General features: G+C 45.6%; 2 protein-coding genes and 2 pseudogenes across 3 annotated transcripts in view; 1 reads left to right on the forward strand and 3 right to left on the reverse strand.

The window, feature by feature from the left end:
- Window positions 1-11,257: 11,257 nt before the first annotated feature.
- Window positions 11,258-18,657, forward strand: LOC127230269 (L-threonine 3-dehydrogenase, mitochondrial). The gene is made up of 8 exons (XM_051195529.1): window positions 11,258-11,454; window positions 13,848-13,890; window positions 14,478-14,548; window positions 15,366-15,515; window positions 15,613-15,785; window positions 17,002-17,092; window positions 17,424-17,693; window positions 18,350-18,657. The coding sequence occupies exons 1-8, from the start codon at window positions 11,271-11,273 to the stop codon at window positions 18,487-18,489; spliced, it is 1,122 nt and encodes a 373-aa protein (XP_051051486.1). The 5' UTR covers window positions 11,258-11,270; the 3' UTR covers window positions 18,490-18,657.
- Window positions 18,658-30,683: 12,026 nt separating this feature from the next.
- On the reverse strand, window positions 30,684-31,309 carry LOC127230050 (high mobility group protein B1-like; annotated as a pseudogene).
- Window positions 31,310-32,743: 1,434 nt separating this feature from the next.
- LOC127230280 (60S ribosomal protein L23a-like) lies at window positions 32,744-33,256 on the reverse strand (annotated as a pseudogene).
- A 12,817-nt stretch (window positions 33,257-46,073) lies between these two features.
- The window catches only part of Fam167a (family with sequence similarity 167 member A), a 31,651-nt gene continuing 6,253 nt past the window's right edge, over window positions 46,074-71,471 (reverse strand). Inside the window, exons 1-3 of one of the 2 annotated variants that reach the window (XM_051195544.1) lie at window positions 62,091-62,112; window positions 61,044-61,807; window positions 46,074-46,908 (exon numbers count right to left, since the gene is read on the reverse strand). In XM_051195544.1, the coding sequence (XP_051051501.1) occupies window positions 46,645-46,908; window positions 61,044-61,421 (642 nt within the window). In that variant the 5' untranslated portion in view covers window positions 61,422-61,807; window positions 62,091-62,112 and the 3' untranslated portion in view covers window positions 46,074-46,644. Of the gene's footprint in view, window positions 46,909-61,043; window positions 61,808-62,090; window positions 62,113-71,471 lie in introns of those variants that run through there. The other variant, XM_051195542.1, reaches the window with a different exon arrangement.

The raw sequence follows: 71,471 nt of genomic DNA on the forward strand, positions 1-71,471 counted from the left end.
CTCTCATCATTATATATATTTTACATTTAGTGAATTTCTTTTCTGAGTCTGGTAAACAATGAAAACTATAACTATACCATCTAGTCTTCAACTCCCTCAGAGAACTGAGAAGGAAATAATATTAACTAAGTAATGAGGAAGTGAAAGCAAGTGACTTCCAAAAAATGTGAAAAATGACAAAAACAGCTGTCTGCCTGGACAGTCACCCAAGGCTCCCCTGCCAAAACTGGAGCATCCATCTTTGGCCAATAGGCCTACTATATCTGACAGACTTTTCTGTGAAGCAGGATTTTCTGAAGGGCTGTCCCCGGCAAGGTTCGCAGTCATTCTACTTTTGTTTGTCTAATTTGGACAGCAAACTGTCAGCAGTCAAGGCAAGGGCACTTTCTTGCCCAGTGGCTAACCTTTACCACAAAGAAAGTAAACTCCCTGTGGAGTTTCTTCAGTGCCCATCATCTTCTCTGAAAGAGATTGGTGTTGCTAGGAGCAGACATTTTAACAATGCCTCATTGTTAAAAACACTTATGTTATTAAAATATTTTAAATGTCATATTCTGTAGATCTCTGAAGTGTTTGAAGATGACCTGTCTTTCTAAAATATATTTCCATTTGACCTTGAAAACATACCTAATGTGATTATAAGTTTGATTATAATAGTTATCTAATTACTAAATTGTATTTCCTTAATTATCCTATATAGTTGGTAGTAATAACTTTCAAGAGCTAGAAATTTGCCTTACTTGTTAAATGAGCTGTATAGGTATAATACATTGAACATGATTAGAAATGTATGTACAGTATGTTTTAACAAAATTAATCTCAAATTTGCATCAATATACAATATTTGTATATAATATAAAAATGTCCAATCCAATGTAAAATATTTAAAACTAGTAGTTGCTTTTTAAAAAGTAGACTCAATAATCTACCTTTTTATCTTATAATACCCATATCCACCCTTTTTTATTTCCAGAATAGATTAAATAATCTACCCCTTTTATCTTATCTATATTCCTTTCTTTTTCTTTTCAAAACAAAAACCTTGAACCTAACCCCCTTTGTTCAGCTTTCTTCCTGACTATAACCAACATTTTGTAACCAATTCCCCTAAACAATGACAAATATTCATAACCCATGAGTGACTAAAAACTACCCACCCACCTCTTAGAAATGTGGGCATCATGTTCTTAAAGTTACTTCCTGCTGTTTGGGGAAGACAGCATCTTTAGGGGATCCTGTAAAGAAACATTTGGATTAACTGTAAAGCTATAACATTTTTGTCCAGTCTAACCAAAATTGGAAAGTACAGGGCTTGTCACAAGTCCTGGCTAGAATAGTCTGTGAGACTGGATTTTCTCAGCTAGCAACCTCGAAATTATTCTGAGCAGTGTATAGTCCAAAGTTGATCTTTAGTTGGAGTTGTTCACCTTAATGGTGTTATAATAGTCATGATGAAATTGGCATTGTGGGGTTCCATCTTCTTGTTTTGCTTTTTGAGGCAGGGTTTCTCTGTTTTAAGTCCTGGCTGTCCTGAAACTTACTTTGTAGATCAGGTTGGTCTCAAACTCATTGATATCCTCATGCTTCTGCCTCTCAAGTGGTAGGATTAAAGGCTTGTGTGACCTCTGTGGCCCTTATGGGATTCCATCTTCTTTTTTGAGACTTCAGAGATCTCATTAGGTCAGATTATCCTTTTTCTTGGTAACTTTTCCTGGTAGTTCTCCCTTCTCCTTTGGATGTTTATTTGTCCAAAAGTCTTAAATCCTCAAGATGGTTGTTTTTCTTTTCCTGAAAAGACAAAAACAAAACCCTTCCCCAACCCTAACTTTGGAGAGGTTTCTAAATTAATTCTATCAATTTTGATCTATGGTTTCTCCTGAAATTTTGTTTTCTCTTCCAAAGCTCTTCTATCATCCAGAGTGGTATGGTTTCTTACTATAAGCACCAGGTTCTTTAATTGCTCTGGGAAGGAATTTCCTCCCATGTTATAAGAAATGAATGAATGGAATTTGGCACAGGAGCCTTTGAGATGCCTCTTGCAGTATTTTCCAAAGACAAGTTATTACCTTGATAACTTCTTGTTGACCTACATTCCTTTATCCAATGCCTGCCTTTGCCACACCTTCTGTATAATCCTGAGGGGATGGGTGGTCTGTTTGGATTATGTTTATAAAAAGAATTGTTTCTAGAAACACCCTATTTATAGTCCCATTTCAGGTGACCTTGTTTGCCACAATTAAAACATTTGACATTTCGATTTTTCTTTAAACCTCTTGAAATCACCTCTCCTATCCATGTATCATCATGGTCGTGAGTTTCAATATTAATTGTATCTATGATCCAATCTTCCAAAGGTGCTGATCTTGCTTTTAAAGGCCTAATTACCTTTTTGCATTGGGCATTAGCATTTTCAAATGCCATAGTTTCAATTATTTTTCTAGCTTCTCTCATCATTCTACTTACTGCTGATAGCAATCTTTGTAAGAAATCCCTGAACTCTTCATTTGGCCCTGCATAACTTTAGTAAACAATTCAATTTTCCTTCTCAGGTCTTGATGATGTTGAAGATTAAACTATCACAACTATTATTCTCTCTTCCTAGTTAGATATATTAGGTACTAGACTTACGTTTTCCAGCTTAGGACAACTCTATTGTAAACTCCATTATGCCTTCATCCTAGGACTAGATATGTAGGTCATTTTGTTCTCGATTTTCCTTTTCTTAGAGCACACTTGTTATTTACTATTTTGTATATAGTTTTGTATTAAGCCTAAATCTTTTCTTTAGACTAAAAGGGGAATTGTAGTAAGATAGTCCTTCTGTGGCACTGACCACGCCCATTGGGGGGTGGAGCCATGGGCGGAAGTGACCTGTGGAAGGAGGTCGGAGAGAGAGCCGGGGAAAAACTCTCTTGCTGGTGTGACTCGGACAGGAGAGCATCAGGTTGAATTTCCTGGTGTTCATCTGTCTAGATTGTAAGTTATTTCTCCCTGAATAAACATCTACTTGGCCTATTTGTTTATCCTGATCCTTATTTAACCGTGATACATACCTCTTGCTTTAACCTTTTGTCCAATATTCTTAGCCTCGTCTCTGAACCAGGAAGTCTATTGTAAATGTGGTTCGGGCTCTAGGAGAGCTTTAATCAAATCTATCCAATCCACGGGGATAATTCTATTATAGACCACATGTTTATCATCTGCTTCACAAATGGTGAATGGATGCCATATGAAACTACAGTCTCCTTGAATTTCCCTAAATCTAACATTGTCACAGGCTTCCAAGTAGCCCTAATAGAATCTCCTTCATTAGGTACTTCCTGTAAAGTTACTGGACATATTAATGGTGGCTCTATTAAGACCTTAGGTTGTTCTTTTTTAACTTTAAAATTCAATGCTGAAGTTGGTTCTCAATCTGGGTTTGAATATCTCTATAATCTATTTTAATAATTTTTCCAAGCTTGAATCTTAGTACTCATACCAACTTCTTTAGAAATAAACCAAGAATTACTAAAACTAAAAACAAAGATTATCAAAACAGTATGTCAATTCTAGTTAACTTGATTATACTTTCATTTAATCATTCCATTTTTAAACCATTCATTATGTAATCATATACATACCTAATTCTCTCCATTTTAATAGTGTTTTCCATGTTTTTAGTGTGGGATAAAAACTCTTTTTAAACTAATCCCTTCCTTTAAGAATTTCCAATTTACTTACCAAATCTGCCAACAATGTCAGTGAAGTGTGAGGCATAGCCCATCTGTGTTGGAGAACTAGTTTATAGATGTAAACTGAGAGTATCAACCCAAGGAGAAGGACTCTAGGAAAAGCCCGAAAGCCTCCCTGGTGTTGGGATTAAAGATGTGTGATCTCAAGTGCTGAGATCACCTTTGTGTGAGCTTTTTCTTTTAGTACTTGATAAATTTCGTGTAGTCAGTGTGACCTTGAACTAACAGAGATCCATCTGCCTCTTAATCTTGAGTCCTGGGATCAAAGGTGTGTATCACCACTGCCTGATCTCTATAGTTTGAGGCTGGCTTTACTTTCTGACTCCTCAGGCAAGCTTTAATAAATTATAAACAGTGAATCACCACAAGTGTGCTGACAGTGCTAACTAGCATGGGGAGAGGACACTGTAGTCAGGATGCAGCCACCCAGGCAATGCTGACCTTTTCTAGACAGGTTTCTGGACAAGTAGGGTTGTGAGGACACAGAAGAAACTTTCCTGGTAAGACAGCAAAGAAAGTTAATGTCTTAAGCAGGTTTGAGAAGCAGGGGACTGTGCCCTTCTGGGAGGGATACATCAGGGATTGGGGTCTGCCTGGTGTTCCGGCTTCATGGTGATATGTATGTGTGCAGATCTTACCCATAGTCTGAGAGCCTCAAACTATTTTCTACTTAACTGTGGTATAGGCAGCTAACAATGGACTTAAAACATTAAGCACTTTAAAAAAAAATCAGTAACATGGGACTAAAGAGATGGTTCAGAGGTTTAGAGCACTGGCTGCTCTTCCAGAGGTCCTGAGTTCAATTTCCAGCACCCACATGGCAGCTCACAACTGTCTATAATGAGATCTGATGCCCTCTTCTGGTGTGTAGTCATGCATGCAGACAAAGCACCCATGTTAATGAAATACAGAAGAAATAAACTATTAAAAGTGAGTAGTGTGACCTATGTGCACTGTTGTGCAGTAGGTCTCTGGGATGCTCCTCTCTCCCCATGCCAATGTCCTACTTTGTTTCTGTGAGTTTTGACTATAAAATACATCAGTGGAACCAGGCTTGCATGTCTATATTTCACTTAGAATCATGCCCTCAAGCCCCACCCATCCGTATTGTAATGTCAGATTTCCTGTTTTAGTTTTTTGTTTTGTTTTAAAGGCTAAATAAATTGTGCTCTGTATGTAGGCTGCTGCTTTTCTTTTTCTTTTTCTTTTTTTCTGATACAGGGTTTCTCTAGCTTTGGAGCCTGTCCTGGAACTTGATGTGTAGACCAGGCTGGCCTCAAGCTCACAAAGATCTGCCTGTCGATGCATCTAGAGTGCTGGGATTAAAGATGTGTGCCACCACCTCCCGGCTTGACCACTCCTTTAGGTTTGCAGTCATTTGAGGTGGGTACTTTTCATTCTGTGCTTAATGTGCTGGGCTTAAGACTTCCTAGGTTCTGATTTAGTGTCTGTGGCTAAGAATTATTACAGTTAGAAATTCAAGCTGGTCCCTTGTGCTGGCTAGAACATTCAAGAAAACTGATGTCTCATCCTTGTAGAAAAGACTATTTCTAAAGACTCTAATATTCTTGAAACAGAACTGTTTGTCCCCAATACAGTTGAAATGGAACCCTGCTTCCCAAAGGTAAAGCTGAATCATTTTGTTCAAGAATAGAGTCAGTTGAGTACAGACAAAGTCCTGGCGGCTTTGTACTTTCTAGATACAGAGAAGCTGGAACTGCCCTCTGGGAATGCAAATGCTATCTCCTGACACCTGAAGCTAACACAGACCACACTCCTCTTACCTGAGCCATTTCTCAAGGAAGTCTTCACTTACAGCAACACATGTGAGAAATTTGCATCCACTGAGCACTGAGCCCATCTCCATCACTCAGGTCGCTGGTACATGTCCCCTTCTCAGCAGTGTTCCTGAGGGATCCTCCATGTGCTGGATGGAAGGAGCCATCCTGTCACTTGAGAGTAGAGTGCACTGTCCTTTCTTTTTCGTCCTTTGCAGTTAAAGTTTACTAGGTTCTTGGGAGAGAGTCCATAGCCTACTATTTGATTTTAACAGAGAGGGACTAAGGATCTGTTTGCTCTTCACAAATTTACTTTCTGGCCCAGAAAACTCTTCTTGGAGTATGATCTGGGAAACTGTGGAGATCCCTGAGACTTTTTGTAGAGTCCACAAGGTCAAAGCACTGGAGGAAGAATGCTATTTGCATTTTCTCCCCAGTGTACTAGGAGTTTCTCAGAAGATCTATGACTAAGCTTGGCCTCTGGTAGCTAATGAGGTATATGTTTGAATATTCTTATGCTTCTAGGCTTGGGGGATAACTATGTGCTCTACTGTACAGTTCTGAGCCTGTTCTTTTCTCTGTGGCTTTGGGTTCAAGTTTCCCCATATCTACAAGGAATGGCATCAAAAGGCATACTTCATCATGACTGGAAAACTGTACTAAATGTTTAAATGTCAGATTACTTTTAAATTGAATAATACTGAAATGTAAGGATATCCATTTATGTATTTTAATGCTAAAGAGTGAATTACTACCTTGTCAGGGGATAACAGAAAACTTGACTTTCCAGCCCACAGCTGGCAATGCCATGTATAACTCTTGGTGCCAGAAAGGGTGATGTGTACATCCTCACTGAGCTAGTTCCCTGACTTATGAAGGAGAATTTTCCCAGAGAAATGGGCAAAACTGAGTAAGAGGGGCTGAAAGTGTCCCTGGGCTTCCTACATCCCTGTGGATCTTCTGTCAGCCCTCCGTTCTAAATAATGCAATGGCGCCAGGACCCTAATTTCAGGACAGCCATTTAGAGCTCTCTGAGAAATGTAGCTTGAATGACTTAACTAGCTAGTTCAAACTTATTTTAAAAATCCCAAATTATTTTAGACTTTCAGACTAGAATAAGCTGTTTAAGCATCAAGCTGGACAAGTCACCAGACCGAGCATCAAACAACACAGATAATCAAATAGCACTGTCCGGAGACAGAATGATGTGTTGTTGAGGGGAAAGGACACAGAAGGGAATCACAGCACTTCTACTTTCCAATGGTGTATGGACTGGAGGACACTTACCTGCATGTGAAAAGACTGTTAGTGTCATGAAGCATATTTTTCCGCACAAGTGGACCAATTTGCCGCAGTGGCTGGATTTACCGCGTTGCTTGTGTGCTTATGAATCCATGCCAGAGAAGTCATAGACTCTTCGTAGATGGTGGGAAACAAAATAGCCTGAAGACAGAGTTTCTATCCTGCCTGGTCCCGCAGCTGTTTAGTCCTAAATAAACACACAAAGGCTTATATTAATTACAAACTCTTTGGCTGATGGCTCAGGATTCTTATTGGCTAGCTCTCTCTTAATTATTAACCAGTTTCTGTTAATCTGTGTATCTCCACATGGTCTTGGCTTACAGGTGATGCCCAGGCCTCTTTCTTCCTTGGCAGCTACATGACTTTTTCTTGACTCCACCTACTCCCTTGCTCTATCACTGTTCACCTTTCCCACCTGACTAAATCCTCCCTTTCCATTGGCCGAAACAGCTTTATTCATCAATCAGTAAGAGAAACATATATTTACAGCATATAGAAGGACATCCCTCATCAATAGCCCAAGTGTTGAATTGCCTTTTCACATTCTGTGGAGCTGGGGTGAGTTGATGGTTCAGAGGAATTGAAGGACCACACATGCCTAGCTTTCAATCAGAAGTAAAGGAATTGCTGGCTCTAATCACTTTGGAATGCAGATCTTTTCCGGATGCTGGGTGGGTGACTGGAAGCACCCACAGAGCTCCCCTCTTATTCTCAAATGTGATAATGCCTTGATGGTAAAGCATGTGTGGGGCTGAAGCATGAGCTGAAGCATATAGAATTAGTACTGCTTGAAAGAAATGAAAACATGGTTCTTTGTACTTGGGAATGGGGCAGATGGATTCTAAAATGAAAAAAGTTGCCTGTTACTGCGAAGGAACGAGGAAAGGGGCTCATCACCCAGTACCTAGGACTTTCATGGGTTTGCCAATGTGGCTTTGACATTGCAGAGTGTAGCATGCTAACATTTACTTGGAAGAAGTTCATGATACACCAAACCAACATTTCCCAAAAAGTCCAGTGCATGGAGCTAAAAACAGGCTCAAAGAGCTGGGTGTGGTGGGTGGCACATGCCTTTAGATCCCAGCTTGGGAGGTAGAAGCAGGTGTCACTTTGAATTCAAGGCCAGTCTGACTTACATAGTGAGTTCTAGGGCAGCCAGAGCTACATAGTGAGACCCTGTCTTGAAAATACCCTCTCCAAATGAGTTGGACAGACCAATAGGCATAAAGGTGACAAGGTGGGCGGGCAGTGATGGCACATCAGATCCTCTGTGGAGTTTACCTTTGAGAAGGATTAAAGGGGCTGAGAGATGGCTCAGTTTTCCTATAAAATGCTTGCCATGCATGCATGCAGTTGAGTTCAGATCTCCAGAAACCACCAAGTGGTTTGTCTGTGTACAAAGTTCCATGCTGGGGTGGAAGCTGGGGGTGGGGATGACAAGAAGAGCCCTGAAATTCGTTAGCCCGTCGACCTAGCAGGACTCATGAGCTTCAGGTTTAGTGAGAGATTGTCTCTCAAAAATTAAAGGTGGAGAGGGATGGAGGGAAGGTACCTAGTCACAACCTGGACATCCTAGTAGTAATGAGTCCAGATCTCACACACACACACACAAAGTTAAAGGTTAGTTAACCTTTGACCTTTAGGGAAGTGTCAAAGATGCATATCTGGAAACATCCATTTCTCCCACCACTTTGCTGTGGTTGCATTTTCTTCAGATAATTCTGTGAAATCTCAAGACAGACTGAGCATGGAAGCAAGTATGAGATTCAGCTGACGTTTGACAATTCTCACTACACGGTTCTGTTTTTGCTTTGGAATGCATAATTTCTTTCTTAAGTGTGTGTGTGTGTGTTGACATAATTAAATGAATTAATAAAAATAAACATCTCATTTAATAATTTTAATAATATTTAATAAGTAAATATTGATAGACGTCATTATTCACATATACTTTCAGTCCCCATTTTAGTGTGTGTGTGTGTGTGTGTTTTTTTTTTTTTTCAAGATAGAAACTTGCCCTGAAACTTTCTGGCCTTGAACAGAAAGATCTGCTTGCCTCTGCCTCTAGAGTGCTGGGATTAACGGCATATGCCATCACACCCGGCTTTCAGTCCACAATTTTTAAGAATGCAAAGGAGTCTGTGTGTGGTGGCTCACACCAGTAATCCCAGTACTTGGGAGGTTGGCAGATCTCTGTGAGTTTCAGTTCAGCCAGGGCTACACAGTGAGACCTTATCTCAAAAAAACACAAGTGTAAAGGAATCTTGAAATTGGAAATTTTGAGGGCTGCTGCCTTGAGTCTAGTCATGCTCATACAATAGCAGAGACACATGAAATATGCATCAGTAGATAATTTTATCTATCACCTAATTGTTTTTAACATCCCTTTACTGTATTATCTCATGGAGTTATCATTGTCTGTGTGGCCTATTGTGGAGCAAAATGGCTTTATGCCACACACGACCCCGTCAAGATGAACTGGGTGGTAAAAAGACAGTAATCTTCACTTGGAAAAATAGTTTCTGTTGCTGTGGCTGATATCTCCATATTAAAGCTATCCCATAGTGGATCCTCCATCTGGAGGGCAGGGCATCATACATAAACATACCAGAGCAGGACAATCTTGCTAGCCTGTGGCATGAAGTAAGGACCAATTTTGGCTACTAGTGGATTAGGAAGAGCCATCCAGCCGAGGTCCATGCTATCCACAGTGCCGGGGCCTTTAGCAAAGAACCCACTGGGTCCCTCCTTGTGTTTTCCTTGGAAATGATGGAACCATTTGGTGCCACAGGATTTACTTTTTTCTTGACCCTTTTAATTGTGGCAATTCATTATTTTGCTTCTGAGAACTGAAATTTGTCCTTGAGTTTCAATGCCCTGGGAATTCAGTAGTCTTAGGGCTTCCTCTTTCTCCCTTTGAACTTGCAGACTCCAATGGTCTGAGTTTTTACCTGGTCTTGGCTGCAGGGAGAATTTTTTTTCAACAGCATTCCTCTGGGGGCAGTTAAGGAAAGTCACAGAGATTCCCTGTAATGAGGCCAACATTGGATAGATACCTCTTTCAGATGCTAACCTGGAACAGTGAAGCCAGTGATGTGCTCGTGACCGTAAGTCAGCTGGGATGAGGGGCCTCTACTGCTCTGCAGAGCATCCCCTCTGCTTACCAGCATCCAGGAATTCTGATCACCTCAATTTTTCATACTAATCCCCCATGATTCATACGAGTATAGAATGCTTTCTCAAGCTGGTATCCTTTTACTGCACAGATCATGAACTATTATTTGGGTCATCTCAACCTATGCTCTTGGGTCATAGGCACTCAAATTTGGAGGTCAACAATTTCATCCATTACTGAACAAAATGTCCTAAATCAAGGCACTTTCTAAACCCACTGGTGGGAACATCAGGTAGGTGGGTTACATTTCAAATACTGATGACAGTCAAAGATTTAGGATTGGTGGGAGTCTGTTAAGTTAATACATTCTAAAAAGATTTACCTGATAAGTCATGTTAAGCTAGATACACTGGAGGGCAACTGGTGGCTATCAAAAAGGCTTATAGTTTAAATTTAAATTGGTCTTCGGTTCTGTAACATCCCAACTTTCCACAATTACAAGGTCTAATTGTTCGATTGTCTGTGTAGTCTGTATAGGTGTGGCTCCCTTTGAGGAAGGGGAAACTTCAGTTCCCAGTGCAGACACAAGTGTGTGTGTGTATGAACCCCTTAACTTCCTGAGACAAGGAAGCTCACTGCCATCTGGTAGTGGAGGTGAGGACAAGGAGGAGAAGGGATGTAAATGTACATTTGGGGTCATGGGAACACAGAAAAATGGCTTTTCTAAATGAGCCTTTCAAAGGATGTGGGAGTCAAACAGAGGCTGTTCACAGTTTACTAAATATTGCCAGGGCTTTTTCGTTTAGCCATCTGCTTTCCGAGGCTGGGTCATTCCAAAGATAGCTTCTGAAGTGTTAGCACAGATGGCCAACGCTTGGCTATTTAGTCTGGGACCTGCTTGTTCCCTCAGATGGTGTGTGTACAGGTTGGTAGTAACTCTAGTTATGATTGCAAGCCCTCACCAGATCTGGTGGGTGGTTTGTTTTGGTTTAGGATTTTTGTTTGTTTGTTTTTGTTTTGTAGTTGTTGTTTGGGGCTTGTTGGTTGTGCATTAACCCCCACATAGTGCGGCGTCTGGTTTGGTTTCAGCATTACCCCAGGTTAGGCTCTGTGTGAACCTGTATCCCTTTGTCTCTGGGCCTGACTCAAAGCTGGCACTTGACTGGCTCCCTATGGACATTGGTTAGGTGTAGTCCATCCCTCAATCACTGAAGATGGCTTTGCTCCTGAACTAGCAACTGTGGTGTGATTTCAGGAGAGCAGTTCTTTCCAGTGGCTGGATGGATGAAAGGTTAGCAACGGACTCTGTCCTTCCTTTCTCCCAGGGTATCAGAAGAGCAGATGCTGGCCCTCGGGATGCTAAAACAGGTGGCCAGTGTGACAGCACAGAGCAAAGCCTCCGGCTGCTGGAAGCTTGTCTTGCCCTTGAGGTCTCTAGGCAGCTCCCCTGGTGGATTCCCAGCAGATGCCAACTTCCACTCTACCCCGTTCTCCGAAGCAGAGCCTCCACGGGTCTTGATCACAGGTTGGTTTGTTTCCTCCTTGTTTGTGGCGTGAGCCTTGCTTTCCCCAAGCTGTTCTTGTATGTGCTGTATGTCTTGTATGTGCTGTGCTGTGAGAGCAGGCTTCCAGGAGACCGCCGGAACTAGATTTAATGGTTGCACTGTGAAAAGGGTCTCTGAGTGGATCATGCCATCACAAATAACTTTTCATTGGGGTGGCAACCCTTTTCTGATCTGACAAAGCCTTTTTTTTTTTTTTTTTTAAGTTCTGGGTTTGGATTCAAAGGGATTGTTTTTTGAGGGCTAAGTGATTTATTAGAAGATTTATTAGAAGAATCGGTAACAAGGAAGCAAAGGCACAGCAGGGGCTCTGAGGAAAGTTCAAGCACAGACAGCAGAGTGGGATCTCTTCCTACAGATTTCAGATGAGACAGGTTCTACATCACATCCCAGATTCCTGCTCCCCTGGCCCTCATTAACTAGGAAAAACAAGTGACTTTAATTCTGAAAACCAAATGAGTGTAGTTGTGTTCCTGTCTAATGGTCTTGATGGGGTTCATTTTCTCAGTCGTTAAAGAATTAAAGGCGGGAAAATGGCTCAGCTTGACAGACAGCAGCAGAGAGATCTCAAACAGCTGACAGTAGTTGGTGGACAGAATGGCAGTTGCAGAAAGGTTTCTCTTAGGGGTGAGGGAACACACACACAGCAGGCACACAGAGAAAAAGACTGTCTGCAACGTCAGGGGTGGGGTGGGAGGTGGACAGAAGAGGAACTCTGGGAAGCCAAGCATCTTGTCTCTTCTGGAGAGCTGGAGGTTTTAAAAGCTCTGAGGCATTTTCGTTCCCTGATTTAGGATTGGTCAGTTTGAAGAGAAACAGGCTGATTGCCAACAACTGTTGTGTGTCATTTCCTGATCCAGCCTTGAATCCGTTGAGCCAGTGAGTCATCAGGAGCCTTACTGAGGGAAGAAGGAGCCCCAAGGCCTTTGTTTTATGCTTCCAGGCTTTTGTCTGAGGTCAGGAGGGTGAGGAAGAAGCCAGCCATCTTGGAAATTCACCATCTTTGTTACCTAGTCATGATCTCTCTTCCTGTCTGTCTGCATACCAGGGAGCCTGTCTAATGCCTTGTCTTCCAGTTTCAGAAATTATCAGTTCAACTAAAATGGAGGAGCATTACAAAATGGTGTGGTTCTGGCTGACACCTTCCATTTTCCCGAATTCATAGTCATTGCCTATGTTTCCTTTCCCTAACAAAACCTTGTTTTCTGAAGGGACCTAGGTACCCGGTATCAAACAGCTGTCCTTGAACTTGATTTCCTTCCATATTATAGGTAATAGGTTAGGGCAACAAAGCCCAATGATAGGGAGGGTGCCATTTCTAGAACACATCTTCCCTAGGCACATCTTCTCTTGGCCAGATTCCCCAGCCTAAATCCAGAATCACCCATCACCGATTGATACTGAACAATGTGTGGTGGAAATTAGATGGGATATAAGCACTATCCGAGCTTCTTGTTGCTGTTGAGCCCTTCCCCACCAGAGCCATTCTACTCATTGATCCTCTTCCAGAATATGCAGTGCTTGGCCCCACCCCCTTCACTATGCATTCCACTTTGTCACTGACATAATGTTTCCAATGTGATTGACACATTGTATCTCTCCCTCCTCTGTCATGTTTTCACTTCTGCCCTATCTAGCTCCCATGTGGTTTTCATTCTCTGTCTCCACTAGAAGCGTCTCTAGGGTTTTATCCCTGTGTTAACTGACAGGCAGTCCCACTGCTCTGTCTTCCTGCCATATGATTGTCTGTCCTGAAATTTACAGTGGTCGTCCTCCAAATGTGTTCCTAGCCCCATGGCTCTGGCTTCCTATTCATGGTGTCGTTTTGCCTTGAAGTTAGGAAGCTAAAATCATTTCTTTCTTAGTTTGTTTCTAGTTTGTTTGTTTGTTTGTTTGTTTTGGAGGTAGGGTTCTCTGCTGTGTGGCTCTGACTGGGCCGAAGGCTGGCTTTGAACTCAAGAGACCTACCTACTTCTGCCTCCCAAGTTCTAGGACTAAGGTGTGTACTCAGACACTAGCTTGTCCACTGTCCTTTTGTCAAATGACTTCTCACTCCCCTCTTCGGAGCTGGGCCCAGCACACATTATGTTTCTTCTTCTGCCCTTGCTTTCCTCTTCCTCTTGGACACCCCTTGCCGGAGAGTGCTGCCTCTGAAACTCTCGCCTGCATTGATAGCTGTCCATGCTGGGCAGTGACTGTCTTACGTTCTGAGAGAGCTGCCATGCTGCTGACAGGAGCCTGCAATGATTGCATTAGTTCAACCTCAGGGCTTTAGCCCACTACAACTGGAGGGTTTATCCCACTGTTACACCCTGAGAATAGACTCAGGTCTCATCTTGTTTTCTTCTTTACCTAGGGGGTCTTGGCCAGCTGGGAGTAAGACTTGCTAGCCTTTTGAGGTAAGAGCTTTAGAATCAAGTTCTTAGGAGTGTAAAGTGGTCTCTGTCAACATTAGCCATCCGTTCTGTTGCCTCTGGCCTCTTTCTGCTTCTAAAATGTCACGTCTAAATAGCTACTTAAAACACAATTTAGTCTGCTTCTTTGTCACAACACCAGCTCTTTTCGAAATCCCAGTCCTAACTTGGGTACGGTGGGACTCATCACCCCAAATGAACCACTTTCCTTTCAGTTGTTGGGGAGCAGATGGCAGGGGCCGGTGCTTATAGGAGCTGGAAGGGGATGGTCTGGCCTTGAAGGCAGTAGGGTAAAAGATTGAGGGAGAAGAGAAGTCACCAAGGATGTGGAGATAGCATTGATGACCAGCGCAGTGGGGGAAGGGCAGAAACAGAGGACCAGGCTGTGGGAAGAAAAGGAGGTCTGCATTTAGGGAGACAAAGCTGAGGGGTATGTGACAAAGGCAGAGAGAAAGAAGGTGAGGGGAAGGCCCAGGAGCTGCAGTGCCTGTTTGGAGAAATCAGTAACCTAAGACTTGTATTCTTGATGTTGCTGACTTGTTGTGGGGGTGGGGGGCTTTCTTTCCCTACAGGAAACAATTTGGGAAGGACAATGTGATTTTATCAGACATAAAGAAGCCCCCTGCTCATGTCTTCCATAGTGGTAAGATATGGACAGTCCTTGATGTTTTCGTTTTCAAAATGCAGCCACAGAGGCAGCTCAAGGGAGTCTGTGTGTGAATCAAAGAGGGATTCAGGCATGGTCCTGGCTTAAAAGTGTATTTTCAATACTGCTCCCTTCAAATGACAAGAACAGGAGTGTTCTGTGGAACCCAAAGTTGTAGAATAATATATTTTAATATTACTTTAAATAGTGTCTTTGGACTAAAAAGCGTGAGTCCTATCTTTTAGTTATCTAACTTAAAGAGACCTCAAACAAAAAAGTAAGTTTGATGAGGGAAAACACCTTGATGAATATGGAGAAAGGCGATGGCTTAGAGTTAAGAGTTCTTTCAGATTACCCAAGTTTGGTTTCCAGTACCCACATCAGGTGGCTCCCATCCACCTGTAACTCCAGCTCTAGATGATACAAGACTGTCTTCTGGGCTCTGCGGGTACCTGCCCTCACAAGCAACCCCTCCCCTCCCATGATTTCTGCACCCCTATGGGTATCACACACACACACACACACACACAGAGAGAGAGAGAGAGCGAGAGAGAGAGAGAGAGAGAGAGAGAGAGAGAGAGAGAGAGAGAGAGAGAGAGAGAACAACAAACAACAAAGAATTCTGAGAAAGCAGACAGGGAAGAATCACGGGGTTTCAGTACAGCTTAGGCTACAGAGCCAGGTTCTGCTCCTAAAGGGAGATGGGGGCGGGAGGGTGAGAGAGAGTGAAAATCAGATTTTCTCAAGTCAGTGGCAGGGGTCAGGGAGTCCAGTTAGCTTCTCTGCAGCTGTCCTTGTCACTGTGTGCTCACAGGCCCATTTGTTTACACCGATATCTTGGATTACAAGAAGCTTCGTGAGATCGTGGTGAGCCACCGAATCAGCTGGCTGTTTCACTACAGTGCTCTGCTGAGTGCTGTTGGAGAAGCAAACGTGGCCTTGGCCAGAGATGTGAACATAACTGGTGAGCAGCTAGCTCCGGCCTAAAGGGGCCCGTTTTCCTGTGTTCAGTAATATGATTGTTTTTATTTTCAGATTTTCATAGTGTCTATTCATTTCAGGACTGCATAACATTCTAGATGTTGCAGCTGAATACAATGTGAGATTGTTTGTGCCCAGCACGATTGGAGCTTTTGGACCTACCTCTCCTCGGAACCCTACACCTGATCTCTGTATTCAAAGGCCCAGGACCATCTATGGGGTATCCAAAGTTCACGCAGAGCTCATGGGAGAAGTAAGCATTTCTCAGCAATATTACTAAATGTTCAGGGCTAGATGATTCTATGTGTCTGGCCCCACTTTTTTCTGCCGGTAAATGGAAACATTTATACCACAGAGATGATTGTAGTGTGTTTATCAAGTGACAGGCCCCTTGTAGGCACTGAAAAACTCCTTAGCTATAGGTTTCTGCTTGCCCACAGCCATGATAGTAACACCCAGCACTTTTGGACATTCCTAGCCTTGAAACCCATCTATGTTTGTTTCCTAACTTGTTTGTAAGGCTCTCAACTAGAGTTTCTGCATGAGCGACAGACAGAGACAGAGATATGGGGGTGGGAAGGGAGAGAAGGAGGGAACATACGTGGGGCAAAAGGTATGTATTCATATGTGCAGAGGTTAGAAGTTATGTGTCTTCCTCACTTCCTCTCCATTTTAATGTTGAGACAAGCTCTCCTACTGGAATCTGGAACAAGCAGGCTAGGCTTGTGGGCACTGAGCCTTTGGGATCCTGTCTCAGCTTCCTAAGTGCTAGATTATAGGCACATGCTGTTTGTGTCCTGATATCTTAAGTGGGTTCTAGAGAATCTAACTCAGCTCCACATGCTGTGCCAGGAGCACCAAGTCATCTCCCCATCCCAGAAACTTTCTACTGTGGAAATTTTCAACCATGCATTTACTCTGTCTTAGCAAACTGTAGTCAGTGTCTGGCCCTTCAGCTACTGGACATCAATTTTTTCTGCAGGAAAGCAAGCTTGCACAGTCAGGGCAGGGAGCAGGAGCTCCACTTCTGCAGGCTGCTCTATCACTGGAAGTATTGAGGTGGCATCAAGATGGTGATTCTTAGAAGATAAATAATTGTTATTAAACAAAAGTGGAAAACTTGGAAATTCTGAAAATCCCCATTTCCTTTCTTTTTTTTAACATTGTGTTTGTGCATGTTGTGTGTGTACATGCAGACAAATATGCCACAGCATGTGTGTGTAAGTCAGGGGACAAGTGTGGAGACTGTCCTTCCACATTTATGTTGGTTCTGAGGATCCAACTCAAGCCATCAGACTGTGTTGCCTTTCTTTACCCATGGAGCCACCCTGCAAGTCCTAAATGCTTACTCTTTTGAGGGACATTTTAATTTACCTGTATGCGATATTTTAGGGGAAAGCAATTTCTTTGTTTTATCTAAATTACAAGAGTATTATTATGGTTTTTAGCCAGCTCTTTCTTTTTCTTAGTACTATTATTACCGGTATGGGTTAGATTTCCGGTGCCTAAGATATCCTGGAATCATTTCTGCAGATTCCCAGCCAGGAGGAGGAACAACTGGTAAGTACTGCCTCCTGTCTCCTTCACCCTTAAATTCTCTTGTTTTTGGGAGACCTTCTTTAGTCCATAAACTGGCTTTTCCTGTATTTCAAGAGAAGTTGGAAAGTAAGGAGTACTTTTTATCTCGCTGGCTCCCAAAATGCAATAACTAAAAGAAATTCTTCAGTTACCTGCGTATAACAGTCAATCTTGATATAGTCCATACTATTCTGATCTTTTGGGGGAGCCTTTCATTTTTTGATAGTCTAAAGAGATTCTGAATTAAGAAAGATGGCATCTCAGTCCTGAACCTTCTTCCTACTGCTGCTGCCACGGCGGAATTCTCTTTCAGACTACGCAGTCCAGATTTTCCATGCTGCAGCAAAGAATGGCATGTTTGAATGCAACCTCAAGGCCAGCACCAGGCTCCCTATGATGTACATCAACGACTGCCTCAGGGCCACCCTGGAAATCATGGAGGCCCCCGCAGAGTGCCTCTCTATGAGGACCTACAACATCAGCGCCATGAGTTTCACCCCCGAGGAGCTGGCCCAGGCCCTCCGCAAGCATGTGCCCGACTTCCAGATCACCTACTGTGTGGATCCCCTCCGACAGGCCATAGGTAGGCCCCCATGCCAGCCCGCTCTAGCTCGAAATCGGATTTGGGAGACCCCACACCATCCCCGTGGGGAGGCTTTAAGGCTGAGGAGCTTCAGTGGTTTCCCCCACAGATGCTCCTGTGTGGAAAACATCTCTTCGTGAGAAAGGTTCCAGCTCAGGAAACAGTCTGGCACCATTTCATCTTTGCACAATTTATTAAAGCAGGGAGAAACAGAAGAAATCAAGGCAGTGTGCAAACAGGCTTGGGCCTTCGTATGATGTTATTGTCTTCTGTAGCCTGGAACACCCTTCTGGATACAAGAATATTCCCTTACAAAGCTGTTTTAGGTTTTGAAAACATGAAAATTCCAGTATACAGACCCAGTATCTTCTCTTTTTCTGGTGGGGTGGATTTTTCGAGACAGAGTCCTCGAACTCACACTGTAGACCAGGCTGGCCTCAAACTCACAGCGTTCCCCCTGCCTCTGCCTTCCGAGTGCTGGGATTAAAGGTGTGTGCTACCACTGCCCAGTGCCCCATTTCTTCTGAAGAGTACTAGTTCTGGAGTCCAGTCAAAGACGAGGTTTCTTTTCTCTGTGCCTTCCCATAAAATCCATCCAGTCCTTCACAAATACAGAGCCTGAATAACCCAACACTCTTTCCCATGTCTTTCCCCAGCTGAGAGCTGGCCCATGAACCTTGATGACAGCAATGCCCGTAAAGACTGGGGCTGGAAGCACGACTTTGATCTTCCCGAGTTGGTGGCTACAATGATCAGCCTCCACGGAGCCAGCACCAGAATTGCCCAAGCAAACTGAAAGGACAGGAGCAACTCCCGTGTCCTCACAGTGCAAGGGACATGGCATTCTCTAAGCTGGAGAACTAATGGGACTGAATTCTGGCAGCTCACATATGGAGTTCCTTTACTCATTGCCTTTGTTGTGTGCCTAACTGTCCAAGCACACATGCCACAGAAATGAAGTCCTAAGTGGCAGTGGTTGTCTCTTGGAATTTGCAACATTTGTATTTAATTAAATTCAATATAAGCATCACTCCGGAGACTTTCTTTCTTGACCAGAGACCAAAGGTTATATTTTAAAGATTTTCAAAGATGTTCTTCATGTTCAGGACTTTCAAACTTCATCAAAAAATGATCGCTTGCAGCTAACTTTTTAACCTAAGATTTATCCGGGCGATTAAGAATATGAAATATGATATTATGATAAAGGGCATTGATTCCATTTAGGGGCTGCTAGAAAGCTTGGTGATATCTATGCTGACATCAACAACACCAGAGAGATTGTTGAAAAATATACATTTCTGGGCTTTGCCCCCTTAGACTGACCCAGCAGTTAAGAGCACTTGCTGCTCTTGTAGAGGACCTGAGTTCAGTTCCCAGCACCCACATGGTCGCTCACAACCTTCTGAAACTCCAGTCCCAGGGGATCCAACACACCCTTTTCTGACCTGTAAGCACCAGTGCATGCTTACATGTACACAGTACACACATCTCACATGTAGGCAAAACACTCATACACATAAAAATAAATAAAACTTAAAGTTGATAGTTTTTTCAGTATGGTAGAGTTGCAGACCTGAGAGCAATAAAGAAACTACATGTAATTCCCCTCACTCTGAAGCAAGCACTATCATTCTTGACTCCGGATGGGGGATTCTGAGTATCACATACAACTGGGATCTATCATTATCCAAGGGCTTCAGATTTGTTAACCTGTTAGACATTGATGTTTCACGGTTGTTACTCAAACTTCAAGTTCACACCTGATATTAAAGCTGCCTTTTGAGTCACCTAACAGACTAAGAGCATGTGCTCTTAGTTGTGTAGGAAATTGTAAGTCTAAAGTTCATGGCGTGAGTTTTGAAAATCTATGTGCACAGTGAAACTCAAGCAGCATGAATGGATAAATACAGAGAAAAGTATGCCTCACACCCTCTCCACAGGTAACCATGACATGGTTCCATGTATGTGTGTGATGCTGGGGTTTGAACTCAGGGCTTCTGCACACCCGGCAAGTGTTCTACCATTAAGCCACATCTCCAGCTCCATTTGCTTCTTTAATGACTCTATAGCTCTTCATTGGCTGGCTGTACAGAATTTAACAGGCTTCATTATTAAGGACATTTGGACTTATAGTCCTTAACTATCATAAATAGTGCTGTAAAAAATATTTCTGCAAATACATCCCACTTCCATTGTCTTAAAGGGACAAAATCTCTTTCTGGGACTTTGAAGTACACAGCTTTTACATCCAACTATCTTTCTATTTTATCTTATTCATTTATTTGTTTGGTTGGTTGGTTGTGGTGTGCTGTCTTTGCGGAGCTGCTTTCAGGGCCAGCCAAGTAGCCCCAGGTTCATAACTGAGAGGGGGAGTGTGAACTAAAGAAAGACTAGCTATAGACAGTAAAGGGAAGACAGAGACACAGAATAAAACCAGGAGGACAGATTCAATTAATACTGAATTACCACGAGTTTATTATTCACCACTCTTATACCTGGTATAAGGGAACATGGTAACATGTATATGGAACAGAATTTTTTTCCTCTTTTCTCTAAGGGTTCAGTAACCACACCTTAGATTCAACGTCTTGTTCCCTAGCCTTGAGGGTCAGGAGCAACCACACCTCAGACCAGGTCTGTTGTTATTAGAATAAGACAGCCCAGGCCAAGATCAAACATCCTACTGTAGCCACACCTTTGACTTTAGGTCATATGATTTGCTGAGGACAGTTTTGAACTCTCTGCCCTTGAACCAAGATGGAGTGCAGCTATCTTATGAGTACCAATGGTTGGTTGGTTGGTTAATTGGTTGTTTGGTTAGTTGGTTGTTCGGTTTTTAGAGACAGAGTTTTTCTATCTGTCCTGGAACTTGCTCTGTAAACCAGGCTGGCCTTGAACTCAGAGCTCTGCCTGCCTCTGACTCCCAAGTACTGAGGATTAAAGGTATGCTCCACCAGTGCCCATCTCCAACTAACGCTTAAGACCTTTATGGGATGGTGTCTTTTTTTTTTTCCTACCATAATAAGTAAATATGAAGAACCTTCCTAAAACAAAGCACTGATACCAAGAGCTCTGCGTGAGTTATTTATGTATATGTGTTGATGAAAGATCTGCCTGGTATATGCACACTGTATATATTGCTTGTTTCTTTTTCCTTTTAAAAAATTATTTGAAAAAAAAATTTGTTTGTGTTTGTTTCTTTGTTTTCTTGTTTGTTTTTCAAGACAGGATTTCTTTGAGTAGCCCTGGCTGTCTTGGAATACTCTCTGTAGACCAGGCTGGCCTCAAAGGCAGAGATCCACCTGCCTCTGCCTCCCAAGTGCTGGGATTAAAGGCATGTGCCACCACTTCGGGGCCTTCTTTTGTTTTGGGAGTTTTTGTTTGCTTGTTTGTTTGAGACAGGGCTTCTCTGAGTAGCTATGGCTGTCCTGGAACTCTCTCTGTAGACCAGGCTGGCCTTGAACTCAGTGATCTGCCTGCCTCTGCTTTCTGAATGTTAGGGTTAAAGTCGTGTTCCTCCTTAAATCACATTCATAGTTCAGAAGTTGATTTAGGAGTGAACAAACTATCATTTCTAGTGCCCTTGTTTCATTACTAGTAGGATATAAATTAAGGGTTTACATTCTAATGCACATTAACAAAGCAACATCATTCTGCTGAAGTTTTGAAGCTCAGTGTGAAGGATAGTAAGGACAGCAGAGAAATGCCTCGCCCACTTCTGCCCTCCCCCATGTTGTATTGATAACACAAGTAATAGAGTAACAAGGAAGGAGATGAAAGATCAAAAGGGGAGAAGATTGCTCCCCACACTACTTTGAAAGTACAGCTACCATTCATAAATGCACATTCCTCTCTCCAGGAGCCACTTCCTTTGGCTCCGATCTACATGCATCTCGGCCATCAGGACCACAGCTGTAGACAGCTCTTGCCTCTCTTGGTCAGGGCTTCTCAAACATTATCTGCCACCCACAACTCCTCATTTTGTGTGAGCCAGGGTATATAGGTATTTGAGACAGTCATATCTATCGTGAAGAAATCTATCTTTAAAGAGAGTTGTATGCATATAATTTTTACCATAGATTGAAGATGAAAGCAAATCTGTTCATTAATGAGATGATGGCTTTGTTGATTTTTACATAAAACACTAAATCTTGGCTAGATTATTTCACACTGCAGGATACAGGGCACCTTCAACACTTTTCAAAGTCGGTCAATATTTTGATTTTTACAGTCATCAATCCTGAGAATTCTTCTCCACCATAAGTAAGTAGTATGAAATGGCAGAAGTATGATTAGGGCCTGTGATGGTTTGAATGAGAATGGTCCCCATAGGCTCAAATGTTTGAATGCTTGGTCCCTAGTTGGTGGGACCATTTGGGACGATTAGGAGGTGTGGGCTTGTTGGAGGAGGTGTGTGACTGCCAGTGGGATCTGAGGTTCCAAAAGACTGGTGCCATCCCCCAGTGTGCTCTCTGCTTTCTGTTTGCTGTTTGAGGAGTGACCGCTCAGTTGCTACTCCAGCCAACTTGCTGCTTGCTGCTTGCTGCCACACTGGCCCACCATGTTGGGCTCTTTTCCCTCTAAAACTGTAAGCCCAAAATAAACTCCTCCCTTCTAAGGTGCCTTGGTCATGGTGTTACATAAAGGTAACTAGTACAGGGCCATTTCATAATTGTTGGAAATTCTATCTTAATCCCAAGCCAAAATTCAGCAAATCATCTTTTTAAATGAAATTCAAACAGCAGTTTTAAAAAGAAAATATACTAACACAACCCAATTTAAAAAAAAAAAAAAAAGAAAATCTAATCTGATACTTAACACACCTAGGCATGATAATAGGAAGACAGTAAGAGGTTTTGTTTCCTGTAATTAAACCATTATGTTTCTGTAGCAGCAGAAAATCATTGTATGGGCTGAAACATACTGCCACTCCTGAGGTTGGGTAGCCTCGGTCTGAGCCATGTTTTCTGCAGTACTGCAGTCCACGCAAGACACTGCATGGAGTGACGGCTACGTAAGCATGTGTCCATCTAGAACCACTGCCACAGTGAAGTTTTCTGACAGTGTGGGTGAACTCTGCCAGAAACACCATGAATTAATTTTTCTGTTCCTTTGCCGTTAACAAAAGTTTTGAAACTTTCACATTCAGGTTTTGACTCACATGGTAAGAAGCTGGGAGTGGAGTCCATGTTGGGTCGTTGGCACATCACAATGTAAGGAACCAGCAGTAGATTGGTGGCTTTGTAAGTGCAGGGTGACCTAGCTTTCACTAACATCTTTGAACAGGCTTGTTGGGGTCACTTGAAACCTATATTTTCTCCAAAGTGTGGAAATCTGGTTGTAGATTTGTGCACATGGGAGAGAAAGGAATTCTACTTACTAGTTTGTTATGTAATCTTTTTTTAAAAAATTATTTGTGTGTGTGTGTGTACACGCGCACACACGCGCATTCGTGTGCTTACTCATAAACGCAGTGCCCTCAGAGTGGTGAATTCTCTGGAGTTGGAGTTAGATGGCTGTGTGCCAGCATGTCTGTCCATGCTGGGAATGGAATCCAGGTCCTCTGCAAAAATGGCAGGAGCTCTTAACTGTGGAGCCATCTCTCCATGGCACAGTCTTAACCAAGACACTTTCTGTCCTGATTCCCAACTGCAGGCAATGCTCTGAGCCTGACTAGAGGGTGAAGCTCCTCCTCAGCCCCTTAGGCTGAAATGTACTCATGGAGTTCAGAGCATACCTGCACTTCATTTTCCTGGCCAAAAAGTGGAAAGCTGGCTACATTTGGAAAATATCTATTAAATGTGTAAATTATGAAACATAGAAACAAATGAAATGGCCTAAAACTTCCATCTGTGCCTAGGAATTGCTTATTTCAGTACCAAAGCCTTCTCCTTGGCCGCTTTTGTTGTTGTTTTGTTTGTTTGTTTGTTTGTTTGGAGTTTGTATGGTAAAAGTGGGGTTTATGGCCATCCTCACTTCCATTTCCTTTTTCCATTTAAATAAACCATTGCCAAAATACCTTACTTTAAAAATGTCTTCCTTAAAATTAGCCAGCACCTTCACAGTAAGGCAAAAATCACTTAATTGTCTTGTCAAGAAATACATATGACCTACAATACGGATTCCCATTCTGTTAAATAGGTAAAATGTATTGGAACAGTTTGAAAATTTCTGGCTTTGTTCCATGAATGACTGCCTCTCTCTCTCTCTGTCTCTCTCTCTCTCTCTCTCTCTCTCTCTCTCTCTGTGTGTGTGTGTGTGTGTGTGTGTAACAGTGTCTCACTCTGGCCTTGAACTAGCAGTTGTCCTCCTGCATCAGCTTCCCATGTGCTGAAATTAAAGATGTGAATCACCACACCTGGTCCCCAGTTTTCTGTTAAGTCATATTGTTATTTGGGGAGGAAAAAAAAGCTCAAACATTTGCTAAATATTGGCCATATGCTTTGAAACTGATTTCTCAGTGTTTACTAACTTCCAGAAATGAACCTCATGCTGGCCTATTTATTCAATCTTGAAACAGATGGGTGGCTGCTAGGAAGAAAGAAATCCTTTCTAAGAAGCTGAATCTCTCGAAAACTCTCCCTTTAATACTGAACTCATGTGACAGTTCCCATAGTCGTGTAGAAACTGTTTCAAATATGTCTGTTCAGTAAGGACAATTCTCACCTCCCTGGGGAGCGACCTATAAGGCAGAAACATAGTGCCTTTGTCTGTACGTTAATGCATTCATACTATTTCTGTTTTGCTGTCACTTCCCAGAAAAGCAAGAAGGACTCTAGAACAACCTCATTAATTTTGTGCCGAGGTCATGGCTATCCCCAGGCCTGACACTGTTAAGTAGGTTTTTTATTGCTCTGGAATTCAAGATCAATCATATTCGTGCTGCTGCAGCCAGCTTCCTTTTGCTCTGTTGTGTTTGCAAGACCACTCTCACAGCTGCCCAGAGCTGAAATCTACCCATTTTCAGAGCTGCAGTGTATCCCAGTGTCTGAGTGATGAAGCAGCACAGTAAAAAGTCTCCCTTCCAGTATGATGGGCATTTGAATTGTTTCTCACTTAGTGGCAGGCACAGGAATGCTGCATGCCTTCTTTCTCATGTCTTTGGTGAGTGAGTTTGATTTCTCTTGGGCATTGTCTAGGTCTGTGATCTACTGTGTGGCAGACTGGGTTTAGCTCTGCACCTCTTGCCTGTTCCTCACAAGCTGTGTGCACCTGCTTCATGTCCCTGACAACAGTTGGTGTTGTTGGGGTTTTTAGTTTGAGCCACCTGGTGAGTGGGTGATATAGGAGTTCAGTGTGCTGTGTCTCTTTTGTTATTCAGTTCCTCTTCTGCCAGACTTGGCACATGTTAAGCTACACTCAGCCCCTGATTTCTGTGTACATTGCACAAAAATGTACACATTTTATGAGCTAACTTTTAATATTTTGAGGGGCTTTTGATAATTTTTGTTACCTAAATAGGTCACTTTTTAATTACCTATTTTAATATGCATTGGTGTTTTGCCTATATGTATGTCTATCTGTGTCAGATCTTACAGTGACAGACAGTTGTGAGTTGCCATGTGAGTGTTGGGGATTGAACCTAGGTCCTCTGGAAGAGAAATCAGGGCTCTTAATTGCTTAGCCATCTCTCCAGCACCCTAAATTTAAAAAATAGTAAAATTCCTTTACTATCTACTTAAGTGTGTATGTCTATCAATGCACATGTGTGTGAGAGTGTATTGCATTAGGTGACATCATTGACCATCATGTGCATGTGTGTATGTATGTGAGTGTATGTGCATGCAACTGAGTGCACAACAGCTTGTGCATAGAGGTCAGGGTTGGCTTTTTCACTGTGGGTTTTGGGACCAGACCCAGACTGCTAGGCTTGTGAGGTAGTCACCTTTACCTGCTGAGACATCTCTTTAGCCCTAAGTGAACTATTTTAATTTAATTAATTAATTTCCATGTGTGTAGGTGTTTTACCTGAATGTATGTCTGTGCATCATTCACGTGAAGTCCCCAAAGGGGCATCTGATCCTCTGGAACCAGAATATGGATTGTTGTGAGCCACCATTTGGATGCTGGGAATTGAACCTGGGTCCTTTGGAAGAGCAGTCAGTGCTCTTGATTGCTGAGCCCTAAACAGACTATTTTAAAAAAGCAAGTTTTGGTTCAAGGCATCACTGCCAACACACATGCACACTTCATGCAGTCCCATCACTCCACATGGGCGAGAAACCTTTGCTACAACTGAATCTACATCGATGTGTCATCGTCACTACTCTAAACCTACAGTTTACATGAGCAAGCATTTGTGAGAGGAAACTACCCTTTCAACATGATGCTGGGTGCACAGGCTTCCATCCCTGTTCCCTCTTCCACTCTCATTCTCTGTGTTTTCACTCTCAGTCCAACTCGGCTCTTTCTGTCTTTGGGCAGAGGTTGGTGAAGCATTTCTCTGCAATCCTGTTATCCTGAGAAGGCGTCATTATTCTGCTCACACAGAGTTTCAGAACTGGGAAACTTTGAAAGGATAACTGTGCTTTCTTCACGTGGATTAGAATACAGTCGCGAGTGGAAAGCTTTTATGTGGGATATGTAAAATAAGAAAAAAATATAAAATAAAATTAAAAAATGAAAAAACTAGTAAAAAATTGTCATGAGTCCTTATGTATCCTTTGCTTCTGTGGGTTTGAAATGCCTGTCTATCTACAGAGAGAATTAACACACTGGATTATAGAGTCCCTCAATTTAACGGAGCCCCATTCTAACTGGCTGTAAACATTAAAACATGTTCATATGAATTGAATATACTTAGAATCCTCATGAAATAAGGAAATTAAATTTCCAATGCTGATTCAGAGTCATTTTAGAGTAAGGTTAACATGATATTAATCTTTGGTAAGTAAGATTAATAATTTAAACGTTGGAAAGACATGTCACTTATCCTATTATTTTATTGTATGAATTTTTTGCAGTTTTAATGTATTTTGGTTATTGTTATTACAATATTAAATCCTTAACAATTCTGTGTACTAATTTAACTCCAGCTGCTGTTTGCCAAGCATATTAAGAAAGGTGGAACTCAAATTATAATCATCAATTCACTTTCTAAATGTAGAACTTTTTTTCTTAAAATAAAAAACCTTTCTTATTCTTCAATATACAACACATACATAATTTTATTTTACTTTGTTTCCTAAACTTATCCTAAACTCATCAAATAGGTTATCATTTGCCGGCATGGCAGGACATACTTGTAATCCCAGGGCTGAGGTAGGAAGATTGGACACTTAAGGCCAGCCTGAGTTACATAGTGGCTTCCAGACCCTGTCTTAAAAAAAAAGAAAAGAAAAAAAAGAGCAAAACCTTATTATTATTATTATTTATATAACATTTAATATAACATTTGGGATTATTAAATATGGAGCAGTACATTAAACAAAATTCCATCATACTGGTAAATGTTTTAACAATAATTGTATGTGTATGCACACTTTTTAGGTGACTTTAAACATTCTGATATTCATTTCAGTTAGTTAATGGATAGTCTCCAGATGTTTCCACAGTATTGATTTCTAAACATAATTTTCCGTCTCACTTGTGTGCTACAGAAGGACTGAATCCTGTGGCTATGTGACTATTTTAGAAAGCATTGGGTGGTGATGTAGGATGCAGAGTCACATGTGGTGATGAGTTTTGCTCCTCTGCTAAAATGACTGTTACAATTTGTGGCTCGCACATAACAGTCCTCCCTTCATGTCTCAGTAGAGTTCTAAAAGTTAACAGAATGGTTGAACCTATACAAGAGTCAATAGTGACACCAGTCAAACTATGCTTGAGATTTGGATTCTCTGAGAAAGACGATCCCCCATCTCCAAACTAATTGACCCCTTAGCTTTTTGGAGTAGTCCTCCACCACACAGTGGGAACTTCCATTTTTTCTTGGGCTCTTCTGGAAGTACTTCTTACCCAGCTCATCCCTCTGCTGCTCAGAAAGCCGGATGTTCCCACAAAGACGATGTGTGTCAGGTATTTTCATGTGTCTGCCCTTCCATGGAAGCCTAAGCTCTCCCAGCAGCTGAGGATCACTCAGCTCTTGCTCAGGCTTCATTCATTACTGACCTAAGTGCTGGGTGGGTGGGGGGGAATAGATATGGAATACATGCAGAATCATGTTTGTTTTAGAGACTTGTGACAAAGAAATGAGATGGGTTAGGACTGTGTCTACATGGTGTCATACACCTGCATCTTAGTACTTGGGAGGTAGAGGCGGAGGATCGGAGTTCAAGGTCATTCTTGGCTATATAGTGAGTTTGAAATCAGCCTTGGATACTTGAAGTCCTGTTTCAAAAAGGAGAGGGAGGAAATGGATGAGGAGGAAGGAGAGAGGGAGGGAGGGGGGAAGGAGGAAGAAAATAATTGAGACACTTTGTGAGTTCCATAGTTCCCAGACAACAGCTGATGGCATATGAAGTCTGGATGCTCTGTTGGCTCAAGTCCCCTTCCAAGAATCCAGGGGTGATATTTCACATTCTCTCCTTATGGAATCTCATAAAACTACTACCAAAGCACACACTGGGCACAAACAGGCAATGTCATCCCCATCCAGGCTGGACTCCACAGAGACTGAATTTGTTTTGTTCTGCTCCACAACAGTATTGACAACTTGTCCAGCTCTCACACAGGCAGCCAGGCTCCTGCCCAGTGGAAATAAGCCTGTTCCATTGGCAAGTCACCAATGGCCTGTTCACCTCCACTGTTTGGGGACAGCTGATCTGGCTTCACTTTGCAGGAGTCAAAGCTTCCAGGCTCCAATGAGGAAGGAGAAACTGTACCCACCTCTTCTGTTAGGCAGCCAGACAATGCACGCAAACCTGGGCTGCAGATACAAAGATCAGATGAAAGATATATTGAAGATGCATCCATCTCTTAATGCTTCTTGGGGATGGCACCTGTGCAGGTGTCAGAGAAGGGAACAGCTGACAGGGAGATCATTGGAAAGGGAAGAAAACATACAGGAAGAGGAGCTAGTGCTCAGGTAGAGTTCTCTAGTCCTGTCCTCAGAATATGGGTTCTGGGAGACAGACCCATAAAGAGCAGTTAGGATGAGTAAGGCTTCAGGCAGCAGCCACTGGGGTGGCTACAGATATTTGGGGACTGGCATGCTCATGGAGGAGAGATGTCTCTGTCTCTGAGGGATCCAAAGCCTGACCACACAATGACCCTCACACCACATGGTTCAGGAGAAAGGGTGCTAGCTTTTGATCAGATTCTCAAGAGTCCCCTTCAATTCACAACGTGAGCCATGGCATGAGTGGGATCCAGTCTATCCAGTTCTAGTATGGAGGCATAGGCTTGCTGCCTTGGTGCATGTTCTGCCCAGGTAGCAGGTGTCACTGGGAAGTCCCCCACAACCCAGCAGAGCCTGTGCCAGAGGAATCCAAGGCCACTCACGTACTTGCACTGGAACAGTTTCCACCCCACTAACTTACCAGCTGCTCTGCTTAGGTCTTGACCTTGTGAGCTCAGGCCTTGGAAGCTGATAGCATCCTCCCCTTTTGCCAGAGTCAACAGGACTATATGCCTGTGAAGCTGGCAGCCTTCCCTGTAAGGGCGGGGAGCAGAGCTCTACATTGACACCTGGTGAGCAGGTGTGTTTGGGTCAGGACAGGTCCAGTTGGCTCCCACCCTTGTCTTTTTGACATTAAGGGATTCACAATAGATTAAAGCCTTTCCCCTCTGCCTCAGGGTCTCTGAGATTTATGTCGGTAGCCACAGCTCTTCAGCTTTAGCACTTTGATACTTTCTTGGATATGTTCTTTCACAAACAGAGACCTTGTGCTTCTAGAAACCATTGTGCAAGAATGCAGAGTCAGCTCCTAGGTGGGCAGGAGCTTTGCATGACTATCCCTGGTTGTGATGAGCTCCTATGCAGAGGTGGACAAAAGACAGCGGTAAGCAGAACCTTTGCAGACTGATTCTATGTGGTGATGTCCACCACTTTTTCCACCACTATGACAAACCACTTGAGATAATCAAACTGAAAAGGGGCAGTATTTGTCTCATGGTTCCAGGGGCTTCGGTCCACAGTTGGTTGGCTCCATTGCTCTGAGGACTGTAACAAGTCAGGCACAGAGAGTGAGTGGTCCAGAAGGGATTTTTCACATCACAGTGTCTAGGAAGCAATCCCTGGAATCCTCACATCCCCTTCAAGGACACATCCCTACTGATCCGACTTTCTCCCATAAGCACCAGCTCCTAAAAGTCCCCCAAAATCTTAAGGACACCAGAAGGGAGAAAGAGGGGCCTTGTCTAGAACTGCATCAGGACTCTTCAGGCTCAGCTTGCACAGATGGAGGTAACAAATGTGACTTGCACACCTGTTCTGGTTTGGATCTCAGATGCCTCTCCCTCCCCCAAGGCTCTTGTGTAAAAAACAAGAGTCCTGCCCACAGTGCTGCTGGGAAGAGATAAACCCTCTAAGAGGTGAGGCTTAAGGGAGGGAAGAGAATTACTAGGAATATTTTTTAATAAAAAAACTGTATTTACTTAGAAGCATTCAGAATGTCAACAAAACAGCTGCAATTTTTTGTTTTCAATTACAGAGTGGTATTCAGTTAGTAGAATAATTATCTTCGTATAAGCTGCATCAGAGACAATTGAAGATGAAAACAAAACAAAACAACCAGAACAGAAAAACTGCCATCCCCATATATCACTAATTTGTGCTGTGCACCAACAAGAACCCGCTTTAAATTTCCATGCCAATTTACAACCCCCAGACTGTACCAGGCAAGGTTAGTGGCTAAAATACCACCAGGACTGGGTTATCTAAAGACACATTCAGTAGTGTGTTAACTATACAAAAAGACACTGTACAGTTTAAAAACAAATCTTACACAGCCCTATATTTCATTCTTTTTTCTTTAAAAGTTAAAGAAGGCGTGAGTTGTGTATAGGGGGTTAAATGCTTTATAGACAAAAAACTTCGCTAGAACCAACTTATTCATTATCATCTTCTTCATCTTCGTCTTCCTCATCCTCTTCAACCTCCTCATCATCATCTTCCTCTTCCTTCTTTTTCTTGCTCTTTTCTGCCTTGACCACCCCCCTTTTCTCTACATTGGGTTTCCCTTTAGCTCTGTAAGCAGCAATATCCTTTCCGTCCTTCTCCTTCAGCGTGTCAGCCTTCTTTTCCTAGGACTGTGTGTCATCTACGGTGGTGTTGTTCCACATCTCCCAGTTCCTCTGCAGCATCACCAGTGGACAAGCCAGGGTGGGCTCCTTTCATTTTTGGGCGATACTCAGAACAGAACAAGAAGAAGGCCGAAGGAGGCCTCTTGGGTGCATTGGGGTCCTTGAACTTCTTTTTGGTCTCCCCTTTAGGGGGGGTGTAGGTTTTCATTTCTCTTTCGTAACGAGCCTTGTCCGCCTTTGCCATGTCTTCCATTTCCCCTTTTCTTTAGCAGACAGGGTCTTCCACCTTTCTGAGCATTTCTTAGAGAACTCTGAGAAGTTGACAGAAGCATCTGGGTGCTTCTTCTTGTGTTCCTACTGGCAAGTTTGCACAAAGAATGCATATGAGGGCATTTTGCCTCTGGCTTCTTAGGATCTCCTTTGCTGGTTTTTAGTTGATTTTGGTTCCCAAGGCAGAGTCACCCATTGCCTGTCTAGCTCGCTCTTGCCCACATGCTGTCTCTATGGAGTTCAATGTACTGCAATGGCCGTGAGAGCCGGAGCCAGACCGGATATGTTAGGACAAGGCCTCTTCCTATTTCACTTGTGGATTCCTAGACATGATGTGAGGGGCTTTTCTCTAGCATTCACTTCCTGTGTCTGTCTGCCAGATACAGCTTCCCACTGCTGTGTGAGAACAGGCCCGGAGGCTGGAGAGATGGCTTAGTGATTAAAAGCACTGGCTGCTCTTCCACAGGACATGGGTTCAATTCGCAGCAACCACATGGCAGCTTATAACTTTAGTTTCCAGGGATCCAACACTTTCACACAGACATATATGCAGGCAAAATGTGAATGCACATGAAATAAAAATAATTCAAAAAAAAAAAAGGACAGGTCCCAAAGTCCAAGAGAGCCACATCTTTTTAAGATCACTGTAACCCTACACAGAGGAAACTTCTGCAAGGATGTCCAGTAACCATCCAACTTCTGATGAGTACCAGCCTTGTCGTTGACGCTCATGGCCAAGGAGCATTATTCTAGAATAACCTGTGCAAGCTTCCTCACTTTGTCTTTAGAAGTCTTCGTTTGTTCTGCCTCTTTGTGACAATGTGTTTCACGTTGCAAAGCTCCCTGCTTCTTCCCGAAAAGAGCACTGTCATCCCTCAGTTTCTCTCTGCCATTTGTTCGGGTGGGCAGTGACAGAGTCAAGGCAAAGTTGGCTGATGGAGCCACAAAGGCCTGGTTGTCCGCACTGACTCCCTCACTCCCACCTAGGGACTTGCTACAAACTTCTCAGCTTCTCTGAGCCTCCTCTGTGCCTTCCCCCTGGAAAGTGAGTGCCATTGTGGCACCTGCTTAGGACAGGCAGGAGGATGGGGTGATGGTAGGGGAAGTCCAGTGCCTGGCAGGTGTGATAGACAGGAGTTCTCCTTCCTTGACTACCTTTCTAGAAGATTCTCTGGGGCGGGGCTAAGGGTAGGTATTTTCAGAAGCCTCCAGGTAAACTCTTATGCAGGGCCAGGTGACTGCTTCCTATGGCCCATGGTACCTCACACCTGGAACTAGGGAAGGGTTGACTAGGGTTGTCAGGTAAGATTCCACAGTGGGGAAGGGAGGCACTCTCCAGATGGCTGGTAGGAGCCTTAGGAGCTGGTGGGAGGGAGACAGAGTTCCATGCTAGAAGGCAACCTGTGCTTCAAGTACAGGTATAAACTTTTAGGAAGGGAGGGGTCTGAGGATGCTGATGTCAGTTTCAGATCAGCCATTTGAGGAGCTCAGATGGGAAAGGAAAGACACTGGAGATAGCAGGAGTGAAAGTGATTTTTCTTTTCTTTTTTTTTTTTTTTTTCTTTTTCTTTTTCTTTTTCTTTTCTTTTTTTTTTTTTTATGGTGAAAAAGTGTGTATTTGGAATTAGCCAGCTGGACTCAGTTTAAATGATCCCGATTTTGTTGGCAACATCCAGAGCATCCGAATCAGGAGCCAACCGTACCTTTGCCTTCTTCTCTCCGGCAGGACTTATGAGGATGTTGACTTTGGCCACATCAGTGTCATAGAGTTTCTTCACAGCCTGTTTGATCTGGTGCTTGTTGGCCTTTAAGTCCATAATGAACACAAGTGTGTTGTTGTCTTCTATCTTCTTCATGGCAGACTCAGTGGTCAGGGGGAATTTGATGATGGCATAGTGGTCAAGCTTGTTTCTCCGGGGTGCGCTCTTCTGAGGGTGTTTGGGCTGCCCCCGGAGCCGCAGGGCTGCCGGAAGGTGGGTGATGTGCGGATCTTCTTCTTTTCGTGGCGGTGGACGCCTTTCAGCACTGCCTTCTTGGCTTTCAAGGCCTTTCGCTTTGGCTTCGGTTTTGGGAGCGGCGGGAGCTTCCTTCTTCGCTTTCGGCGCCATCTTGGCGAGAAGCGTGAAAGTGATTTTTAAGAAAGGACAGTGGGAGCCAGTACTCCGGGGATAACTAGCTTTTAATTCAGCACCTGACATTTTATAAGGGTTGAACTTTTGTTTTGGGGTGGTTTACCTGCTTGTTTGTTTGTTCTAATTGTTTTTTGAAACTGTATAAAACATGCAACATATTTAAGTTGCAAAAAACCAAATACGTATGACTAACCATGTATAAGAATGTGCAGCTTCCCCAGCCCACCCACCACCAAGGGCTCAGCTGCCCTGGCTCTTGAGCTTCTGCACTTCCTGAAGCTCCACTTCCTCCCTTGCCTTCTGCAGCAGGTGGCAGGCCATTTCCACCAGGAAAAGGAGTCCTATCATCTGTCCACTGTCCAGCTCCATGTAGTCAGAGTTTTCTTTGGGCTGCTACCTAACAAATAATGACATGGATACTTCTTATTAATTATGAAAACTCAGCATATAGCTTAGGCTTGTTCCTAACTAGCTCTTATAACTTATATTAACCCATTTATATTAATTATGTTCTATCATGTGGCATCACCTTTCATCTTGTACTTCCTGTTTTCTCTCTCACACACACTCAACACTATCACACACTCACATACACACTCTCACACACATACACACACACTCACACATACTCACACATACACACACTGTCACATACACAAGAATGTATAGCTTAATGAGGGCAGAACCTGTGTTTGTGTTTCTGTATTCTTGGGTTCTGCCAAATGCAGTTAAGAAATATTCAAGGTAGAAAATCCTATGTCTGAATTGAACATTTAAACATTTTTCTTTGCCATCCCCATGGCAACTGAGTTACATATTCAAATTCATCTAGAGGTGATTTAAATGATGCACAGATTATGTAGTAGTGTGCACCATGTTATATACTGATCGTGAACACCCACAGACTTTGGTCTGTGGAAGTCCTGGAACCAATCCCGCGCCCCACCCTACAGATGGAAGGGACAACTGTGCTTGTTATGAAAGTCCTAAGTGCCGAGTAGTTCATGGAAGGGAACTACCTGCTTCCTGTGCAGGCAAGCACCCTTGCAGAAGCCAGCACATAGGCATTATCTGCTTTAATCTGTACTCATTCTGCAAGGAGGGTGGTCATATGTATATGTGAGCACATTGAGAAAGAGGTGAATTAACTAGTTTCCCTGGACCATAAAGCTAGTAAGCACAGAGTAAGGCCTCCAACCCAGTGTTCTACCTTTCTGTCATTCATCTATCACCTGTCAATATATCCAACTATCATCTATCTATCCATCCAACCTTCATCTATCTATCATTTATCTGCCCATCCAACTATCATCTGTCTACACACATGTGCACACAGAATGACATGAAAAGAGACGGGAGATTATTTGAGAAGAGGAAGGGAGGGGCAGAAGGCATGGTGAGAGAACAGACAGGTCACCCAGGAGTTAATGGCTCAAGAATGGCTGCATCCAAGAACAAGAGGGAGTTGCTCCAGGGGGAGGAATCCCTGTGAGCCAGCTCAGTGGGCAGAAATGCTTGTTTGGTTTGCCCTGGCGGTTCATGCTGGCCAGTGACAGGGCAGGGTAAACCCAATCAAAAAGAAAGGGCTCCCATGGTCATTATGCAACCTTGGAATGGGGTCATTTCTGCTTTTCCATAAGCAGCTTGGAATCTCTGGGAAATGTTTATATAGAAATAAAGCACCAACTAAAGGACAAGTCACACATACCTTGGCCTTCCATCTGCCCAGTTCCCACACCTCCCTAGGTAAACTGTAGTCTTTTATGCACCTTTCCATAATTGTAAAAATATATATCTGGGCTGGAGAAATGGCTCAGAGGATAAATGCACCTCCCTCCTGCAGAGCCTGGTGACCCAAGTTCAACCCCCAGGACCCACATGTTGGGAGGTGAGAACCTCCATGGCATGTCCACCAATTAGAAATAAAACATTTTAAAAGTAAAATAAAAATGCATATCCGAGCAAGTCAAACCTTAGATTTATATCTCTCCACTCCCTGTCGGTTTGTGCATTTCGTGTCATTTTGTACCACAGAAGCCACGCCACAAACCTTCCTTGACTCAGTGTAGAGGGAAGGTGGTTCAATACATTGCTCTCACTGGGCTGTGTTTTGTTATCTTCTCGACATCCTTTCTTTGGGGGAGACAGAGTGTCTGTGTGTCCACACGCAAAGGAGCACATGTCGGGGATCAGAGACAACTTACAGCAACTGGTTCTCTCCATCCACCATTTGGGAGCCAGGGGTCAAACTCAGGTTATAGCTCTTGATATCAAGCACTTTTTCAAATGGAGCCACCTCCTCCACAGTCCTAATATTTCAAAGCACTTCCTGATCACCACATGTGTCCCTTTGCATGTGAACACACAGACTCACATTCTCTCTCTCTCTCTCTCTCTCTCTGTGTGTGTGTGTGTGTGTGTGTGTATGTATGTATGTATGTATGTCTCTCCCCACCCCATATAAAATAAATGGTTTTTTAAAAGCCAAGAGTCTGGAGTGGTGGCCAGTGGCTAAGAGCACTTACTGCTTTTTCAGAGGACCAGTCCTTTCCACCCACAAGGAAGCTCATAACCATCCATAGCACCAGTCCCAGGTAATCTGATGTCCCCTTCTGACTTCCAAGGGCACCAGATATGCACATGGTGTGCCTGCATACATACAGGTGAAGCACTTCTACACGTAAAATGAAATAAAATTAGGGGCTGGAGAAATAGATTAGTGGTCAAGAGCACTAGCTGCTCTTCCATGGGACCTGGGTTCGATTCTTAGCACCCACATAGTGACTCATAATCATTTGTAATTCCAATTTCAGGGAATTAGATACTCTCTCCTGGTCTTCATGGGCACCAGGTGCACAGAGCATACATGTGTAGACAAAACACATACACGTAAAATTAAATAAATAAATAAATGTAAGATTATATATGATCTTTTCACTTTCCTTATTACTTTTTTTTGCCAGCCCAATCACAGTTTCTTTTTCCTCCCTCTTCTCCTCCCATTTCCTTTCCCTATAAAATGATATTTTCTTAAAAGCCCAAACCAAAAAGAGAATTCCTCCTGTGTATTTGTTTTGAGGCAGATCATGGTTCTATTTAGTTTCTGTACCATGCCTCGATCCAGCTGGGGCTCATTTTTCTTCATTTACACGGTTTTGACTGTTGAAATGGAAGGAACCGCTACTAAATGAGCTGCCAAGAATGTCACCAAACTTGCTACAAACAAATCTGTTAGAGGTTCCATGTCCTTGAGGTAGTTCATCCTTTTCCAAGTCTGTCTGTCTGTCCAGAGACAGGACACCCACCAGCATCACCACCACTGGGCTTGTGTGCGCTGTCAGAGCTGGGCTTACAGGGCATTGGGCAAGTGCTAGTAGCTGGGAGGGGAATGAGTTCTGGAAGCCGCAGATCACTGAGGCACAGAAAGGACTGATCCATGGAATTGGTCCCAGTGACCCTGAATAGAGTCACCTGGGGGACAAGAAGGGAGCATAAATAAAAACTAAGTTGCTTGGATCAGCATGCCAGGCACCACTGTCGCTGTCACAGTGGGCAGGATGCGACATGTGCTCAGAGTTGAATGCAGTTTTGAAGAGCATAAATGCACACTCCAGGTGACTAAATATCTCTACTGTGAGCTGAGAAAGTGAACGACATCACTTTCTCCAGCCTCATCCAGCTGTCTGACTTATCTCAAGGTCGCCTGGGAACTTGGGCCAATCTTCCTACTTAACAGTTTGAGGTAGATATCAATGAGTTGTCTGTACCCCTCATTCAGGTGGCTTGTATCGAGTTTCTGTTGTTTAGTTTGTGTGTGTGTGTGTGTGTGTGTGTGTTAGAGTCCTTCAAGGTATTTGTGTATCTGGGTGCTGGGTATTTAACCTTAGGTCATCAGGGGATCTTGTGACATGAGAAACCTCCAACAGAGTGCTGGGTTGTTGGAGAGAGGCAAGCAGGTGGACAACAGTACAAAAGGTTTGCATCCATCCTTTTAGGGTAGATGCCCACCTACACACACATACACACACACACACACACACACACACACACACACACACACAAAATCTTGAAGATTACTTCAGTTGGATATTTTATGCTTGGCCCATGAAGAACAGTGTCAAAATGTGGGTTATTCCAACAAACAGTACATCCTGACAATCAAAGATGCCGAGGAAACCAGGAAGGCTATTGGCTTTGCTGAACTGACAAAGTGCACATACAAATATATCTATATCCCTCATTTCTCCAGAAGAGGGCACCTTAGGCTTTCCTAACTGCGATGGGTGGCAGGCCAGCAATCTGAAAGCCATTTGTTGGCAGATATGTTTCCTCAGCCCTTCTCTGCTGTTGTTTGAGCAGGAAACATGTGGAGGTTGGAAGCCAGAGGGAAGAGCTCGGGAAGAAGCCAAGAGACTCCAGCTCTTCACTGGTTCCACACTGGTTGACTGTTAATAGGCCAATAGTATTGGTTCTCAATCCAGTGATGATTATGAGACCCAATTGCCTCTTTATAGCCCACTGGTGATAACAGCATACGTGGGTATAATGGCTATGTCCCAGCAAACCAGTGGAATCAATATAAGGCAGTGGTTTTACATGCTGAAACTCCAAGCCCCAGAGAGAGTCACTGTCTTATAGAAATAAAAGCAGCTGCCATCTTTTAAAGAGAAACACTTCATTTGCTTAAAAGAGATGTGCCCTGGCACATTTTTATGGTGGAGGCCTCAGCTTCCTCTCCCTGAGATGAGCAGGTGTGGAGATCAGGGTAGTTGTGATCAGGAAGACCAGAGGATGGGAGGTGATGCTCTGAGTCCCATTGGGGCCCCTGAAGAACAGGGTAGGAGGAGATGACCTGCTGAGGGCTAGGCTAAGAGGTTAGGTAGGGGCTGAGGGCATCTCTGGCTGAAGCTGGGTGGCTTCACAGGGACAGTGGTGATGGAAAAGCCTTCCTGACTGGTGGAACCCACAGGCCTGGGGGTCTCCTGCTGTATGTCTGGATCTGCTATCCACTATTGCCCCTTGAGCCTCAAACTCAAAAGCTGTGGTCTCTAGATACTGCTGTTAGAACTGACTAGAACATTGTTTACAGGAGGGAAGGGAGAGGCCAGAGGAGGCAGCAAAGCCTAGTTCATGGTCTGAGATTTGGGGGCCAATTTGCATCATCAGAAGCCCCCCTCCTTTCTACCTTTGGCATTTTCATGCTCCTGTTCTTTGCCTCCCCTCCCCCCACATTATGTCCCTTCTTGTGTTTTCTGGGGCTTCTGGCGAGGGCTGCCCTGTGGAGCTTAGCTCTGAATAGAAGGGCAGGGGCTCTGCCTTCTCCTGGGAGACTGACAGGCATCCAGGCACCTCCTGCTGTGACCAAATAGGATGTGCCTGAGCCATCTCCCAGAACAACACAGAGTTGGCTCCTGTCCAGTCCCATCAAGCACAGCCAAGGACCACAGCAGGCACAACCCAGCACCATGTCTGCAGACAAAGGCTGGCTGCATACTTGTTTGATTTTGTGTCTTTCAGCCCAAAGGTTTGTGTGTCCTCCCGATTCACGTATCATGTAATGAGCTGCTGCAGCGATGTCATGCACACTTAAACCTCGTCGAAGTTAACAGTAGCTGGAGTTGTGATCTTTTCTTCCCAGACTCAACCACATTGTCCCTGCCTGCCAGGGACTGACATAGCACCTCAAGTCCTCTCACTAAAGAGCCTTTGTGGCTGCAGCTGATGGAAGATTTTGGGTCTGCTCCTGGGCTGAGGGCCCATCTGTAACTACTTGGATGTTCATGGCTGTGGCTTGGCTACCTATGTACTTCACCACCCCTCTGAGCTCATGTTTGGCCCTAGGTCTTGCTTTGGCCCAATACGTATGAGAAGTGGCACAGCTTACCTCCACACGGACAGCTAAAGGTCCAGGAGGGGGAGGGAGGGGAGGGGAAGGGAGGGAGGCAAAGCAGATGTACTGCTTTGGGTGATCTGTTGTTCTAGCTTCTTTTTGTTGCTCTGATGAAGCATCCTGACCATAATCAACTCAGAGGAGAAAGGGTTCATCTGGCTTATAATTCCAGGTCACAGTCTGTCATTTGGTGGAAGTCAAGGCAGGAACTCCAGCAACTGAGCACATTATATCACAGTCAAGAACGGGGTGAGGAGAATGTGCCCATGCTGTCTGCTTACCGTGTTACCTTTCTGCTGTCCACATAGCTTAGGACCCTGTGCCTAGATCCAGAATAGTACCTCTCACAATGATCCAGGTCTTCCTGTATCAATTAACAATCAATCAAGACACTCCTACAGACTGGCCATAGACCAAATGGATAAAAACAATTACTCAACTGGGGCTCTAAGTTGAGTCCAGGATGTATCAGGTTGAGAGTTACAACTAACCACCACAGCTGTTAGCACAAATACCCCAGAGTGGGTGGCTAGCACAGTAACTCCTATTGTCATGATTCTGAAAGCCAGAAGTCCAAGAGTGAGTCCAAGAGTGAGCAGGGCTGGCCCCTCCCGAGGCCTGGCTCTCAGGCTTGCAATGGCCCAGTGTCTTCACATAGCCTCTCTCTATGTGTCTGTGTCCAAATTACCCTTTAAAAAAAATAAAGACACCTACACTTATGCCTTCCTTTTAATCTGTTACTGCCATAAAGGCCTCATTTCCAGATACATCTCTTCTGAGGTCCTCAGTGCTTCAGCAGCTGAACTTAGGAGACTGAAGTCCAGTTTGTGACACCTAGTACAGCCATTGTTTCTCCGTGGCCACAGCAGGCCCAGGACAGACATAAGGTGGAGTCTAGCAATGGCTCCTGAGGAACTCATAGAATGAATCCATACCCAGCTACCTGGCAGGAGACATCCCCTCCCCTCCCCCAAGCCAATGAACTTCACCAGCCAGAAAAGCCTGCTCATCACCTGCTGCCCTGAGGCCACAGCCCAGTGAAGAGAGCTCTGGCAATCACTTCTACTTGAAGGCTCCCCGGACTCCCCTGCTCAGTTCTTCTTATGGTTCCAGTATCCCTCAGTTCCCTGCCCCCTTCCCTTCCTGGAGGTCTTGGAGCAGCTTTCATTTTCCCAACCAAGCCCTTGACCCATCCAAGTGGGCAGTGGGGAAGTATGTATTCCACCACTAGCCCCTTGAACCCTTCCCAGCAAGGCTTGGGAATGCAGGCTTGGCGAGGGGGGGGGGTGACTTTGTGAGACTCTCGGGCCTAGCTGGGGTCCAGCTGGAGACAGCAGGGTCCTGGCTTGGCATTTCCACTCATTTTTTTTTCTAGAGATTCATCACCTTCCTTGGCAAGTGTCCCTTCATCCCTGTAAGGAGAAGAGGGTGTGAAGCAGGTGGTGAGGGACATTCTGTCTAACAGAGGGCTTAGGGACACCTCTAGAAGCCCAGCCTCTGGAGTCTTGTTGCCATCCTGACAGAAACCACTTGTGCCAGACACACCTCCTGGCAGCAAGTGGGACAACCGTTTCCAGTGCCTTCATACTCCTCCTAGGCTTCCCTTCCTCCGGAAGGCTGGAGGCTGCGCTCTGTGTCCTTTTCCCTCATGTCTAGGAACAGGGTGTTTAAATAATAGCCATATCTGTAGTCTTCTATCTGAGCAGCTCCCATTGGATAGGGCCTGGGGTCCAGGCCTGTCTGCATGGCCATTTTCCTCAGGGTAAATGCAACTAAATCCCCCCACCACACACACACACACACACACACACACACACACACACACACACACACACACACCCTCGGAGCCAGCACAACCACAGACAACAGGGTTCTGATGTGGAGAAAGAACAAGAGGGGAATCCTCTGCTTTCATTGAGAAGCAGGAAAGTTGTGGCTGTATCCAGACAATCAGTGAAAGTTGGGACCTCAGGGTCTAGAAAACAGAGGCTGCCGGTTGGGCTGGGAACAAAGCATCCAGAGCACACTTAGGTGGTCGGCCCAGCACGATGAAGCTGCAGCTGGGCTTCTGAACAAAGATCTGCATCACTTCTGAGAGCTGACATTGGTGTTCCTTGGTCTGGTCAGCACCTGCGAGAGCCTCTGTTCCTCCTCTGCTTTGTGTAGTGCAGCTGGCTTGCTCTCTAAAATACATAACGGAGATTATACCCAACCTTCTACATGTGACCTTGCAGAGCTGCTGCTCTATCCAGATCACCACCACCTCCTAGTTGTTCTTCTGAGCCTCATTTCTGTCCCACCTCCCCTCTACTTTCCTGTGTGTGCATGCACATGTATGCGGTGCGCCTGCATGTATGCGTGTTGGGGGGCTATGCGTGGTCCCCTGAGGTGTTGTTCCACAGGTGCCTGCCACCTGTTTTAGAGATAGGGTCTCTCAGTGGGACTTAGACCCTGCCGATTAGGCTAGGCGGGCAGGCCAGTGAGTCCAGGTCTGCCTGTCTCTGCTTTCCCAGTGCTGGAGTTATAGGTACATACTACTATGCCTGTCTTTTTCAGTTGGGTTCTGCGGAGTCGGACTCAGGTTCTCATGCTTGTAGTGCAAGCACTTTGCCAACTAAGCCATTCCACACCCCCTTGGTTCCACTTTCTACACACCAGTTAACTACCTTGTTCTTAGATTTTGATAAGGTTTACCTCAGATCATCTATCACGCAAAAACCTCAAAACACTTCCTATATAACCCACAGAAAACCTGAATTCCTGAGGTCGGAGAGCCTGATGAGAGCTTCCTCCAGTTCCTGTAGCCCACCCAGTAGGCATTCTGGGCTCACTACCCCATCCCTCTCAGAGAACACATTCCTGCTTCAGTCTGTGTCCTTGCCTGTCTGTTTCTAGCCTTTTGCCTTGGTCTGTTCATGGCCATGACTCAATTGTAACACCAACTTCTCTGAGAATCGTACACATGGAGATTTTACCAGTTAGAACTGTCTCTCCACACAGGATACACTGCCTCGTGTGTCTGTGTGTGTGTGTGTGTGTGTGCGTGTGCACACACCCATGTGTTCATGTGCATATATGTGAAGGCTAACGCTCAATGGCTGGTGTCTTCCACAGTCTCTTTCCACTTTATTTATTGAGGCAGGTTCCCTCACTGAACCTGGAGTTTACTGATTCAGCAGACTAGCCAGCAAATCCTAGAGATTTTCATGTTTTTACCAAGCCTGGCTTCTTATGAGGGTTCTGGGATCTAAACTCAAGTCCTCAAGCTACCCACTAATCACCTTATCAACTAAGCAATCTCCCTGCCCTCACCTTGTATCTCCTCTCTGGTCCCCACAGCCACCCACATCAGACTCCTTTGGACTTCGGACTCAACACCGGCAGATCTCCACGGTGCTTCCAGGCTTTCTGAGTCTGACTGGGACTGCAGAGGCATCCAGCAATGAGACTTGTCTAGTTACCAGGTTCCAATATGAAGGTGATTGTTGAACCACCCATTTCTTGTCACCTTCTGCCCTTATATTTGCTGTATTCATTTAAAGTACATGTTAGCGTTCCTTTGTGTTGAAGAAGTGCACATACATCCCAGGCATTGGGGTGAAAGAGTCTATGGCCCCTCTGTGTCTTTTGAGTCACAGTCATTGTGGTGGTAGTTTTTTAGTTTTTCTCTTTCTTTCTTTTTTTTCTTTCTCCAGCATTTCAGTAGCACTGGCTGCTCTGGGATTCACTAAATAAACCCTACTGGCCCCAAACTCACAGGGCTACACCTGACTCTGTCTCCTGGGCTCTGGTATTAAACATATGTACCAACATTCCCAACTTTGGTGGTGGATGTCTGAGTGCTGCCCTGTACTCCCTCACAGCCACAGGTTACATTACTGGTTCTTAACCTGTGGGCCATGGCCCCTTGTGGGGGCAGATGATCCTTTCTCAAGGGTTGCCTAAGGCCATTGGAAAAAACAATTTACATTGCAATTCATAACAGTAGCAAAATTGCAGTTATGAAGTTGCAATCAAAATAATTTTATGGTTGGGGGTCATTGCAACATGAAGAACTGCATTAAAGGGTCACAGCATTAGGAAGCTTGACAACCACTGGGATGCATACTGTATATGCTTTTAGAGAAAACCCAGTCACACCTGCTCAATCCGCTGGAGTTGCTGACAGGTGTTAAACATAATGGAATTCTTGACTCATCTTGGCCTCTGATATTGCCCTCCTAAGATTATGAAGACAGGACTATTTCAAGACCCTGCCTACCTTGGTACCCTTGGTCCTCTGGGGCATGTAGAAGAGCAGATCCTCACCTCTGGATGCATAGCTCTCTTGTATAACGATCTCAGGTTTGAGAGTGATGGGCTGAAACATTCTGAAGCTCAAGCCTTCCCCAGAGCACAGGTATAATATCACCTACTAGAATCAACTCAGAAAGACTACTGCAGGCGGCAAAGGATTGCTTCTCCTTTGGCTTTGGTCAAATGCAGGCATGATGGCTATATGAGTTGTGCTCCCACAGCCTAGAGGATGGAACTCCAGTGATCCTTTTTTGGAGGAAGGTCCTGGAGAATCTTTTCCTCCCTCCTATATCTTCATCTAATTGTTCAAATAATTCATCCACCCACCCACCCATCTATCCACCCATCATTCATCCATCCATCCAATTATGGTCCTGGTATTATGTATGCTATAACCATGATAAGAAAAAAGAAAATAAATGTCTCTATTCAGATATCTTTTGAAATATTTTATTTCACTTTTTTCTAACAGTAATATAGAAACAAATAATCATAAAAATAAAATTGTAAATTGTCCATTGACTATGTAATAGCACTTGGTATTGCTACAGGGGTAGATCTTGGATGAGGCCAGGTTACAGCCAGGCCTGCCCAGGCCCTCTAGGGTTCTGTGATTGCTACTGAGCCCACAGAGGCATTGGACATGACCTTGTGGCAGCACAGTGGGTATTTTGTGTCTCGCTGGGGGCTGGGAGGACATGGAGATGGTTAATGATGAAACAGCAAACAGTGTACATATGGTAAGCCAGGAAACTGGCTGTGGAAGGCTGCTAATATTGCCACTGACCTATAGGCATCTCTGCATGGATTCTACAAGCAGAATGACCACAGTTAATGGTTTGAGCTCACCATGGAAGTCAGATACTAACTGCATGTAAGAAAACAAAAATGGCTTTTCCCTCCACTTTTGTGACCCCCTCCCCCCTCCCCACCTTCCCTCTTTATCCCACTTGAGGTGAACAACTTAAGCTGAGACATCTAGCCTATTTAAACCCATGCCTGGGACAAAGTTCCTCAGAGAACAAACGCAGGAGGAAGATGCCAGGTTAGCTGAGCACAGACCGTTCAGGCAGTTACTGACCGCATCTAATTTGATCACTCCACTTTGCTCTAAGCTAAGGGTGTCAGCTTCTGTAAGGATTGATGTCTCTTTTTTTTTTTTTAAGTCTTTTTGAGACATGGTCTCATGTAGCCCAGGATGGCCTGGAGAACTGACTCTGTATCATAGGCTAGTCTTTAACTCCTGTGCCTCCTCCCTCCATCTCCTGAGTGCTGGGATTAAAGACGTGCACTACCATGCCTGGCTAGTGATTAACTTATTACAACCAATTTGGCATTGTTTTTAGAATATGGGATGTTTCTATGATGTGGTATGTGAGGGTCAGCCAGTGGGTGACTGGAGGTAGGAGGTGATAAGAGATGATGAGGTCTCTTGGAACTTGGCAGTGTTTTGTGTAGTCTCTAAGGAAAGGACCTGGGTCAAGGTCTCTGGACTTCAGGGCTTTTAAGAAAATTTGTCTACCTTGTTCTACCTTTTAAAAAAGAAACACAAACTGCCTGGCTCTTTGAAATTACAAGGAAGAGACCATTCAGTCATACATGACCATTCAGTTATACCTTCCCATTCCAGTCTCTCCCTGGGTGTGTTGTAGCATGTATGGACAAAGCCCATTGGGATTACCAGGGAAAAGAAACATTATATACAGAGAACAGTCAGTATAGACTACAGGACTCTGACAGAGGGTAAGTGCCAAAGACCCACCATCCGGGCACCCTGCTTCTCTTCCTCCCCCAATATTTGGGATTGCAAAGTGGGGAGAATGGGTGGGGCCTGAAAGGGAGGAAGAGAGAAGTTGTCACCTTAGGGGTTTGGCAGAACATCAGGACCATCTTTTGACAGGAGATCCAGCTAGGTGTGACTCACAATAATTTCACACCTTAATATTCTACAGTCTCTAAGCAGCCAGGTGACTTGAGGGAAACCATTCTCTTTCCTGGCTTCATTTTGCCCCTCTGCTAATGAGCAGGCCTCACTAGACACACCCTATGTCTGAGAAAGTTGTGTTAACAGGAATACACGTGGCCAGATGTGCTGTACCAGGTCTTCCCTGAACCAATCAGCTTAACATTCTGCTGATCTCAAGCTTGCTGCTAAAGAAAAAACTCCTAAAACTAAATCCCAAACTCTGTGTGGCTTACTCAACCGGCTCTCCATTTGGACAAGAATCAGAGGGGGATTAACAAGTTAGCATCGCATTTCTTAACAGTCATGGTCAATTAAAATTCATTGTTGAGGTCAGGCACAGTCTTGAGAGAGGCTGGGGATGGGTTTCTGGACTCCCTGGGGTCTTTGGTGCTGGGGATAAGGTGATGTGGGTGATACCATCAAGTCCCACCAGAAATGTCTCTATCATGTCCCCTACAGTAAAATTAACTTGGGGGACATCTGTTTCCTATCTGCCTTGTTTAGTCATCAGTGGCCTGCTGGGTATTCTCCTGGGCAACAAAATAACAAGAGTTATAACTGGAGCTAGGACAGACAGCAGGCCATCTGGGTTTCTCCACCAAAGATAGACATAGACATAGACATGTCATATGTCATGGAGCAAGCATGGCCCTGTTGCATCAAGGCTCAAGTTCAAAGTAGCAGGGCAGAGCTCCTTCCCAGGGATGCTATTGGCCATCAAAGAGAAGCCTGCAATCCCATGTGCCATCTTGTTATCCCTTTAGGTTTTTCTGTCCTAGCACATCCCTGAACAGGCTGCTGAGTCACCTACTTAGGGGCAATTAGAGCTAGAACTAAAAAGATGAGTATACCTTACATATCTAATCTTCTCAGCTTCCCCAGAGGAGAGCTTTCTGTAGGAACAAGGTGGGAGGAGGGTCCCCTTTGGGATCCAACACCATAGCACCAGTGATTCTAGGACACAGGAAAGTAGGCCACTGAGGGGGTCAGGCCACAGGATCCTGCTGAGACCCCCGTCTTACATAGCATCTTCAGACTCTTTGGGTATTGAACATGAAGAGCCAGGTATGCTGAAGCTCCTGGCATACTACCACCAGGTCCTGGGGCCTTCCATTCCCAGCATGGCCCCAGGGAGACCCACTTTGGGTAACTTGGTCTGAGTCCCCCACCCCCTCACCCTTGGCTCTGGTCCCCCTTCCATTCCAAGGCCTCTCAGCACAGAGAGAACCTTCTGGAGTTGATGTTCATTTTGGTGACACCAATGAGCTTGAGTGGCGTGGAAAGGCTGAAGGAAGATGCCAGAGGGGAGTCGCAAAAGAGGTCAGACAGCTCATCTCGCTCCTCCAGCTCATAAGCAGCGTCGTTGAGCATCCTCCGGTGCAGGCGGCAGGTCTGCTCAATCTTCAGCTTGTTGATGTCTCCACGGAGGCGCATGAGCTGCCTGGCCAGCTGCTGGTCCTGGAGTCGCATTTCTGCCTGCAGAGGAAAGGCCAGACATTAGTCAGCAGGGCACATGGGGGCTGCAGCTCTGTGAGCTCCGCTGAGGGCACTCATTAATAGGAATCTAGACTGATGTCATGGATCACTGACAGGCCCATCTGGCAGCAGGTATTGTCCCTAGGTCAGAAAGGTGAAAGGACACTGCCATGGCACAGGAAGGTGTCATTGCCCAGCGAAGCTTTGTGCCTGGCTAGCAACTATTATCTAAATCCTTCTCTGGGCCAGCCCTAGCTTAAGGTCACTTCTAGCTCATCCCCTTTCTTTGGTGTTCTGTGGATTTCAGGTGGAATGAGACTGCAAAGAGTAACAGTCACCAAATTTGGCAGAATAGCTTCTGGGTGGGAAGGAGGGGTTTGATGGGCAGGACAATGAGGGCTTTCTACTGGGACAGACCGATTAGGTCACATGTGTGGGCTAGCATAACATGCCTTGTTATTTGGAAACTCATACTTTATATTGTATTTTCATCATATCCACCTACTACTACTGTCCTCCAGTGTTCCCAAGTGCCCTCCCACTCCAACTTTCAAATTCTTGTCCTCCTTTAAAGTATAATTAATAACTCTGAGTCCAGTTAATGCTGTCCATATACACATGGGTGTGGGCCATCTCCTAGGGTGTAGGGTCCTACCTGTGGTCATGTGACTTTCCCTCACTGTAGCCTGCTAGTTTTTCCTTCATTCATCTTATAATGACTTATGGTTGTATATCTGTACATACAGTAATAAAAATGAGCTGATACTATGAGCCAGGCACAGCTAACACACTAGAGTTGATCCTCATGATAGCCTGCGGAGTAAAACTCTTACCACGCCACAAGCTGGGGTAGGGGTTCAGACTGTGGGTACCACAAACCTGACAACTCAGTTCTGCTTTCAGTAGAGTGGAGCCTGAGGTTTAGGGCTGTTCAAAGCTGGGAGAGCCTGGAGAGGGTTTCTGATGGTTTTTAGCACCTCTGTTTCCTATTAGGGAAGGAATGTACTGAGAACCCCTCTCTCAGCAACACTTTTCAAAACCCATCTACACCCCAGCCCCTGTGGTACCTCACACTCTCCCCAGATGCCCACAGTGAAGGTCTATATTTTGCAAGTGAGGATACTGGAACTCCAAGGGCTTCAAGGTGCCCTTCAGCTTGAAGGTTGTGACTTGGCGAGATGGAATGCAGCTGTGATCTCACTTGGCTTCATGGGCAGTAGTGTCCTATTAACAAAGCTCTGTCGCTAAGACAGGCCACCAGCTGTTCCAACATGACCTGAGACCCAATTCCACCTTGTCATTTAGTCTGCCTACACCTGCAAATGGCTATTGTTTCAGTACATTTTCTGTTCTCAGACTCAGTTTTCCAGGTGCCTGAAACCAAATGAGCCCTGGGATTCAGGAGGGATGCCCCTGTCCTTATGCAAATGAATGCAAGTATTCTCACTTTCTCCATTGGGTTTGGAATACAGCCTAATGCCATGAAGAAAATTAGTGACTTCACTGGTGAGCATTCAGTGTTCTCTCTTACACACACACACACACACACACACACACACACACACACACACAAATACATAAATAATAAATTTTTTTCTTGATTGTGAAGGGCTAAGATCCAAAAGTTGAAAAAAGGTAAAATCTATATAACATAAGACGTATCATCTTGATCATTTTGAAGCACACAGTCCAGGAGTGTCAAAGACATGCATTGTTGTGCAACCACTACCACCACCCTATGCCAGAACCTTCCTATAGTTCTCAACTGAACAATGTGTTCATTAAAAAAAGAACAAAAAATCCTCATCCCCTTCCTCCAGCCCCTGAAACCCCAACCCCATTCCACTGCCTGTCTCTATGAACTAGATGGTTCTAGAGAGACACCCCCTTCCCCCCACCCACGCCCTCCACCCCCACCCCCACTGTAGGAGTAGGCTCCTACAGTGTTTATGCTTATGTAACTGGCTTGTTTCATTTCCCACCATGCTCTCCAGGTTCACATGGCTGAGAGGCTTTATAAATTAACTTTCCTTAGCAATGACTAAAGGACACAGGTCACTGTGGATAACATGAGTGGTGATCCCTATACTCCTACCCTGGCTCCCTGCATTTGATCTGTGCTGGCTCCTGCCTCTTCCCTGATCCCAGGCCAGAGGCATCACACCTATCTATCTTACAGACTATGAAACTAACTCAGGCCTAGCCCTCCTGGGAATGGTGGCACTCAGATCCCTCTGGGTCAAGCAGTGGCTTCCTGTAGCAAGGCACCCCCCCCAGCACACACACACACCCAAATTCCCAAATATTGTTTATAAATGTTTGTTTTCATTTAAATGGAATTGGTTATGAATGGTTAATAATCACACCCAATATCTTTTTAAAGGTAAAAATAAAATTATGGTATAGATATGAATCCTTTGTTTTGGAATGAATTTTCATTTATTGATACAATTTAAGGTCAATTTTATAATATGTATATTTCTCCTCTTGTTTAGGTATTGTGTAAAAATGTAATGTATAAGTCAATACAGATTATAGATAGTACCTATGACAGTCAGATCTTATAGTTAATTAAGATTTCTAGATATACAGAGATGTATTTGAGATAGACATTCTTCAAACCTTTCAAACCTCCTTCAAACCTACAAAATACATGAGGCATAACTGCTCCTGGCAACACCACATGCCTCAAAAAAAAAAAAAAAAAAAAAAAAAAGGATGGACATTAAAAAAACATGTTATGGAGTTTGCCTCCAATATGGCAAGATTAGCCATTTGGATAAGATACTGCTCTTGTCTGGACTGTTTGACTTTATGCTGTATAAACTAGACATGCAGGACCCACAGAAAAATGACTACTGATTCAAGATGGATATTGCTACAGAGTTCCTGCTTCATGGAAGAGTCTGCCAGACAGTCTACGGGGCACAGAAAAAAAAAGTGACTGACAAACTGCCAATACAAAAAGACAGTTTAAAGTTTCCTACTTTGCTAAAGAGTCTGACAGACACACTATGGCCTATGGGCTAAAGATGGAAGATTACAAAAAAACTTCATGTGACTGACACGACAAAAAATGTCTCTGTCATTTCTAGAGCTTATATATTATCCTTCTGTGGTCTTTGAAGGAGTTGAAGACAGAAAGTTATAGTTATAGTTTTCCTTAGTTAAACTTAAAGATAAGTTACATATAGGACTTTGGACTCACAAATATAGGATAGATGATAAAATAGTTTCTTTTAATCTTGCTAAATGTTAATGGACTAAATATTGTTAACTGTGATTCTTACTTGATAACTGTTATGTTATATATTTTGCTATGTTAAGGTTAAAACCCTTTTTATTAAACAAAAAAAAAAGAGATGATGGGAGATGTCATTCTGTATATATGTTTCTCATACTGGTTAATGAATAAAGCACTGTTGGCCAATAGGAAAGGAAGAGAGGAGGGACTAGGAGACAAGGAGTAAGGAAGAAGTAGTAAGGAGGAGTCAGCATGGAGAGACTGGGGAGACCAGATGCCTGCCCCACTCCCCGGTAAGATGAAAGCACGTGGAAATAGGTAGATTAACAGAAATGGGTTTATACTTAAGACAGAGCTAGCCGATAAGAAACTAGTACCTGGCCAACAGCATTATATCAAATACAGAGTCTCTGTATGTTAATTGGGGCTGGCGCCACGGCAGGACCAGTGGTGGGCAGAAAAACCTTACTCCTTACACACACACACACACACACACACACATACACACACACCCACACACACACCTGCTAGCTGAATCAGCCACTAACGACTCCTGAACTTCGATGTCTACTTCTCCACGAAGGGGAATGATGAGGTCTCCAGAGCAGACAAGACACTGCACAGTAACCCTAGGGCAGAAGCTGCCAGAGGTCAAGTGTTTCACTTCCGGCCCGGAGCACCTAGGCTGGTGCACTGGTCCTAAGGCTCCAGCCTAGGGAACTCAACTGAGCATAGGTCAAATACTGTCCTCTAAAGCTCAGTGTAGAGTGCACTTATTTTCCACCCCCCACCCACCCTCAGGGTGGCCTCTCTCTCCTCTGGGAGGCAGGAACAGGCTGGATTCAGAGCTGTGGTTTGTTGTTCCAGTAATCCCACAGTCAGGGCACAGCACCTGAATGTAAGCAGCAGAGGTGCCATTGGTCAGGGGTTGAGGGGATTATAGGGTCTCCTGAGACCTGAGGTGGTGGAGGAAGCCTTTCTGCTCAGACTCCTCTGCTGCCTGTGGACACTGGTGGTTTTGGGGCAAATGAGAAGCTTCTTAGGAGAATCAGCCTGTTTCTTCTGGTAGAAAGCAAAGCCCCCAGGGCAGGATTAGCTAAATAAACAATAATTACAGGGCTCTGCCAGAGAAGAGATTTCCTGGCTTCCCAGCTCACTCTGGGGTAGGAGAAGTGATGGAGATGTTGAGGGAAAAAAGCCTGGGAGGAGAGTCCGTAGAGAGAATCCAGATAGAAAGCTCTCAGGAGAATGTGTCCCTGCTTACTGGGAAGAGACCACCAACCATACCAAGTGCTTTCCCAAGGAGAAAAGAGAAGCTCAGGCCTGCCCTTGGCTGGGGGAAATGAAAATGATGGCTGTAGACATCCCCTGGATGTTCTAAATAAATCCAGTGGTTACCACATACATGACCAGAGGTTTCATCCAAAACAAATGGAGGAAAGAACTCCAACAGAGACATGTGTCTACATTCATACTGGCACATCCCAACTGCAAAATAGATGAACACAGTCAATCCACACTCTGGGAGATTCAGACACATATCACAATGTGGATTTGGGGGTATTGTGCTAAGTGACATTAGCCAGCTACAAAGAGACAGACATGTGACCCATGTATGTGAAGCAGCAGAAACAATTATATTCTGAGACAGACAACAGAAAAGGGTTTGTCAGGGTGTGGGGATTAGGATCAGTGTTAACCGCCAGAACAGACAGAATACCAAGGTAGAGGACATGTGACTAGTCCTTAATACTGGGCTCCTGTGGATGCTGTCTCAGTCTGAGAGCCTCCATTTGTCTCTGATGGATGCTAGAAAGTGGTCTGAAGGCCAGGAACTGTCTCAGCATGTGTGAAGGGGAAGGATGTGTTCCATTTCCACATGGTTGGACAACAGACACCTAATTCTTGAGGTTTGCACTCTGTATTCTGCTCTGGTGTTTGTCTAGCTTCACCCAAAGGTCAGCCATTGTTGTAATTGAACATGTATAATGTCAGCCATTGTCATGACCAGTATTATGTTGGAGTCTGTGTAGAATGAAGACAATGCAGAACACTTTAACCTTAGTTTGACCCCTGAGAATGCCAGACCGATGAGGGTGGATGGAGGCAGGTGGTACAGGTAAGGTGTCTTGCTCAATGGAAACTTGAGTTTCTGGGAACCTATAGAAGGAAAAACTCAAAGGTTCCCAGAAGCCAGCTCCACAGTGTGAACTGGTTTCCAAGGGAGTTATGGACTCTGGTGCATGCAGAAGCATATTTCATGGAGAGGAGGTGGCTGGGCCACATAGGTAGGAGTGGCCTCTCCTGACAGGAGGGGCCCTATTATCTGTAGTCCCTGGCCTGGGCTATGGAGTGGAGAGCTGGCACCCTGGCACATTGGCTGGTTTGGGAGGGAGGAGGGAGACCATTATATTGCCTGCTCTGTCTGGGCCAGACAGAATCAGGGAAGTCAGACAGTCTGGGAAGGCCAGACTAGAGTCAGGGCTAAGAAGAGAGCTTGGGGCCCTTCAAGCCCCCCTGGGGAATTCCCCACTCCACCCAAGTATGAAGCTCTCAAGATGTGACAAGGTTTTCAAACTTGGAAAGTCCCCAAACTGTTACTTTCTCTATGAGAGGCTGGACTTTCAGAGTTACCAGGGGCTCTGGCTTCCAGTCCCCAAGCAGCCCCTAACTAGAGAGGGGAACATCCCTGGGCAGGTGTGAACCCATGGTAGAAAAGGGAAAAGGATGACTGCCCCTCACCCCTGCTTCATCAGATTCACCTGGGGTGGGATGGAGGGAGGTGTGTCTGGAAGGGACACACAACAGAGAGGCTCAGGAAACGTTAGAGTCGAGGACCAGTAGGTAGGGACCTGAGTTGACACTTCTCAAAAGAAGACCATAGGGTAGCAGAGAAATTTAGGGAAAGGTGTCCAACACTCAAATCACTGGGGAAATACAAATCAGAAGGACAACAAAGCTGGGTGTGAGGGCGCACACCTTGTGACTCTAGCACTTGGAAGGCTGAGACAGCCAGATCGAGAGTTCAAGGCTGGCGTGGGCTATGTCATAAATTCTAGGCTAGCTTGAGATGCAGAGTGAGAACCCATTTTATACAACAAACAAAACAAACAACAACAACAAAAACCCACAGCAAGATAACACCTCAGTAATCATGGCTACTATCACAGGAAATAGAAATCCTGGTAAAGGTATAAGGCAGAACTACACACCCACACCCACACACATGCTGGCTCATACACCCCCACCACACACACACACCACTCACTGTAAACAGAACTATCTACCTTGACTATCTGAGAAGTTAACATACTCCCATGTTTACTGCAGGAGAACCCACCACAGTCAATACATGGAATTGACTGGGATGTCCACCAAGAGATGAATGACTTTTTAAAATGTTATTTGTTATTTGACTACAAAACTGTGAAACCTTCATGTCTGCAGCAGTGTAGACAGAGCTAGAAAGCACTGTGTTGAGTGAAAAAAGCCACACACAGAAAGACAAATACCACATGTTCTTATTCACTTGAGAAAGCTGAAAAAAAGTTGAACTCTAGAAGTCCTGGAGGCTGGGAAGGTGATGGGGAAAAGAGAAAGACTGGGTAATGGGTATCAAAACAGGGGAAATCCATCCCAATAGTCTTTTGGTAGTACTAAGGATTGAACCTAAGGCCTCATGAATGGGAGGCAAGCACTCTACCATTGTACTACAACCCTAACTCAGTTCTACTAGTCTGATCAGACGCAGATAGATAGTCTACAACATAGACTAACTCAAAGAGAATTTGAGTGACCTCACCACAAAAGGGGTAGTACTTGAGAAAGTGGAAATGCTAATTTTGATTTGACCACCACACACTGTATCTAATTATACTACCGTACCCCACAATGGATCCACACATGATTTAAATATATATGTATACACATCTACACACACACACACACACACACATTAGAAAGAGATTATCTAACCTACAGACATACTTCAGACTGAACTGACCCTTTTGATACATGAGACCACCATGGCTACCCTCTGTGTTAGTGGAAGACACCTCCTCATACAGACTGAAAGAATCAAATTCTTGGAAAGAGGACAAAACAGAGTTGACTTGGGAGAATAACACAGCAAAGTGCCAGGAGTTGAGAGTCATGCCTTCTGACTGAAGGAGCAGTGGATATAGCAGCCATTCAGCTCTGAGGCTGGGCAGATCTGAGTTCAAATCCCCACGCTGATAATCAGTCCTCTCATCTGTAAAGTGGGGGTGGTACTACTATCAGTAGCATCCACCTTGGGAGGTGGCTGTGAGCATCAAGTGTTGTGACAGGAGTAAGCAGGCCCAGCATTGCTCCTGGCCTGTGCTTCCTCCTCTTTATTTGCCTTTACCAACACCCTGACAAACAGGTATTTGTCACCCCCATTTTACAGTGGCAAAATTTGGGAGGATCAGGTAAACTGCACATAGGATATGGATATCGCAGAACTGGACTGGAAGTCTAATCTAATTGCAGATGGGTGCTTTTCCCACCGGACCGTGACCAGCTAAGGGGCCAGCTGCTTTATAGTCAGATAGCTGTGGGTACTCAATAACTCCCCAAACCACTGTAGATGTACAGTATGGACTTCCACAGAGGCCACAAAAACCCTGGGTAGCCTCCCCTCTCCAAAGCAGAACTCCACCTGCAGGTCCCAGGTGATGTCTGCTTTCTCTTGAGCGAGACTTTCTGAACACCAGACCCCATCCCTCAGCTCCACATCCTAGACTCCCAAGGACTTTTCATCTTACAACAGGGGATGCAGTGGGATGGGAAAACCCCCTCTTGCCTCCTGTGGCTCCTGGGTTGCCCTGAGCTGCTCCTCTGCTGAACTGTGGCCCATGGGCTCCTTTGTTCCCTTATTAACACTGCAGTGAAGAAGGAAGGCACTGTGGGCAGGGCCTTGGGATGGGGGTCAGCTTCAGCTTATTGGTCACAGTTCGTATAGCTCTCAGGTCCCATAGGTGTGTCTGGGGATGCAAGGCCTTAGTTCTCTCATTCTAGAGACTCCTATGTGCAGGGCGAGGCACAAGTTCCAGTTACAATGGCAAGACAAAAGAACTCAATACTTTTATTTCTTTGGTATTTTATTTTTAACAACCTCTTTCTCCTTGATTATATAGTGTTTCTATTTTAGAAATTTTTGAAAACTATAGAAAAGTAGAAATAAACAATATTACTAAGAAAAAATGATTACCACTGCTCTGATGTCTCCTCTACCTTTGTCTATAAATTATTTATTTATTTGTTTTGAGACACAGCTTTGCTATGCAACTCTGGCTGGCCTAGCACTCTCCTTATAGTCCAAGTTGGATTCTACATAAAAATCTTCATAATCCACTACAAAGTTAGTATTTTCTCAGATGAATATAATTGGTTGTTCACAGGTGGAGGGGACAAGCCTAGGGTAGACAGATGCCTGGGCTTCTTGTGAATGAAGGCCCACCCTGCCTGTCTCCAGTTGGCTTCCTCTGAACACTTTATCATCTTTCCTGAGACAGAATGGTCCCAGCAACATGTTCTGAGCATGGCATGCAACCCTGTAGAGCATCCTCTTCTGAAATCATCAGGGTTTGAACATGGGCCTTTGACAGCATTTGACCCATATCATGAGTACATGATAGGCCTCTGAAACAGGAAAGACTCCTGGACCCTGAGTCAGATGGGTACCTCCTAACAGGCTTAGCCACGTCCTTAGCTGTCACTTAATCCCTCTGTCCTAAGATTTCTGATCTTTCCCAGCTTGTCTTCTCCTCTGTAAAATAGGAAAAGCAAACAGCCTCCAGCTTCCAGGAGCACAGCATGGAAGTGCTCTTCTGGGCTTTAGAATCCTCTCTCCAACCATCATCACACACCTCCACCCCACACAGTGAGAGTGACCCATCATCTGTCTGAGTCCAGCAGATAAGGATAATGGGAGCTGGTGTCATATGTGCCAGAGTCTTGTCTTTGCCTAGATTTACCACTGAGAACTCTGGCTGGCACCACCAGAACCTGGGTCTCCAATTCTGACACACGGGCCCTGCCTGATCAGTACCCGCCAGGTTTCTTATTCTGTTTTCTAAACCTATAAACACCTTCTGCCTGCAGGGATCAAAACCCTGCAGGGAACTAACAGACAGTGTAGGTGCTGTGAATTCTAGAGTTCTCGCCACAGAGTGCATCAGGGACCCATGAGGTTAGGTATTTACTTCTGTCTGCCACTGTCAGAGCAGACGGTGTTCTGGCCCATGTCTGTCGTGGGCACTTCTGAGCAAGACCACAGAGACAAGACAGGAGGCAGGCGACTGCCGGTGGCTCAGTCCCAGGCTGGTTCCTTGACCAAAGGGAACTACCAGGACAACTGGAATTTCACACTGGAAAGAGCTGACAGACTCCTGCCACCCAAGGCCATTCCTTTCCCGTCATATCCTTTCCAGAACTGCCACCATCTCATTCCAGACCACCCATTAGGCTGTCTTCACTGTAGGGGCAGAGCTGGGGGTTGTGACCTTCTGGGGCCAGAACAGTCTAGAATCAGCCAAGAAACATGATGACTATATTCTAGGACTCTGAAAACCATGAGGCGGAATCTTAGCCTGGTGGAATCAGGTGGCCCCAAATAACCAAGCACAGAGACTGCCCTGCCTGCCACAGTTGGGTAGTGACGTGGCCTCTTGATCTAGTTGGAGCAGATACCAGGCCTTAGTTGGGTGTCATATGATATTTACAGCTTGGGAATCAACGAATGAATGGAGACCCAGGATGGGACCAAGGGAGCAAGAAGGGATATCAGATGGGAGACCAGGGAAGTCCCTAAGCTTACGTTACAGGCCCTGTTCCTGCCATAGCTGCCTGCTTATGACCCAAGGCTCAGCCTGGAAAGAGGTCAAAGTGAGGAAGTTCAGGCCAGTAGTCCAGAAACCACACCCCTTCAAAGATGGCCTCGTGACCTTTGAGGGTTTGCTTCCCAATATCCCTGGTATATTACCTGAAGGAAAAGCCACTCGACTTTAGGTCAGACAAGTTTGTTGCCAGAAACACCCAGTATCTCGGCGTGAAAATCAGGAAGGAATGTCAGTTGGGATCCCACAGCCCTTCCTTTGCTTTGGAAACTGTCCAGATCCTACAACCCTCCTCTGATGGCCCTAGAGGAGACAGGGGAGAGTAGACAGTGCTTCCTGTCCCCACCTAGCCTGTCTTTGAATGGGGGTACATTGACAACTATCTCCCTGGGCTGTTATAACAGTTCCCAGGAGGACCACCAGGTAGACAGGAGGCACATTGTGGGTTGCCCTCTGCTAGGACCAAAACTTCCATTAAAACCAGGGCCTAAAATTGTATCTACTTCTGAAGCTGAGGCAGGAGGATTGCCAGTTCAAGACCTCTCTGGGCTATGGAGTGAGCTCAAGGCCAGCCTGTGCAACTTAGCAAGACCTTGTCTCAAAAGGCACACTGGAAGAAGGGTTGGGGATGTAGTTCGATAGAAAAGAACTTGCCTACCATGGAAAGGATGGTCTTTAAATTCAATCCCTACCACTATAGACAAACTTCTATTGAGTTGAGTGTTTGGCAGAATGGAGGGGGAAACACACATACTGACGGGAATTAGAGTCTTAGTCTGTTTCCTCAGACCTGTTGGGGAAAGGATGAATTTGCACAGGAACCTGAAAAAATGTTCGGGGAAGGCAGGGGTGCCCAGGTACAGAGAAAGCTTGATTCTGAATTTTAATAAATACAGCATAACAACGGTTATGCAAACTGCTTTCACTGGGGCCTTTACAATGGGCAGATTGTAAAGGTACTTTGGTGGTGGACACAGGTTAAATGAGAAGAGGAACACAGAGCATTGTTTTTAACTGAGACAGAGAAGAAAGCATTCTAACCCAGCCGCTTCCAGCTAAGTGTCTGATTTCAGACAGGGCAGAACTGGGCATGGGGGTTCTGTGATCAGCACAGGAGCTGCTGCTGGACCCCTAGGAGACCATCTCTAAGCAGATGGGGTTCTTGCATCATTGGGCTGGGTGGGGATGCTTAGTGAGGGGTTCTTCACTAAGACCCTGTGCTGTCTGAACTTGGCTTTGTGGGGCAGTTAAGGCAGGGGACAGAGTGTGGAGCCCAAACTCGGGGACTCCTGGATCTGCTCTTGGAAATGTTTTCATGGTCCCTTGGGCCTCTTTGCATTCCTTGGTACTCTAGGTGTGATATGGCATATGTCATTTAGTGTTCCTTAGAACATATTGGAAATTCCAAGCCACAGACTCCCATCTCAGACCCTCAGAACGGAATACTCAACCTTACAAGAGGCTCAGGTTTTGGAAGCCAAATGGCTTTTCTAGCATGTTCAGCTGGGCCTTCCCTGGTCAGGCCAGCACACCAGACTCCCTCCTGCATTTCCCAAAAGTGAAGGGCGAGTTTGAACCCTGGCTTTGTCCCTTCCTAGCTAGGTTCACTGACTCCCAGAAGCTTCAGAGTTTAACTATATGATGAGAACAATGGCAACAAGTGTCCAGGGCCTTTGTAAGAAGGAATGGAATGTAGGGACTCTTAATCAACCTTGTTTTGCTCTCTGACTCCAACCCACACATTCTGTTGGCTGCTGGCATCCCTGTGAACTCAGTTTTAGTTAAAGTAACTGCAGATGGAGGCTGCTATATTCTGTGGCAGCAGATAAGACTAGCACTGGCACAGTGACCTGATGGCTCAGGCTTCAAACACCAGCTTTCTTATTCCTAGCTACATTCCTCCCTCAGAGACTCAGTCTTTTTGGTCTTGAATAAGAGAGTTTGGGAAGGCGAGGTCACATGACAGAAGTGAGTAACTCGAGTGAAGTACCTGGCACACGGTGAGCCCTGTGACACATCTCTCATCACCACCGCCATCATTACCCACCCTTGGTCACCCAGGAGAATAGAAAATGCTATGCAGATATAAGGCATGTTACTAATGCACATACTTCTTGTGCCCATATCAGACAGCCTTTGGCAACCAAGGTAGTCCTGACTATGACTGCCCTGGGAGCCTACCGTCTGAGTTATCCTAAATATGGCCTCCTCCACTTAGCCAGCACACTCTGGGTGGGGCACCTTGTCATGCTTATTTTGGATATGTTCTGGCAATATCAGACAATGTTCTCAGCTAGGCTTGGTGCTGCTTTAACCAATCCTTAAAGTCTCTAGGCGTTCAGCATCGTGCCCCAGGTGTTCTTTCCAATGGTCTGAGGTGTGGCTGAGGCTTTGGGACCTTTCCAGAGCTCCCCATGGTACTTTTCCATCTAGAGGATGATGCGGGTGTCTAGGAAGTCTGAAGGAAGCCCCTACTGTTTTCCATTCATCAGAGGAAAATTTTCTCTACTTCCCTCTCCAAAGGAAAGCCCACAAGGAATGTGAACATATTGAGACAGTAAACAGCTCTGCCCCTAGAAGCAATAAACTCTCAAATGAACCCAAAACCAACAAATTGCATCCTTGGCTAATAGGAATAATTTTTTTTGTTCCTCTGTGAAAAACAGATCAAAGCAGGTTAGCCTCAGGAATTCAGGGTGCAGCTTTCAGGGTCTGTCTCTGTCCCTGCATGTGCACGTCTGTACCTCTCATGCTCTTGTGAGCATCCTGTGGTCATGAAGCAAGAATTCACAGGTGCCCTGTCTTCTGTGCGAGCTAATAGCAAGCATACCCATGCTCGACCCTAACAGCATTCACGATGGAATGGTGTCTTCTGGGAAATCTCAACTAAAGAGATTCCCAATTATTCAGATGCCCAACCTCCTGAGCTGCTACCACCCTGAACTCCAATGCTTTATTTCAGCCCATGAGGAATTTCAGGCTCCAGTGAAGAGATGTCTTGCAGGACTCAGCAAAACAAACCAAGCTGGCCTCTGCGTTCCTGTTGGCTGGAGAGTTAGCACCTGCTCTGGAAGGCAGATGGCCTTCACTGCTTCCTCCCCAGAGTCAAATGGCCCTGCAAGTGGTTCATGAAAACAGCTAAAGCTCACGAGAGGCTATGTTTCAGGTCTGAGTCTGCTAAGCTGCCTCTATTATGGAGGGACCTAGTGGTTTTCCTGGCAGGATGGGAAAATGCCCCACCTCCTTTCCCAGGATTTACATGCTGGTGAGAGGTTCCTGATGGCAAATTCTGTGGGCAGTAAAAGGATGCAGCTGCTGTGCCAAAGGCATCTTCGGCCTTTGCTCACTCATCCCATCTGTAATGCCTGACCCACCCTGACTTCTGGGCAGACTTTTATTCAACATCCTTTGCCAAAGCCTTCACTCAAAGCGTGATCAGTCCTGTGCCCCCTTCTGGCAGCTCTTGAACACTTTGAATTATCAAATAACTCCACACTGACCCCCAGTACTTACACCTCTGACCCTCCTCAGACTGAGAGCCCTTCCCAAAGTCTCTCCTCCAGGGAGGCTCACCACCTAGCTAGTGTCAGCTCCCAGCTCAGGGAAAGAGGCTGCCGGCTTGTTGAGTGAGTGGTGGTCCCCAACTTGTAGACAAGTACAGTGGAAGGGGAGGGGATTTCTTAGAGAGGTCAGTACAGGCAAAGTCTGAGAATCCCCTAGCTGTCCAGGACTAAGAGCAGGAGACTCTGTTCCTGGTGGGAAAAGGGTAGGAACACCCCCAATGTGGCCTCAGATCCGTGGGAGTAACACTTGCTTCTTCCATATCTTTGATTAGGAGCTGGCTGACCAGGCCCCATGTATCCACTGAGTGATAGGATCTACCCTTTGCCTAATAAGATAGATGTGCAGATGAAACAGGCAGAGATGGGGGGGGGCAAACATGTGAGGGTGCAGACAAAGTCAGAAAGGTGGTCAGAGATGACAAGCTCGGCACACTTTCTGTATGGGCCTCTTGCGGGGCAGCTACTCACCAGTTCCTTTCTGAGCCAGGTTATAGCTTCATCGATACTCTGGAAGCCTTCCAGCTTGCCCGTGCTCGGTGGCCTGTCGCCCTGGCCGGCACTCCTGGCAGATGGGAGCTCTCTGGGCTCCCTTAGAGGTATCGAGGGCTCTCCACCTCCACAGGCTCCCTGCTCCAAGCTCGCTTCTTGCTGGGCAGCTGACCTTGGGAAAGGCCACGTCTGCTCCTCTAGCCTGGCCTGCCATTCCAGGTAGGAAGGTCTTCGGGTCTCTAGCCTCAGTTTCTCAGTGAGGGCCTTCAGGCTGAGAAGGTGGTCGTCTGGAGGTGCGGCCGCCCCTGCTGGCCTGTCTTTCTCACCCCCTTCCACTTGGATCCGGGGCACAGACATTCTCTAGTCTGCCCTGGTAGCCAGACATGGGAGGTGGCAGAGGCCACTGGGGAGGCTTGCTGGGTGGCAAGGCCAAGTCCTGCTCTGCAAGGACCTCATGCAGCAGTGGCCATGGCTCCTGGAGGCATTGTTGGGATGGGAGTGAGTCTCAAGGCTTGGCAGCACCTGGAGCCGAGCAAGGCTGTGAAGTATGCCTCTCTGAGCAGGTGTGGCTCAGGGTCTATGATTTGTCCCGTAATCCTGTGGGGCCATGCTTCACAGAAGACAGGATCAGACAAGCATCAGCAGCAATCTTTGAGGCGGCCTCCTCCTTCGAGATCTGTCTATGTTGCCAGAGGTGTGCAGGGCGAAGGTGACGGAAATGCCCTCTTTGGGGGGAAATGAGCCTGCAGGAAGGAAAAGAATCATCAACCCTGGTCTCACCCATCCCCCAAGATGGGAAACTGAGGTTCAGGGACAGGGTTTCTACTTGCCAGTTCTTGGCAAGAAGTGAGGCAGTTTCACAGACTTCATGCAGAGCAACTAATCGAACTGGATAAAGCTTTGCTGTTTGTAAAACCACTCTTCCTCTTGAGCCCATGGAAGCCCTTGCAGCAAGTTTAGAGTCTTGATTTTAACACCCAATACACAAAGGAAGAACCGGAGTCTCCAAGAGGCCCAGTGACTCACCAAGATAGATTCCTCAGCAAGAAATAGGGGATAAAGCCAGCTGGTCTGAATCTCAGGACATAGGTCTGTCCTCTGGGCAGGGCCTCACAGGCAGCTGACTGGCCAAGTGGGATTCTGAATAGATTCAAGACAGGTATCTACTGCCCCTTAACCACCCTCACCCATCCTGTACAGCCGCACCTTCCATCCACACAGCTTCCGGCTCCAACAACAACACCTGACCTCACCTCTTCAGGGGAAGCAAATAAAACTGCAGCCTGGGCAGGAAAGAAGCTGGCGGCTGGAGCTAGGCTGTGAAACTGAAGAAGACTCATAACTCAACTCACTCTTTTGCAAAGATGTTTCTCACATTGACTTGGAGAGCCCACAGGGCAGTACCACCTTACGAGGGATCTGGCTGAGTTCTGAGATGACCACCTTGGCTCGGGTGATGGGTGTAAGACAAGGCTCTTAGCCCATCACAGCATAGCTTAGGTAGAGAAGTAGCTGAGTGAGAAACAGACCTGAGTCTCCCAGCCTTAGCATCTCCTGTCTGAGGAGACCTGGGCAAGGGATCATCAGAGTAGGAGGCCCAAGCCTTGAACTTGGATTTGAAACATAGCTTTGCTGAGTTCTATACATGAATGAACTGAGGTGGGACCACATCTAAGATAAGGCTCAGATGAAAAGCTATAGGCTCAGCTGTCCTTGTATGGAAAGGGGGGAAAGAGAGAGATGTTTATTGACTTTGTGTGTCTTTGAAAACCCCTGACTTCATGGTGACACAAATCAGTCATGCTGCTTTTGCATACGCAGAATCCCCACACCCCCTAATCTCTGATGATGATCTGCTTCTATTTCTACACATTTTCTTCCTGAGACTGCTCCATCATTACACCGTATAGGTGTAATTAATGTAGTACACTTGAGATGTGGCTGCATTTATCAGTATTTCATTCTGCTTCATTTCTTAGGGAATGGAGTGAATACAATTTGTCTCTCCATCTCTTGAAATGTATGAAACTGTTTCTGCAATTTAGTGATCATGAATAAAACCGTATAAGAAGTAAAAGAAAAATACATATATTCCTGCTCAAATGAAAATTAATTCAGGTGATACCTTATTGCAGTGACAGGTAGACAGAGATGAGGATTTAAGATGGGGGAAGTAGGTGCAGGAGCCAACTGGCAGGCTGGCCATTGAGGGGAGAATGGTCATCCAGACAGGCACGAAGACGGTGAGAACAGAGCTTTCTGCTCAGGACCACTCCTGCAAGCCTAGGCTGCAGGGAGAGTTGACCAGTGCACCCGGGGCTGCCCTCCTCAGACTCCAAGCTTACCCTCGCTAGAGCTTCACTAGGGAATGAACATTCTACCCCACAGGTATCAGAGAAACCCAGCCTCAGTTCTTGCCTTCTCTGGGCAGGTAACAGTACCTTGCGGGTCCTTGATTCCCCACCCCCACCCCAGGGATTCTGAGCTCCCTATGTGGACCCTGGGGCTCCCTCAGCAGCTGCTCAGCTTCCCAGGAGCTCCAAAAGCACATAGCTAGGAAACCTTTAGCAATACTGACCCTAGCTAGCTCCAGGCTGTGAGGTTAGCTGAGCCTCAGCCTGGCTTTCTGTAAAAAGGGTTGGTTGATACTACACATCTCTTCATGTATGCTCCCTGGCTGTTAGCACTCTGAGAAGACACAGCAACTCTTGATATTCTGCCTCTCCAGATTCTCATATGAGATCAGCTTCTTCAGATCTCTCCACGAATGAAAACTTGGGAGTGGCTTCCTGGAGCCCCTCCCAGGCGCCTGCTGTCTGCTTTTTGTGCTGAGGTGCCAGCCTTCATTCTGAGTACCCCTGGGGGCATCTGAACCCTAGAAAACTTCCTTCCCCAGACAAGGTAGCTCTGGCCACACCCAGCAGAGCTTTTTGGAGAAAGTCCAGCTTGGACAGGCTGATGAGCAGCCCTCTATTCACCAAGTCCTGGAGGGACAACACAGGCGGGAAAGCCTGCCTACTCCTGTGTGCTTCTCTGCAGTGGCGGGAGGGTGGGGGCATGCCTCAAGGCCTCCTCTTGAGTCTCACTGTGTGGCTTTGTTTTAATTACTGTTTCTGGATAGACTCAGAGAAGGCCTGAAGAAGAGCTCAGTGAGATGACTTAGCTTACGGGAACTTTTGATTCACTGCCTCCATGGTACCTGTGAAGTACTGGGTACCACTCTGGCTCCCTCCAGCCTCAGTCTCATCCAAGAAGCAAGCAGGAGAGCAGGAAATACCAGGTGGGGAGCACAAAGCCAGGGAAGGTGAGGTGCTTCCATGAGCTGGCTACATATATATATATAGGCCACTGCCAGCCGGGATCTGGAAACACAGTCAGTTTCTTTCTACCCTGCTCAGAGCTGGAAGGCAATTGTCAGGTCTGTGTTCTGGGCCTGTAGGTTCAAGACCCCCCCTGAGCCTGCCCTGAGCCTCTCCATTCTGAGATGTTGGTACAGCCAGAACTTGTACAATCTGCAGACTAGACCAAATGCAAAATGCAAACAAACTGGACTCTTGGTTTTACAGAGAGAAAGGTTCCTAAGCATTTCAGGGTGATGGCTGCAGAATATTAACAAAGTGATGGTCTCTGTTACATGTAGAGGTGACTGAGGGAATCTGAAGCTTAAACAGGGTAATAGCTGTTAGCACTGTGCCTAACATACAAGAGGCCTAGTGAAAACTACATTTAAAAGGTCGCATTTAAAAGGATGAAACATACTGATGCATCCACACTCACAATCCCCCCCACTGCGCTGAGCTGTCATCTGTGGGTCCTTGACCTTTCGGGTGACCTGAATCATCTCTGCTCTTTCCAAACTTTCCTCGGAAACCAAATGACCCTGGTATCTGAAGAGGCCCAGAGGGTTTCTTCCTTCTTCTATAACCGGGTGTAGGAGTTGGCCTGGAATGTTACCCACACAGGCCTGGGGAGGCGCCAGGAGAGAGAAGTTCACCATCAACTGCCCACTTAGCTAACTCCATCCTGAGCTGGCAGCAGAGTGCTGAATGGGTGTTTGTGACAGGTGCCATCCCTGGGACAGCTTTTGAGTGGGCAGAATGGTAGCAGGGCCCTCTTGTCTTTCTTGATATACTAGGATATTCTGGAGCCTGGGCTCAGGAAGAGTCCTCTGACATGCTGGGCAACAAGGCTTTTCACCTAACCTAGATTCTCCTGAAGCAGTAAGCACAGAGCAAAGCAGGAAGTCTCAGACCCAGGGCCAGGGCATCTGGAGAAAGAAGACAATCCTAGAATCCCACCAGGCTCAGTTATACTCCACATGGCAGACACCATATTAATAGCTAGGACAAGCCTTGCAGGTGTACCAGCCTTCCTGAAGAAATGGTGTGTGGGCCTGGGGACCCACTCTGCATACATGGCTGCTGTTCAAACATGCTCCCTGGATTCCAGGATAGCACAGGATGCATGGCCAGCTGTGAGCTAATTCCTAGGCTGCTGGAGGAGGCGGGTGGGTACAATTCCACCCATCAGCCAACACCTTGTCTCATTAGGAACTAACTTGTTCATCTGGAAAGCCTTCAAGCCCACTTCCCCAGTGGGCTCCCGGGCAGAGGAAAGCTAGGGGTCTATTGACTGATGCTCTCCTGCACTCTTTCCACTGGAACCCATCATTTCCTCTTCAAGAGACAATCTAATACCCACCCACCTACTCACCCACCCCCGCCTTTCCTGCCCCCTTAAATCCCATGGCTTTGTTCAGCTGGTTTTTCCTCCCTCCCTTCTCTACCTCAGTCCTCAGGGAGTTGAGGCCTTTCTCCTTCCGGAAGATTTGTTTAATCTTTGCTGGCTGAGTGGTGTACTCTGGTGATGACAGTATGCAGGAAAACAATGATGTCACCACAAGATTAGCTAACACTTACTAAGAGTAACCAGAGCAGGAGTCATCCTGACAACTAAGCCTGTCCTAACACAGGAATGCACGTAGAAGCCTATGATGCACAAATTGCTGTCCCCATTGTACAGATGGGGAGACTGAAGGCCCAGTTAGGTGTGTCCCTTGCCTAAGGTCACACAGCTAGTCAGTGGTGAAGTTGGGACTGGAGCCTCCATGTCTGTATCTAGGCTATCTCTTAATGGCTGGACTTCTTGCCCCTCTTTAGCAGTCTCTTCTTTTTAATAGGCTTATTTGTATATTATGTGTATGGGTGCTTTGTCTGTCTCTATGTCTGGGTACCACACTTGTGAAGTGCCTGAGGAAGACAGAAGAGGTTGTTGTATCTCCAGGAAGTGGAGTAAAACCATACAAATGCTTGGGGTTGAACTTGGATCCTCTGGAAGAGCAGCCAGTGTTCTTAACCACTGAGCCACCTCTCCAGCCCCTCCCAGGGTCTCATGACAGTCTCCTCTATGACACTGATGTCCACAATGTGAACCAGTACTTTGGTCCTGGATGCAGAACTTAGCACAATGCTGCTCTCTGTAATCAACCTAGAATGAACAGGCACTGTAAACACACACACACACACACACACACACACACACACACGAGACAGACATTGGGGTTCAAGCTTCAAGCTGAAGATCAGAGAAGCAAAGCAGCCAAGCCAGTAGATCTTACCTCTACCAAGCTGAAATGTCAATCCCATCTCCACAAATCCTCAGAGGCAAAGGCTCTCAGTTCCTGTGTCCTCCTGCCTTTCTTTGCCCAACCATATTACTCCTATCTCCACCTCCCAGGTACTGAGATCACCTTTGTATAAGCTGTTTCTTTTAGGACTGGATAGATTTTGTGTAGTCAGTGTTGCCTTGAACTAACAGAGATCCATCTACCTCTTAATCCTGAGCCCTGGGATTAAAGGTGTGTACCACCACTGCCTAGCTTCTATAGCTAACTAGTAGTATGGCTGGCTTTGCATTCTGAGCCCTCAGGAAAGCTTTAATAAATCATAAAAAATATATCACCACAGCACAGAGAGCAGATCCCTGTCTCTGTGGCCTGTGCTTGCTCACATGTGTGCCAGCTGAAGGGGCTCAAAGGAGCCGAGGTGCAGCTCCTGGGCTTCCTGTGGACATCTCCTGTCCTCAGGAGATGCCACACCTACCCCTTCCCTGCCCTGACTGGCAAGCGCCAGAACGGGAATATGTCTGTACACTTGTGTTCCTGAATGCCGCTGTGCAGCCTCCCCCACCCTTCCCCAGGCAAATCAGGAGTAGACTCAGCTTGTGCCATGCCCTGAGAATTTGAACTGACGCAGAGGGGACCTCCTTGGAGCTCAGCATTGTATGGGGTCATATCCACCCATGGTACTTCTCCCTTCCGTCCTCCAGAGAGACTGGTCCACTTTGCCTTGAGGAACCTGATCTCTCAGTTCCTAGGGCACTGATAATCCCTGTGGCTTCAGGTGCAGTCGCATGGCTTTAACTGAGCTAATCAGAGCACTCCCAGCAGCCTGGTGTTACTAGGAGCCTCTTGCTATCACAGGGAAAGCATTCTCTAGGTTATAACCCCAAGCACACACAACAGTGTGAGGCCCCCAATAGGCCTTGTTAAAAGCCCGACTGCTGTGGGACACTGTTCTCAGAGCATGACAAGACTGTTCCCTCTTGAACTCTCAGCAGCTGCTCTTACCCACAGAAGACCCATACAAGATGGGCTCACTAATATTCCATCATGGGAGGAAGGAGCTCATGAAGTACCTACCACCTTTCCTAAGGCATATAAACAGTTAACAGTTGCTAGGGGAAGGCAAGCATTCTTTTTCAGTGGTGTAGAAGGAGCCCACATTCCTACACGTAACTTGAATTGTTACCTAATCCCATTGATTCACTAAGCTAGACTTGGGGACATCATCTCTTTGGTCTGTCACTGGTCCTCACCTGAGGTGAACAGACATTTTGTTCAGTTACCCCGAACCTACAACCTAGGCTTTGACGATACAGCCCTTTAGATTCTCCTCTGGGACCTACTTCCAGCTAGATTACTGACAATTATAACTGGCGAACAAGCACATATTAGGGCAAGGAAGGAAAAAGCATGGTGAATGCTGGTATTTGGCTTTTATTTGTTTCTATGCCACAACTAATCCCCTCCTTTGCTGTCTGCACAGAGCACCCATGTTTTGTGGAACCAGAAGCAAGCCAGACACCCTTTGTGTTTGTGACCACAGGATCAGCCCCAAGTTCCCTTCTTCTGCCAAGGTCCTATTAGATATGAGCATGTGACTTGAGCCTGACCAATCAGAGGCTCGGGCCTGGACTCCAATCTGAAGAGGCCCAGGGGAAGAGCCAATGAGAATTCACAGGTGGCCACCTAGGTTCTAGTTCCAAGACGGCTGTGAAATGCAGAGGTCTCTTAGCCAATGTCTCTACTAAATAAGCAGGGGGCTGGTTTTGACTTCTGGGTCTTTCCTGCATCTGCCTGCTTCCTTCCTTGGCCTTTACCTCCTCTCATTTCCTATGGCTGCCCAATACCCCTACAACCATGTTGATTTCCTGTTGTCTACACTCTGGAGCCCTGGCTAGAGTGAGGGCTACACAGCTCATTTGCATGGGAAACTAATATAATTGAAAGCCAAGCAATGTTATGAAATGTTGTGGCACCCACATTTCTATGTGTCCCTTAGAGAGAGACACGGTTGAGAACTAACAGGATGAGTTGTCACCTTCTTCTTACTAAATTTTTACTGAGTGTGTCTGCATTCATAGCTGTTTCCAAATTTACAGCCAACTGAAAGCAACATTTGGTGAGGACAGGGTGACAGTTTGCCATATGTGGCTGTTTACACTCCTACTCCTGCTAACAGAAATGTCACCTGGGGTCATTGTGAGGAAGAGGACATGCGATGGGCCTTCCCTAATGGATAGCAGCAGGATGCCCAAACTGGGGCAAACATTTGTATGTCTGGTCAGCCTGGACAGTTGTTTGGAGATGTGCCTCTCTATGCAACCTCAGCAAGGTGACAATCCCCATAGCAAGACTTGCCCAGAAGTGGCCCTAGTGCTACTCCTATAATCTAGTCAACACGGATCTGAGCTTCCTGCAGTCTCCCACTAGTAGGGTATTCTCAATATTAACACCTGGTGTCACCTGGAGACTTTTCCTGCTGCCTGAAAGAGGTTTAATGTCACTAGTGCTTTGAGTTGATTTTACAGGTTGGAAACAACAACAAAAAATACCTGTGTCACAAAACACCAGCCCAGGAGCACTGGCAAGAGGCTGTGATTGTCACCCAGGAAAAGAAGCGCATTACTGAGAACATAGGAACAGATAGGTGCCCCAGGCTCAACACCAGCAAAGCATCAAAGATGATAGTTCCCAGAGGGCTTTAACACATTTGCGCCTCAATTGATCTGACTCTATAAGATCCCCAAGGCTGAAGAGGCTGGTTCTTGGGAACAGGGTCCTACTGGGGAGAGCTGGGAGTTCTCTATCTTCTGCTAACTTCCCACTAATGACTACGTACCCCAACACTCCTCACTCAATGCCTGCCACACCCCAACACTCCTCACCTCAGGCCTAAGACCAGGTGTACAGATGCTATCTCCCTCTCGGTGGCCCCTTCCTTGCCCTTGGCTGTCCCTCTGGAACTCTACTAGTTGTGGCCCTTTCTCTTCTACAGTGCACCTTGGCTCCTGCCCTAGCAACCATGCTTCTAGGTACTATTCATCAACACTGCCATAGCAGCTTCTATCAAGCCAGTCACTCTGAAGAAATTTCACAAGCTCGAGGACCTGTGACTGTGTAGTGTGATCATCCCACTACACGAGGAACTGAAGCACAGAGATGAGAAAGAAGTAGCGGAGCAAGGGTTGGTCCTGGGTAGATGTGAAGAGGGCAATGCCAGTCGGGCAACAAGGCTGAGCCTGGAGTCAAGGGCTAGACATTCTCCCTTGTTACATAGCTCAACAGGCTAGGGCTCTGTCCCAGCTCTGTGCTGTCCAGTGGTGCTGTCCCCACCTGGAGGGCCACCTTGACTGTGACTACAGGCCACCTGTATGCAAGGAAGGTTGGTCAGGTCTTCTCGACTACAAAGTTGGGAAGAGTGAGTTGCGGACTGAGTGACCGGCTTAAGGTATAGGTTACCTTGGTGACAGCCCACAGCCTCCCTCCACATTCCTTGGGGCTGCTGTGCTGTTTTCTAGAACATACTATCTGGATAGGGCTGGCTACTTCCTTTCTGAGTCCCACCCATGTCGAAAACTTTCCATTAGCAGGCATTACTTAGTCATTTTAGAGAAGCTTCTGGAATGAAGAGCTGGCCACACCATGATCAAGCTCCTTTGGGAGCTGACTTTTTTGTTCTTGTTTTTTGTTTTTAGCAAGGCAGGTATAAGGAATGTGTTCAGCGAGTCTGGCTTTCACACCCCAACATTGTCTGACTGCCCAATACTCTACTACAGGAGCCAGGCCAGGCTTGGCCAGTGGGCAGAGGCTCACACTGCATACAAGGAAGTCACTGTTCCTCTGCTGAGAGTGCCTGCATGTCACTCAGAAAGTTGTGACCTGACTAAGGACAGTGTCTTTGGCCTCCTAATCAACATGCTGGGGCAGGCAGCTCCCATCACACCCTCTGCTTCTGCTAATAGGCTGCACTCTGAGGGGGTCTGCAAGACTGCAGAGTGAAGGACAAAGTGAGAAGAGTAGTTGACAGCCTGCAGGACCACCCTGTCTGGGCTCCTCTGAGGATGAAGCTGTCGTAGGCCCATGGGGTGGATGAAATGATGAGGTAAAGGGCCTTCAGTGGGCACTATAGTTTTCTCAGGCGTAGGAAGAGTCATAGGTGTGGGCTTCCTGGGACAGGCAGGCTTATCTGTCCAGGGTTAATCATAAACTTGATGCTTATCTTACATGGGGGTGGGGTGCTCCTACCCAACTCACCCAAGCTGGAGGTGTGGCCTGTGATATGACCATCCATGCTTGGCAGATGTGTCTCAGCCCTGCCAAGCTGGGGATGAGAGGAGGGGGGCACAGTCCCCCCACCCCCGCCCCTGAAGCTGATCATACAAGCTGGGCACTGCCCAGAGCCCTTTTCCTCCTCCTTGGAGTTGCCATGGTGACTGAAGCAGGAGGGACACCCGCTGATCTGGCCCTCTGCCAGTCATCTTTCCCCTTCCCAGGCCCATTTCTATTCCAGCTCCTAGTCAGTGTTGTTAGGAGCACCTGAAGTGGGGTGTCCCTGGCCACAGGGGCAGGGAAGGAGCTAATTGTGCTGGTGTGTGTGTGTGTGTGTGTGTGTGTGTGTGTGTGTGTGTGTAGGAAGTGGTTGTTTTACTGGCTGTGGAATGGCTGTCTTGTGTGTGTATCTGAAAATCTTAATGTTGATAACTGTGTGTGTGTGATAGGGTGGGATGGTTGTCTTGTTCTCTTCTTCTTCTCTCTCTCTCTGTATGTTTGTGTGTGTGTTTGTT

This window comes from Phodopus roborovskii, unplaced genomic scaffold (assembly GCF_943737965.1).
Source record: "Phodopus roborovskii unplaced genomic scaffold, PHOROB, whole genome shotgun sequence".
Lineage (NCBI taxonomy): Eukaryota > Metazoa > Chordata > Mammalia > Rodentia > Cricetidae > Phodopus > Phodopus roborovskii.

Bases quoted from the DNA above. Each gene is read 5' to 3' on its own strand.
- LOC127230269 (XM_051195529.1), top strand. From the start codon at position 11,271: ATGCTGGCCCTCGGGATGCTAAAACAGGTGGCCAGTGTGACAGCACAG. The intron at 14,549-15,365 runs GTAAGATATGGA...GTGTGCTCACAG, and splicing joins TGCTCATGTCTTCCATAGTG to GCCCATTTGTTTACACCGAT. The intron at 17,694-18,349 runs GTAGGCCCCCAT...GTCTTTCCCCAG, and splicing joins TCCCCTCCGACAGGCCATAG to CTGAGAGCTGGCCCATGAAC.